Source organism: Fundulus heteroclitus, chromosome 7 (assembly GCF_011125445.2).
Source record: "Fundulus heteroclitus isolate FHET01 chromosome 7, MU-UCD_Fhet_4.1, whole genome shotgun sequence".
Lineage (NCBI taxonomy): Eukaryota > Metazoa > Chordata > Actinopteri > Cyprinodontiformes > Fundulidae > Fundulus > Fundulus heteroclitus.
Window position 1 is genome coordinate 17,090,882 of NC_046367.1, and position 72,089 is coordinate 17,162,970.

General features: G+C 41.6%; 1 protein-coding gene across 1 annotated transcript; it reads left to right on the forward strand.

Moving 5' to 3' along the window:
• The first annotated feature begins 9,073 nt into the window (after window positions 1-9,073).
• Window positions 9,074-33,431, forward strand: tmtc4 (transmembrane O-mannosyltransferase targeting cadherins 4). The gene is made up of 18 exons (XM_012864402.3): window positions 9,074-9,512; window positions 9,649-9,850; window positions 9,976-10,091; window positions 14,746-14,962; window positions 18,943-19,030; window positions 21,713-21,813; window positions 21,913-22,005; window positions 22,184-22,345; window positions 24,361-24,563; window positions 26,259-26,433; window positions 27,019-27,150; window positions 27,274-27,353; window positions 27,445-27,552; window positions 27,662-27,803; window positions 30,100-30,214; window positions 32,633-32,745; window positions 32,918-32,987; window positions 33,164-33,431. The coding sequence occupies exons 2-18, from the start codon at window positions 9,689-9,691 to the stop codon at window positions 33,310-33,312; spliced, it is 2,226 nt and encodes a 741-aa protein (XP_012719856.2). The 5' UTR covers window positions 9,074-9,512; window positions 9,649-9,688; the 3' UTR covers window positions 33,313-33,431.
• Window positions 33,432-72,089: the final 38,658 nt, after the last annotated feature.

The window sequence follows — 72,089 nt, forward strand, 5'->3', positions numbered from 1 at the left end:
CGGTCTTACCAAGCCGGGCAAAAGATTGCCCTTTCTGGATTCACCTGGTTCGTCTGTCACACTCCGGTTCTTCCAGCTGCTCCTCCTGCCTGCCGCCGCAGTGGTGCTGTTTGGGCCCCCCGCCTGTATTACATCTGCCAGCCCTCCTGTCACTCAACCACCACCTCCCATCACAGAGTTCCTTTTTTACTCATATTCATTTGTTTCATAACAATGAATAGAGATAAATAATCTTCATACATCAAACCGTGCCTATACATTATTTTCCTTATTGTAAGTAATTTACATGTCATGATTATAACATTCTCTTGTGATAAATGGAGATTTACAAGTCAATACCTTGCATTTATTATAACCTAAAAATGGACTGAACATTCAGCACAGATAATTTGTTGAAGGTTTCGTGGCAAAGTATGTAAAAAATATTTCAAATGGAGTAACTGATTTTGTGATTTTGGATCACAAATCTCTTCTTAGAATTATTTCAACATTCTCCTGTTGTTCCTTCAAATTAAATTATCTGTTTGCACACAATGTTTTTGTAAATTTCACTAGCATATGATTTGCTTCATTATTCAACAGTCAACAAAGTATGAAACAGAAGAAATCCTTATCAAAAGAAAACGAAAGTTACGACTGTAACTACGGTTCTATGAATCCCGGATGACCGCCAAAGGCGGTGCTTAAAGCACTGAATGATCACTCTTGCGCATGCACAGGTCGAGAATTTTATACCAACATGGTCACGTGTGACCCCCGGTGACACCGGTAAGCCCATATAATCACGTGACAACGACAGCTCAGTCCCTTAATCTTCTCGCGAACACCACGATGATTCCGAGGGACCGAGCGCTCTGGCGGTCATCCGGGATTCATAGAACCGTAGTTACAGTCGTAACTTTCGTTCTATTTCATCCCTACTGACCGCCAGAGGCGGTGCTTAAAGCACTGGATGACGATTACCAACAGAGTCCTGAGGAATCACACAGAAATAAACAACCCTGAAAGCACACCCACCACACTGGGATGAAGATGCGTGCTGGGATAGGATCCCCACCAAAGGGTGAAAGTCGGCCAAGTTAACCCTGTAAAACCTTGCAAAGGTATTCGGGGATTACCAAGAGGCTGCTGGACATATAGCCTCCAGAGTGACCCCCGCCATAGTGGCCATGCCACACTAATGCTTCTGGTGGAATGGCACCGTACACCAGCAGGGGGTTGGCGGACCTGTAAAACGTACGCTTGTTCCACCACGTGCACAATCCGACGTGCAAGACAATGTTTAGAAGGAGCCTGCCCTTCGCAGGGCCCTGCGTAGCAAACAACAGATTATCAGACTGCCGCGGAGAAGCTGTGAGTCTGACATATGCCTTCAGTGCCCGAACAGGGCAGAAAGGCTAGGCCCATCTGTATAATGGCAAGCAAGCTGGAGGGACACAGTGTGGCCCGCCAATGAGGCCACAGTAGGAAGAAACCCAACATCAGGCCAGAGAATAACATCAGCTGGATTCCCATGGCAACAGGGCTTGTGAACAGACAACACATGTAGCTTCCTGACCCGCTTCGCCGAAGCCAAGGCAAGGAGAAAGTCTTTTGACAGACACTCAAGGCTTGCATCTGCCAACTGTTCAAACGGAGGAGATTGCAGGGCAGCGAGGACGAGAGAGAGAGAGAGGTCTCACACAGGCACAACAGGGCATGTGGGAGGGTGCAAACATCGGGCACCTCTCAGACACACAAGGCATCCTTGTTACGGCCTATCGTTTCTCCACTCGCCACCGAATGCCAGCAACATAAACTTCCAGAGTGGATGGAGACCAACCTTGAGAAAGCAGCGCTTGAAGGAAGGTTAAAATAAGAGAAACAGGACAGTGTACAGGGTCCTCATGTCTTGCATGACACCAGCTGCTAAACTTTCCACATATGGGTATAAACCAGTCGTGTGGAAGGGGCCCAGGCATTAGTCATCATATGTCCGATGTTTCCGTCATACTCTGAAGTAAACGCCGGCCCGGTAGCGGCCAGGCCCAGAGTTGGAGGTGACTGGGATTGGGATGCAGGATCTGACCCCCCAGCTGTGACAGAAGGTCCGTCCTGTGGGGAAGAGGCATTGGAGAGCTGCAACAGAGCCTGTGCAGCAAAGGAAACCCGATTCTCCCTGGCCACCAGGTGGCCACTAGAAGGACCCAATGCCCCTCCTGAAGGACCCTCGGGGGTGTTGGGCTCATCATGGGAAGCGGCGGAAAAGTGCAGAACAGCACTCTCGGCCAGTCATGTGCCAGTGCGTCTTGACCCAGGGGACTGGCATTGTCTGCCAGGGAGAGCTAAAGTGGGCAATGTGTTGTCTCTTCGAACGAAGTAGATCTACAGCTGCTTTTCCGTACTACTCCGAAATGACCCCCACTTCCTCCAGGTGGAGTCTCCACTCCCCCGGTGGCGGGCGTCCCAGAGACAGAATATCGGCCGAAACATCTGCACCCCTGGAATGTAGGCAGCTCTCAGGCTGGCGAGAACAGGGGCTTCCCAGGTCAAGAGCCTCTGGGTCAGCCACAGCAATGTTAACAAGCGTGTCCCCAATTGATGGTTGATATGAAAAACCACTTAAGTATTGTCTGACTGCACCAAGACATGCTGTCCACACAGGTCTGGGAGGAGGTGCTGCAACGCCCGCTGCACAGACTCTGACTCCAAGGCGTGGATGTGCTGCAGTTTTCCTCCGCTGAGACCGTGACCCCGGGCGATCTGTCGCTGCCACGCCCCATACCGTGGCGGACGCGCCAGTAGAGACAACCTCTTGTCGAGACGGCAGCGAACCAAGTGGAACCCTTTGTCATTAATACTGCATTTTGCCACTGAGCCAGTGATGCGAGGCAGTGAGAGGACACCCACAGTGTCGTGCGATGGCACCGCGTACGAGAAGGGTCCAGCCTCAGGCTGTGAACCGCATCCGCAGTGGTCGCAGAGACAACCGTCCCAGGGGTATAACTGTAGTGGCAGGAGCCAGCTTGCCCAACAGATGAAGATAAGCAATAAAGGGGGTGCACGGCCGGACAGAAAGTCGGGCAGCATATGCAGAATGCCCTCGACACGCTGAGGCGATGGGCGAACGGTCACAGTGAGGGAGTCCATAGTGATTCCAAGAACGTGACATCTTGAGATGGAACTAAGTTACTCTCCTGCCAGATCACACGTAGACCCAATAGGTCTACATGGACGAGTAATGTGCTCGTGTCTGCAGTGGCTTGGGCCTCTGTGGGCGAACAGATGAGCCAATTGTCCAAGTAGGGCAGGATCTTTAACCCCTTGGCCTGCAGAGGACACAGTGTTGTAGCAATGCACCAAGCAACATACGTAGGGACAGAGAGACCGAATGGGAGAACCCTGGATGAAAGGCTTGCCCTGAAATGCAAAGCAGCAAAAACAGCCAATGACATGGTGCAATTGGGACATGAAGTATGCGTGCCTCATGTCAACCAGGGTGAACCAGTTGCCTGGAGAAGATTGTCTGAAGCACATCCCCTCCCAACATGTGGAAGGGGATGGTCTCGAAAGAACATTCAGACCTCTCAGGTCCAAATTTGGGTCGAGTCCGCAGCCGTTTTTTGGGACCAATAAAAATACTTAAGTATAAAGCTCCCTGGGTCCCGCAGGGGGTCAACAGGCAATATACCACCCTTGGCCAGCAAGGCATCCATCTCGTGGCTCAGAGTCTGAGCCTTCACCTGGTCGCGAATTCCCGTCATCCTGACTCGACCAGGAAAAGGAGGGCGGTGGCGGAACTGTAGCACGTAACCCTGGGCAAGTGTAGACACCACCCATGGATCAGAAACGAGAGCGGTCCAGCAGCCAAGCTAGTCCTGGGTAAAGTGTCCCACCGCCAGCTCGGTGATGCACTGGCCATAAGCAGGCCGTGGTTGCCCCACAGAAGGTGTAGTTGGGGCAGGATAAATGTGTTAAAGTGAACAAGAGGCACCCCCAGCAGGACGCCAATCGCCTACGATGTAGGCCAGCCAGCTGCTGCCTTGTACGCAAAGCCTGGGTTGACCGCTGCAAGCGCAGCAGAGCCACATAACTCCCCAGAATCACTGGAAGACTCATCAGGGTCTCTCTACAGGCTTCGGTTAGAGGAGACTGACCCAATCAACTTGGCGGCATGCTACAACAACGGTAGACAGGACACGGCCAACTTACCTTGACAAGAGAGAAAAAGCATGTAAAGGTGTGTCAATCGCGGAGCCTCCAGAGAGGCTGAGAGACCAGTAATAAATGCGACAATGAGTTACCAAGTTGCCCCAAGAGACCCCGAGTCATAGACTCTACAGAGTAGATCGGCAGTCACACGGCACTGAGGACTACAGGCATTAGCTCTCAAAGCCTGCTCCGGCACCACACTGAGGGATGCTCTGGCATGTTCGAAGGAAGGCATATGGCCCAAGCCAAACTTGAGCATGTCTTGCATGGCCGCCAGGGCCCTGCCATCAGAGGTCAGCAACAAAAAAAGGCCTGGGTGTCTGCCCAACAGGCATGAACCACCTTCACATATTCAGCAATGGGGAAACAAAGGACGACCTAGTAGTAGGACGTCGAAAGAAGCACCAGAAGCCGCAGATTGGTTCGGTTGAGCATCCAGCTACAACCGGGCAAGAGCAGTTCTCAAAGCGCCCACTATCAAACCGCCCTCTTCCGACAGAGCCGGAAGAGATACGTAAACTGGCTGCAGACAGATGCGAGCCAGAGTCAACTGATGTTGAAAAACAGTACCAGATGCCAGGAATATAGCATTGCATCTCCAGTCTAGGCTTCTCTATGGCGATCTGGTCCCAGACAAGAGGGACACAGATCATACCCACCCTTCGACTGGAGAGGGGCCAAACACGTTCTGCAGTAGGGCTCGTCCAGCATCTTATGCTCATAGGACTAGGTCAGGTCGAGCTGAAATCGCCACCCCTGACACTTAAGCCGACGAACGAACAGGCCAGGAAACCCGGTTGAGCAGAAAACGCCACCTTGGGTTCCTCAGCAGCGTAAAAGGCTGCAAGGAGCACTACGATCACCGTAGCTACAGAAGTACCAACCACCAAGGTTGCAACATTTATTGAGGCAAGCCGAACACGCTGCCCAATGAATGATAAAGCAAGCTCGAAAACGGCTGCTTTGTAATAAAACATAGGCAAGCCGAACACGCTGCCCAGTGAATGATAAAGCAAGCTCGAACACGGCTGCTTTGTAATAAAACATAGGCAAGCCGAACACGCTGCCCAGTGAATGATAAAGCAAGCTCGAACACGGCTGCTTTGTAATAAAACATAGGCAAGCCGAACACGCTGCCCAGTAAATGATAAAGCAAGCTCGAACACGGCTGCTTTGTAATAAAACATAGGCAAGCCGGACACGGCTGCACAATGAATGATAAAGCAAGCTCGAACACGGCTGCTTGTAATAAAACATAGGCAAGCCGGACACGGCTGCACAGTAAATGATAAAGCAAGCCCGAACACGGCTGCTTAGTAATAATAATATAGGTAGCCGAACACGGCTGCACCATGAATGATAAAGCAAGCCCGAAAACGGCTGCTTAGTAATAATAATATAGGCAAACCGAACACGGCTGCACAGTAAATGAAAAGCAAGCCCGAAAACGGCTGCTACGTAATAAAATATAGGCAAGCCGAACACGGCTGCACAGTAAACGATAAAGCAAGCCCGAAAACGGCTGCTTAGTAATAATAATATCGGTAGCCTAACACGGCTGCACAGTAAATGAAAAGCAAGCCCGAACACGGCTGCTTTGTAATAAAACATAGGCAAGCCGGACACGGCTGCACAGTAAATGATAAAGCAAGCCCGAACACGGCTGCTTAGTAATAATAATATAGGTAGCCGAACACGGCTGCACCATGAATGATAAAGCAAGCCCGAAAACGGCTGCTTAGTAATAATAATATAGGCAAACCGAACACGGCTGCACAGTAAATGAAAAGCAAGCCCGAAAACGGCTGCTACGTAATAAAATATAGGCAAGCCGAACACGGCTGCACAGTAAACGATAAAGCAAGCCCGAAAACGGCTGCTTAGTAATAATAATATCGGTAGCCTAACACGGCTGCAAAGTAAATGAAAAGCAAGCCCGAACACGGCTGCTACGTAATAAAATATAGGCTGCAATAATCCAATATAGGCAGCTGATGCGCCGGCAATTAATTATAAGCAGTCGAACGCGGCTGCTATTTAACATTATAGGCAGCCGAACGCGGCTGCTATTTAATATTATCGGCAGCGCGGCTGCTATTTAACATTATAGGCAGCCGAACGCGGCTGCAACCTACCATTACAAGCTGGTCGAAATCGGCTAACGTCTTACCACCTGCAACGGGGAAATCGGCGCGGGGAGCGAACGCGTCCCCGCTCCCGCCGATCAAAGGGAAACAACTTACCAAAGGAACAGCAAAGTTGTAACAAGGGGAGCTTGCGCAGCCTCTGGAGGGCGAGATAATTCTCGCAGCCCCGACCGTAGTCTCGAGGCTACCAGCGACAAGCAATCAGTGACTTACCACCTGTACAACCTGCATGCGAGAAGATGATAAGGGGCTGAGCTGTCGTTGTCACGTGATTATATGGGCTTACCGGTGTCACCGGGGGTCACACGTGACCATGTTGGTATAAAATTCTCGACCTGTGCATGCGCAAGAGTGATCATTCAGTGCTTTAAGCACCGCCTCTGGCGGTCAGTAGGGATGAAATAGAACTCTCCCTTCTGATCCCACTCACAGGCTGCCCAGTCCTCATACAGCACAGTCCTCGAAGCTTCAGCGAGAGCCCCTTAACATTTAGGCTGCAAATGAACCAGGCGTCAGCAGATATCCTGCTGACTGATCTCCCTACACTCATGACTGATGCAGATGGAATATTTTTTGTTGTAGAAAACAAATGAGTTCACTAAAATAAAACATAATTTTCTGCGTCTCCTTATACACTCATAGTACACAATAAGGTTAAAAGCCAAACTAGAATTGAAAAAAAAAAAAACAACTAAACAATAAACACCTACAAATGTAAAACAAAGTAAATAAAACAAATTCAAGGTGTATCCCTGTAAGGGGCCCATCAACCATCCAAGAATAAGCTTACAATCACATATAGGGACCTCTTAACCACTTTTCCTCCTCAGTTCATGTTATATGACATCCTAAATTGTAGTTTTAGTTCTGTATGCAGCCAAAGACCTTGAGGATTTTATAAGCTTCAAGCTGAGAGGACTCTTAGAAATGCATTAGAGTTCATTATACTTCTTTGTGAGATCCAGCAATTTTGAACAATTTCATGATTAGCTGTAGCTGCAATTCTAAATATGTCACACTTTTATATCAATGTCATGTTTGTTTACAAAATATTCTTCTATTTATTCCACGCTTGTGGACATAATGCATGAATATGAGCATAGCAATAGTTCCTTGTAGGCTAGGTTTTGTTTTTATGGTTTAAGGACCTTTAAGGATTTTAGGATACCTTTGAAGAGAACTCTCCTGTCTCTTGTTAAATAAGTTAAAAAGTCAAACAAATTGAAGATCTGTAACTGTCACCATAGTTCGTGTTCAATAGCTTACACCAGTAGCACAATGTGCTCTTCTTCTGTAGACACTACTTCAAGATGTGATGTCTTGTTTTTAGATATTGTATTTTTATGGTGGCTGAGAGGTGCAAACGCCCTGCAAATACATAAAAGTGCTGGAAACACAAAAAGTACTCCAAACACAAAAAAGAAGCAAGACACAAAACACCCTCAATGGAAAACTGCAGCAAAGGGTCACTGCTGCAATGACAGAAATGAGTCACAAAGTGCAAACAAGCTGCAAACACAAATGATGCTGAAACACATAAAACTCATGCAAAAGCAAAATACTGCAAGTATCAAAAACAACTCCAAGTTAAGAAAAGCTGCAAACCAGCTCTTGGAAACTTGGATAGAAAGAAAAGGTACGTTTTCCTTTATCTTTTTTAAACACTTAATCTTTTATATTATAGAACAGAGGCATACATACATCCTCAGTAATAGCATGCTTGAAACTTTAATTTATTATAGTAGTTTGCATTTCTGATGTGTCAATTGCTCAATCTGAATACCCTTAATAATAGCTTCTAGCTCCTGCTCCTAGCACCTATTATTTGACCTTTCATGGGGTCAACAGTAAGAACTCGTTGATAGGAAAGGACCTTTGGACTGCTGTGCCGAATTCGGACAGCCTTTAACTCTTAAATCCGGACACACAGCCTTCCAAAAATGAAGGCCAGAGGTGGTCTGACTGCCATTAGGTACAGAGGTGAGATCCTCAGACCAATTGTGAGAGCATATAGTGCGGTTGGCCCTGGTTCCTCCTAATGTAAGACAATGCTAGACCTCATGTGGCTGGAGTGTGTCAGCTGTTCCTGCAAGACAAAGGCATTGATGCTATGGACTACCCGCTTGTTCGTCAGATCTCAATCCAGCACATCTGGGAGATCATGTCTCGTTCCATCCATGTGATGATCCAAGCAGTAAAGGACAGCCCAGCACAGGCAGAAGTAAAAAAAAAACAAAAAAAAAACAGGGGTTTTATTTAACCCAAAATGTATGCTTTACAGAAATTATACATTATACAAATTATAAAGTGTGTTTTTCCACTTTAATGCTGAGTGTGGCTCCAAATCCAGACCTCCATGGGTTAACAAAATTGATTTCCATTACTAATTTTTGAGTCATTTTGTTTTCAGCACATCCAACTAAAGACATTTTAGAGAAATTTTAAAGAATTTTAAAGAAATATTAAAGTATTTCATAAACAAACTTCATTCATTCGGATCTAGGATGTATTATTGTGTTCCCTTTATTTTTTAGCAGTATATATATATATATATATATATATATATATATATATATATATATATATATATATATATATATATATATATATATATTAAATACCGTTACCTTTATATGACAACAATAATATTATTTTCACATATGCTCGTTTATTTGCTCCTCAGCAGACTACTTACTCCACGTGTCTTATTTGCGGCCATTCATTGGCTGAAATCGACCACGTGATGTCTACACTGAGGAGGAAGTGTCGGATCTCAAACGTGCGTATTTGTTTACAGCCGTGAACCCTCCGGCGAAACATTTCCCGGAACATTCCTCATGACTAAATGTCGTCGTTTTGTCTTTAGGATTATCGAGCGATACTCAGCTGGTTGTGTCCGCTTATCTGGCACTTTCTTTACGAAATGCTGTGACGGGGAGTAGCGCCGGCTAACAAGACGTGCTAGCATTTAGCAATGTTAGCTTGCATGTATTAACATCCCTCTGACCTAAGACCGTGAAGAAGCCCCGGCTGCGTGAATATAATATTGAAAGCAAACTGGTTTTGCACAGCTCCCGCTGTCTGAGGTGATTCGTCATCTCGCTGGCAGCGAAGCTAACATGACGGTGAAACAAAACGCAGTGACCTGTCAGAGCCCGTCTCTGCAAAGACAAGGTATGAATGCATAACGAGATAAAAAAAAAGGCTGAGTTTACTTTGTGAGTCAGTGATTAGCATTTGAAGTGCAGTAACAGCAGGTGACTTGTCGTAGCTGCCGTGACTCTGCTTGCACCCATCCTCTTGGTCTCAGGGAGATGATGGTGATAGGAGGAACAAAGAGCCCATGAGTTATGGCCCTGCCCGAGGTTTACTGGGATCCCCACATCCCGCTGCCAAAGCTGGGTCCAGCCCGAGCCAAGGTCACCGTCGCCGTGGTGGCGCTGCTGTGCTTCATTAACAGTTATGACGGAGAATTTGTGTTTGACGACTCGGAGGCGATTGTCAACAACAAGGTAAGCTTTCCTCTTTAAAAAAAACACAACAAATTTAATCTGCCGGTGATTCTGGTTTGCAAATATTGCTATGTGTCAGGGGTGCTTTTATTTATTTTTTTCTTTTCTTCATCTTTGCATTGCAGGACCTGAAACCGGCAACATCTCTGAGCAACATCTGGAGAAATGACTTCTGGGGAAGCAATCTGAGTAGCAACTCCAGTCACAAATCCTACCGACCGCTCACTGTCCTCACGTTCAGGTAATAAGTCCCGCGCATTGCCGCTGCGCACAACCGAGCAAACTTGAAATCTTAAAGCGCCAGCTATTGTTGTTTAATAGACTGTCGCCGTATTGTTCTTGTCAAATACTGTAAGTAGAGAAACCTTGCAGTGAGGACAAACTCAACTGATAACATCTGGTGTAATTCATATACAAGAATCTTTGAACCAGATAACAGCAGCAAGCACAAAGTACAAATCTGCCATGCATGCAGGATTGTGCTTGACGGGAGAGGTGTCTCATCATGCAGTGCTAACAAAGCCGATCTTTGTTTGTTTTCTGGCTCAACAAAAAAAATCTGATGGCAAACAGTTTCATTAGGATGTCTGCTTTCTAATTTATCTCAGGCGATGACACTTGACAAATTACTGTAATCTTTTGATCAAACAGTTTCCCTTGTGTGGAGGTGCAGGTGATATGTTGCCCATTTTGAATTAATGTCACGGTGCTTTGCAAAAATATTTTAAAGCCACTGAGCATTTTCACTTTAGAACCACACCCTTCCCTCCATTTTATTGGGAATTTATGCGACGGACTAAATCAAAGAGGCACATTGATGTGAAGCAGAAGAAGAAAAAAAAGGGGGTACCCGAGGTTTTTATTTTTTTCCCCATATAAAAATCTGAAGACTTGCTTGGGCATGTGTGTTTGGCCTCTTTTAATGTGAAGCCCGAAAATAAAACCTCAGCGGAAGCAGTTACCTTTGAAATTCACCTAATTAGTCAGTAGAACCCACCTACATGTAGCTGAGTCTCATTATAATAGCAGCTTTTTCTTGAAGGCGTCAGAGGTTGCGTTAGAGAAAAATAGTGGAGCAGCAGCATCATGAAGACCAAGCAGCACAGCCAGCAGCACAGGGATAAAGGCATTTAAAGCACAATTTGGCTATAAAACAATACCCTGAGCTTTTAAAACTATACAGAGGACTCTTCCTTCCATTAACTAAAAATAGAAGGAGTTTGGCACAGCTGGAAACCTACCAAGTAATGGCTGTCCACCGAGGAAAATTTAATCTGCTGCACATCACCCTGAATGCACCATCCCAACTTGTGAAACATGGCAGTGGATGCATCGGGTTGCTGGTCAGTGTTGATGGGACCCACATTTCTAAATAATGTGCAATGCTGGAAAAAAAAAAAAGCTGCTAGAAATGGTTTAACTAAACTGCCTTAGAATGATTTAAATCAAAGCTTATTCATATGTTAGAACGGTTTCAGACCTTATAGTCCAACTAAGAGTCTGTGGCAAGATATGAAAACATTTGTTCAGTCAACAAGCGTCTAATCTGACTGAGCTTGAGCTATTTTGCTGACAAGTAAATATTTCACTTTCAAGATGCAAAGCTAATAGAGACATACCCCAAAAGTGCATGTGTAAGTGCGACCGAAGCTGCCTCTGCAAATGTGCTGATGCGAGAGGGCTGAATACAAATGCACGCCACAGTTTTCAGTTTATTTGTGAAAAATCTGAAAGCTGTATAATCTTTTCATTTCACGTGAGAGGTAGGTTCTACTATGTGCTGGTGTAATACATCAAATTCTACACAAATATTAAGAGATTAGCTCTCCTGCTTTTGACTGATGCTCATAAAAGTACTTAACGCTTAAAATGTAGTAATTTAAACAATCTCTACTTTCCTGTCATTGATAAAAATATGGAGAAGTACAAGCCAGGGTGGGTTTATGAAATAATATTAAAATCTTTGGCAAGACAAGGCAAATTTATTTGTATAGCACATTTCAGTACAAAGGGTTGCAATGGCCTAGTCAAAGTCCAGACCTCCATCCAATTGAGAACCTGTGATTACAAGCAAAAACCACCCAACATGAAGGAGCTGGAGCAGTTGTGTAAAAGTCCCTTTGGCAAGATGTGATGAGCTAATAGATCCAAAGCCAGTTGCAGCTGGAATTGCTGCAGATTGTTGCTCTACAAAGAATACTATTGCAAGGCACAGTATGTCACTTAGCAATTGTATATAGGATTTTGTGACAGTACTGCTTGTTATTTTGTACTTCTGTAATTTCAGAGGTTTGGTCTGTGATTATTATTACAGCACCTTAATGTAATGCGTTATGTATACTGCGTTTAATTCAAATAGTTAAAATTACAACAGAATTGGCAAAAAGGGGAAACTTTTTGCACCCAGTTTTCATCTAATACTCTCAACACCTCCCTTTTGTCTCAATGAAGTACGTATGCAGCAAAACCTGAATTGCTAAGAGAAGGATTATGACATTTGAAAATTGGCCTCAGGCTCAACGTGCCTCCCCTGTCTTTACACATCTCTTAATTTGACACCTTTCTGGAAGGAAAGCCGTTTATATAGTTTTTAAAGAGCGAAGCAGATCAAAGCAACGACAACTGCAGCGAGATAATATGACTTGACAGGAACTTTTTATATTGTGCTGTAAAAAAAACCCCCAAAAAAAACCCCATAAAAACATGCAAGGCAGAAGTGGATCCACCCTTGTTTACTGTGGCTCTAAGATCCGTGCCAGAACTCTTCTGCACATTAGCAGCTGCATACCAAAATGCCAATGTGAAATTTGGTTATAGCGATAGCCGAAGTGCTTCTGCTCCGTCTGTACATGTCTTTAAAACACGAAGCGAGTGGCTGATGTTGGTTTTTTTTATTCATGTGATACAGCTGGTTTGAACTCTGAGGAATAAAGACCTCCAAGAGTGAAGATGATAAATTGTTTCCAGAAAGCTGTCAGCAAGATTGTTAAACCGGTAATTCATATGGTGAAATAAGCTGTGTGATTAAGGGCAGATGTCAGTATGGTTAATTTACGTGTCAGGGCTTATTATTTATGAACGGGTGAATAAATTGTACAACCTGAAGAAGACCTTAATGCTTACATTATACAAGGAGAGTAATTCCATTTGTAAGTTTGGGATAGAGAGAGATTTTCTTTCATTTGCTACATAGAGATTGTCACATTACAACCACAAACTTTAAGACGTCTTTGTGGGATTTTATGTGAAAGACGGACAGAAAGCAACGTGTAACTGGGTGGAAAACCCATACCTAATGAAACATATACAGTTTACAAATGCAAAGCAGAAAGGTTGAATCTGTATGTATTAAATCAACCTTAGTTGGTTCTTTAGAAAATAAAATTTCCCTGCAGTTTGCATGCAACTGCTCATCGTCTTTTTGTGGTGCATCTCTACTAATTTTGAATTCCTAGAAACAAAACTTCATGCCCATTCTTCTTTGCAAAAATAGCTCAAGCTCAGTTAGTTTGGGTTAAGGCCATCTGTGAGCATCAGTTTTTAAGCCTTGTCCCAGATTCTCAATTAGATTCAAGTTTGCTCTTTGATCGGGCCATTCTACCACAAGAATATTCTCTAAATGATGCTATTATTGCTCTGGCTGTATTCTTAGGCCTTCTTTCCTGTTGAAAGGTAAACCTCCGCCCCAGAATCAAGCTAGTTGCAGCCTCTGACCGGCTTTCTTGATTTGCTGAAGAAAAGCATCCCCACAGCATGACGCTCCCTCCAAGGTGTTTCATGGTGGAGATGGTTTTAGCTTGGTAGTTTTCCACCACACAGAATTCTCTTCTGCAGCCCAAAATCTTAGATTTTTGTTTGATTTGACCAGAGCTGCTTCTTCTGCATGTTTGCTGTGTCCGCTATTAAGGCTCGTGGCAAGCCACAAGCAGGGTTTGTTTTGGCTTTCATTCAAAAATGGCTTTCTTCTTGCAACTCTTCCCTAAAGAGTTACCTAAGCTGTGCATCTCTGCACTTCCTCCAGGTCTAGTGTCTGCTTCTTTGATTTATGTTCTTCTTCCTGGCTTGTAGATTAAAGTTGTTAATCATATCTTTACTAGTTTTCACATGCACCATAGTCTTTCCATTTTCCAATGATGTATTGATCAGTGGAAGGTCAGCCTGTGCACAGTGTATTCTGTCTCGTGCCCTTCTCCGTAACTTTATCTGTGAGCTGTCTGGCGTGTCCTTTGTCTTCATGCAGTTGGCCTCTCCCTGCTCTATCACCCTGCACAGATGTTTTAACAAAGGCTGCTTTGTGTCATCATTGGGTTTTGGCAATTTCTTTATCAAGTCTTGATCAAGTTTTGATCACTGACGTCCTCTGAGACAGAGGAGACAATCTTGTACAAATGCATACTAAACTAAAAGTAAATCGACGTAACATTTTCCTCTAAGTTGCAAATAACTTCATGCTTTGTGCTGGTCTGTCACACAAAATGCAAAATAAAATGGAAAAGTTTGTGGTTGAATTGTAACAAAATGGGAAAACGTTTCAACGGGCTAATTTTTTTTTTTTTTGCAAGGCACTAAACATGCAAAGGCTGCTCCTGTGATTATCTGGTACCTGTGTCTGCAGACATTGTTTAAAGGTGTTAAGTACGGATAGGTTTGCTTTATTCCTAGCTTTGGAAAATAACAGTAACTTTGGTTTGATTGTCAAAACGGTGCAATCGTTGGTCAGCATCAGTGATGCATGGCTGAACAATTACATTACAGCTGATGCATTCTGTTTCACTGTCTTCCAACCACAATATCTTGTCGTATTGCTTTTAACACAACACTTAACCCCACTTTATCATCACTGTGACTAATAAACATTTAGCATCAGGTTTTTTTTTTTTCTTTTGCTGTTGCAGGTTAAACTACCTCATAGCAGGAGGCCTGCACCCTGTTGGCTTCCATGTACTAAACATCATCCTCCATGCTGTCATATCTGTCCTCATGATTGACGTGTTTGCTATACTGATCGGTGGACTGGACTATGATGAGAAGGGTTGGACATTGAACCATGCTCCAAAGACCTCTCTACTTGCTGCCATCTTCTTTGCTGCACACCCAGTTCACACAGAAAGTGTAAGTAGAATTCAGCTACTTTAGGTTTAGCATTTTTTTAGGACAAAAGAACCATTGAATTAGATTTTTAGAGGAAGTGCTTAACCAATTAAAAAGTCACACAGAGGTTTCACCTGTTACTATAAATCGTAGGTGCAAATGTATGGAGCTAGACCAGTGAAAGCTTGCAATGATATCAAAAAAGAGATTTGGCATTGAAAAATTAAACATTGGAAATTCAAATGGTGAAAAGTCAAACATTGTTAGAAAGTAAAAACCTCTGTTAGTCTCATTTTATGCTCCAGCTATTTTTTTTTTCAATGAGACATATTTTCAGTGTCACTGCAGAGTTCCTTCAGCTACAATGTCACTATAATCATTAGCAGTATAAGCTACTGAAGATAATATTAATAAAAAATTTATATCAATCTTGTGATTGAGCAGCGGTGCTTGAACTGGAGTTTTCCATAAGTTTACTACAGGTGGATGACGGGGAGTACCGGAAAAACGAAAGATCCACGAAGGGGCCTTCAATTTAGCCCCGCCCCTGACGGCAAAACAGTGCCACCTTGTAGTGACATTGTAGCTGCAGAAACCCTGCAGTGACACCGAAAACATCTCTCATTGAAAAAAGCTGCAGCATAAAATGAGAATATCACCATAACTTTTTGACAATGTTTAATTTTTAAATGTTTGAATTTACGTTTGAATTTACAATGCCAGATCTATGTTTCGATGTCATTGCAAGCTGTCACTGGTTTAGCTCCATACATATTTAGCCTTTTCTGTGTCTGTCACATGTGACCTTTATTTGACATTTAATTTCACATGAGCTCAAGTGAGCTTAAACTTATACTCTAATGCAACGTTTAGAAAAAGGAACAATATTTTCTACCTTGTTTGACATACTTCATGGGAATGTCAAATTCTAATTGATCTTTAGGATTCATGTAAGCAGCTCTACATCATTGAGCCTGAAGAAGAATAAATTTTACAGTAAAAATAAGTTTCATTTTTTTTGACCGGTCAGATCATTTAATAAGAAAAGAAGTAAAAGTAGCCTTTTTAAATATTACGTTTATCATTAGGACTGTTCTGACAAATGGGTCAATCTTGGACTCTTGGTGGTTCTACTGTTAAAAGGGTATTTATGCATAATCACCTGGGCTTTCTAGAACTCTTTTCAGTCTGCACGAGGAAGCAGAGACCAGGGTAGTTTTCCGGGGCCTTTCTTTATGTCCTGCCATATCCAATAAAGGCAACCACAGAGCAGGTTTCTAGTAGGATGGTGGTACTTTTGAGGTTACATGAATACTTTAGAAGGGAGGATATTCTCTGCATAATGTTGCATTCAGCACAGTTTAAACTCTTATGTTTATGATTTCCATTAACATTTGTAACTGTAGTATATTTTCAATCACAAATCAGTCAAAATATTATTTCAGGGTTTTAAACGGTTGTTGTTAGAATGCTTTACAGCATCTATTTCCGGAGGAACAAATGGGAACATTAACAAACTCCTAGATTTGGAAATGATCACAGATTTTTAATGCAAAAACAACTGAGGCACTCATGTTACTGCATGTTGAATGCTTTTTTTGCAACTCGTTGCATCGCCTTAATTTGTTAAACGTCTGCTATTGTTAACGTTTGCTCCTGAGTTTGCAGAGACTTTAATCCTGTGTAAGCACTGTAAAAGAAACACAAACTTTGGCGCTAAAGCACCTGGTAATCATCCCATACAACGTTCCTGGTTGGGATGAACTGGGAGTGAATGTGAAAGTCTTCATGGGGATTTATATTTAAAACCTGTTGCTGTTGCACCTTTGCTCACAGTAGGAGTAAGCAACTTTTCTGCAGGCAGTTTGGGGAGCAAAAACCCTTTAGATGTCTGCAAGTGCAATTTACATAAACGACACACAACCGTACTCTACTGTGGAAACCCAAATGACATACCGCCCAGGGAAGATGTAGGGTTCAACATAAATAAGTTCCAGTGCAAAAAGGTTCATGGTAGCGTAGTTCAAAACACACCTTTTTTATTCACACATTCACGTTTGCTAGTTAAAACGTGCCTAAAGATCCAGTTTAATGTCAGTTGTCTTGTCATTTGTAGACATTGTACTTGTTATCACTTTGATATTTGAATTCTTTTTATGGTTGAAAGCTTTAGTTCAGCAACTTAAGAAAATAAATCCTCTAAAAGTGGTCAGCTATTTCACTGAAAATGGATGAAAAGCAGCTAATTTAATGGTAAAGGAATGCATTTTAACCAACGGCACTAGACATTGTGCTCATTGATGCAAAACAAAAAGATATAGGAAACATCTCTAGACTGTTGCACAAAAATACATCATTAAGTATTTTAGCAGCTTTCGCTGGAGAGGTTGGGGTAAAACTTGTAGGTAAATTATTTTAGAGCATTGATCAGTCCTAACTGAATAGTGATGAGTTTTAGTCATGGATGAAAGATGGCACGTCTTTAATCAGGAATGATGAGATTTTGAAATTGGACTTCCTAGTTTTTGAAAATGGGTAATGCACAATATGTTAGGAAACCACTGTGAGCAGCAGCAATCCAGAGAAAAACAAACACAGATGAAACAGTTTTTTCCACAGTTTATCAAATTGGATTCAGAGTTTGACAGTTTCTGTTTTTTTTTCTTCTTTTTATTGAAGGATGATTAATTTCTTCAGTAGTGAAAAAGCTAAAATTGTTGTTATACTGAAGGGTTTTGAAGTGAATCAAATTTATCATTCAATATTGGTTTCTGGCTCCAAGTAATCGTAAAATGACATAATTGCAAAGAAATAGACTTTTTACTTTTTGGCACTTTTCCACTTTGCAACTCTTTTTTTTTTTTTTTTTTTGTAATTCTTCCTGAGTGATGTGTGCTTTAGCACACGCTTACAGGCAGTTATGGGGTCTAGTTTTGGTAAGTTGGTGAAAGTAAAGATGTCCCAAAGAGGGAGAGAAGAACCCGTGGAAAAATAACCCACCCTTCCACCTGCGGTGGTAGTTAGGAATTAGCACGTTTGATACGAAACTTCCTGTATCAGACAGCACCATTTCGTACCTGGGTGGGAAACAGGGGGCATGATACAATCAAAACAGCAACTAAATGACCCTGGCAAGAGCAACAAAGTGGGTGGTGCTTAACAAACATAGAAGGCAGGTTTATCTTTGGACTTTTAGCTCCTCTTTACCGGGGGTCCCAGTAATTGGGGAATATGTTGCATTTACACCTCCATTACTTTCCACCATAGATGTATTTCTTTTTTTTTTTCTGACCTGTGTTTTTCCTTTCAACTTTAGCTTGACCAGCCTCCAGTATAAAGCTCTAAAGCCTGTTGCAGCCTGGATCTGCTCACATTTACAGGCAACAAATAAACTTCTAACAACCTTTATTCCCTATGGGCACATAGCATCCTCAACAAGAAGTCCAGAGGTTTCAGCTCTAAACATCCATTGTGTCTATGCCTGGAACAAAAGCCCTGTCTCAGCTGGGTAACAGAGGGCCAAGGTGTGTGCAGTAGTATGATCTATGTTGGGGTTCTTATTGACCTGCCAGCCACTGTGGTTTTTGCGCTAAAACTTGGCTGGAAGGCAGCAGTCCCCCCCCCCCCCTTAACATTCTCTTTAATCATGCAGAGCAAGGACTGGGTAAGACCTGGGGGGCGTGGGGTGGGAGGAAGGCAGACTCTGGGCTCATGCCTGCTGTATGAATCAAAGCAGGCAACCCCAGGATGCCAGCCATACTGTACCCACACACTGTACACATTACACACAGTAACAGTACGCACGCTGGTAATGAGTTTCCTCACATTTTCATTAAGAAGACATTTTCAGTTTCAACTTGGTTTAGAATCTAGCACAAGTGTTGTTAAAAGTATTTTATATGATTTATTTTTTAATGATGCCAACAATATTATTTTTGCTAAAATGTAACAACTGGTGCTTGTTTTGTGGTTTCTTTTTTTCTTTTTTTTATCTGTATAAGGTGGCGGGCGTTGTGGGTCGAGCGGACCTTTTATGCGCTTTATTCTTTCAGCTCTCTTTTCTCACATACTGCAACGCTTTTAACAAAGGTAAGATATGCAATACATGTGTTTTTCCTTACTTATACAGCAAAACTAGGTTCATATTTGTTACACAGCGTTAAAATGTATAGAACTTGTTTTCTTATGTTTCTGGTTGGGGCAAGTGTGGGTAAAATGAAAGCTGAATATGAAATTTCCTGACATATTTTTGTTTTCTGAAATACAAAAATCCTTTAATTTTGTACATCACAGCTTAAGTGTAACACTTTAGACAGCAATATTTTGGTTTGTGATTTTATAACCTACAAATACAGTGGGTAAAATAATCGTTGAACATGTCAACCTTTTTCTCAGTAAATACAATTCCTAGTGGGTCTTTTGACATGAGTATTTGAACAAGGCAAGGTAAGTTTTTGTAAAGCACATTTCAGTAACAAAACTATTCAAAGTGCTGTACATAAGCAAAACAATAAAGAAAACATTACAGAGGAAAGCACAGTGCAGTGGTATAGTAGCAGCTAAAGACTAAAGATAAACGCATGGATTAGTTCTAGATTTTGAGCCTGATCGGTGGTTACTAGCTGAAGAGGCTGAAGCTGTGTGCTAACTTTTGATCTCTCCCCTGTCGGTCCAAAAATTATTACTTCTGTTTTGTTTTTATTCAATTGTAGAAATTTGTGGCACATCCATTTCTTCTAAGCGCTTGAACTGGTTCTTAGTCACCTGGTGACCTGGTGATGTAGAGCTGTGTGTTGTCTGCATAGTTAGGGTAACTGATGTTGTTTTTTATGATCTGAGCTAAAGGGAGCATGTAGATATTGAATAGGAGGGGACCCTAGAAGGACCCTTGGGGAACCCCACATGTGATTTTTTGTGGTTTCTTATGTAAAGTTACTTACTGACTACAGACTTCATATAATTGAAGGTGGCATAAATGGAGAAATGTAGGAGATTCTAGATAAGGATCTGACGATGAAAAAACAGAGGGAGTTTTCCAGCAAGGCAATTATCCCAGACATATAGCCATGGGAGCTCTCTGTTGGTTTCACAGAAAGAAAATAAATGTGCTAAAATGGTTAATTCAGTGACCTGACCAGAGTCCAGTTTGGACTTAATGGAGATAAATGAACACCGTAGAGCATAGAAGAAGCACCAAGAACCATCAAGAGTTGAAGAATATTGAGAGCATGGACTATCTTGATGCCCTTTAAGGGCTATTTGATACTCATACGTACAAAGTAAAAGCTGTGGCAGCCTTCTCAACACAAAGCTGAGCTTGTTCCCAGTGCAGGTCAGATACTAACAGAACTCCCCCTTGTTGCCGATCCTGTTTTCTGGTAAACATCTCAAGGCATCGTCATGAAGAGGAAGGTGTCTGGTTTGTTTTGGGAACTTCAGAGGTGCATCCTTATGCTTTTCTGAATAATGTGGCTTCATGGGCTTCCTCAAGCCATGATCTCCAATGTGTCCCAAAGCGGTTCACAGCTGAGTGTGAAGTAGCTGGAATGAGAGTCTGGGCCCATGGTTCTCAACCAGAAGAAGGTCCTTCTGGGGCGAGTCAGTCTTCACCTTGAGCGGAGGACACTACCTGTCTTACTGTCTTGTTTTTACGAGGGAGGGTCGGATGAAGCAGGAGATGGATTGGGGCCACATCAGCAGCAGCAAGAGCACTGCTCCAGTCTTTATGGAGAAGAAAGAGCAGAGCCAAAGAGCACAGTTTTTTAATTTACCGGTCCGCTTATGTTCTGATGCTCACCTTTTCGCCTTGAGTTATTGATTGTGACCAAAATATTTACATCTCGGGTACAAGCAGCCAACATGAGATTCCTACCCGGGGTGGCTGGACTCAACCTTAGAGACTTTTACGACTCCATCTCTTGGAGTCATTGCTCCTCCGTATCAGAAGGGGTTAAGGTGGTTTGGGTGTCTGACCCGGATATCACTTGGTTGCTTCCCTTTGGAGAATTTGTTGCCATGTCCTTCCTTTAGGAGACTCAGGGGAAGACCCAGAACTTGCTAGAGGAATTAGGTGTCCCTCTGGACCCCGGATCCCCCATAATTAGTGGGAGATCGTTGTTGGGTAGATGGATGTGAAGGTCCCTACTGGTCCTATTACCTCATCATCTGAGCCTTTGTACACGGACCACAATAGATGGATGGATCGACTTGATTTATGGACTAATTAATTAGCTGAGCTGTTATTAACATATATTGTGTATTTCATGTTAATAGCCCGGTTAGAAATAGCATGAATCTATTAGATGCACACTTGTTCAAATGGGGTCCGTTTCAGTGTTTAAATTGTACCTGGGGTTCATAAACTGAGCACGATCTCCTGTGGTTCAGATGTCAAACAAAGCACTGAAACAGGCAATGTTTTAAAACAGTATAAATATATACAAGATCAAAAACTGTACATTAAAGAGTTTGTCCTGATTTGAATGGTCTAAACATCCAACAATTTAAACTGGACTGATCAAAGTCCAGATGCCAGAGAAGTGCTTTACAAACTGCTGAATCCGAAAGAATAACATGTTATTTCCTGGTTTATGGAACAAACCTGGCTACTGTGTAAATGCAATTTCAACATACATATTTTGTACTAAACTCTCAAGATGTTGTAAAACCTGTCTGAAAAAATATATTGTAGTGCTGAGGTGTATGGATCTTTGAAAGGTGTGTGGGAACCCTGCTGATCGTCTGTAACCGCTGTGGTCTTTGTATCCTCAGGCAGTGACAGAGATGGCAGGTTTTCTGTCCTGTGGGTCGTGGTCAGCCTCGTGCTGTGTGCTGCAGCAATGCTTTGTAAAGAACAAGGCATCACTGTCTTGGTATGAACTTTTTAATAAATTTTTCTGGAGTTAGCTTTGTCCGAGCTGTCCGAACAATGTGAGAAAGAGATTAACCTCTATGGATGTATCTTCCCTCAGGGTGTGAACGCAGCCTTTGATGTTCTTCTGATCTGTAACGTTAATGTGTATGAACTTGGCCACAGGCTTGTCTTCGGGAAGAATCCTCCTGATGTGAGTTAAAATGTATTCTTCACATCTTCTGCCATAAATTATGTCGTCGCTATATAATTACTGTCACATCTCATATATTGCTTTCTATGAAGCCCAAGGAATCTGAGTGCATCGCTGAGGAATCTTTGCTTGTGGCAGACTGTATAATCCTTACTGACAATCGGAAATGTTTTCACAGCTAAGGGAGATTCTTCGGATGGGTTTGCTGAAACGATTGGGCCTTATGAGTCTTGGAGGACTCTCAATGCTCTATGCACGCTGGAGGATCATGGGTACAGGACCACCGGCATTCACAGAAGTAGACAACCCTGCCTCTTTTGAAGAAAACTTATTTATTAGAGTAAGTGAGCTTTTTAAAGAAGGTGGCAATAAATCGGTTTTAAATTAATCACTTATTACTAAATCAGTTAACGGCAGTTTTTGTTGTTTTTTATAATTGTATTTAGCGTTTTCCCACAAAAAAACTGTCTAACGTGGGAAATAAAGATAACAGATTCCCCAGTTACTTGTTGAATAAAAGGAAAAACTGATTCTGTCAAGTTCCAGCACTTTATTAAGGACCAGAGTAGAGACAAAGTAATCACACCCCTGGCTGGGCTGCCACCCATCTGTCTATCTCCTTCTCACACTCTGTTATATCGACGGATCAGAGCAGCCGACGGATCAGAGCATACCCAAACATTTACAGTCTCACACAGAAAATCTGCAAACGTTAACCTTGTTTTTAACCATAGTAAAGTGTAGCCGCCTTCTACCTGAATACAGCTGCTTACATGTTTGGAAGGAGATAGGTCAGAGGTGATTTTAATACCTCAAGTTTTAATAATACCATTAACATCAATCAATACTTTATTGTCATGGGTTGATAGCAGTTATAGATGACAATGAAATTCCAATGTAGTAATAATAAACTTTTCCTTATTACAACAATACTTTGAAACATTTCATTATCAATATCATGTACTTGTGAGTCTAAATCAGCTTCTTTTTCATTAAATGGTGCCTGATGGAGCCTTAGCTTTAACATTTGAACTCACAAAGGACTGTTTGGCTGCAATATTTAGCAGGAGATGATATTTCAATTGTCTATTGTTCACATTCTGCCTATCTGAGAAGTATTAGACCAGCTGAATGGACTCTTATGTATTTGAATGCCCACACCAGGAATATTTCTTTTGGGACTAAGAAGCTTGAGCTCCTGCAGAGTTGTGAGGACGTTTTTTAATTATAAAGAAAGAAAAGTGTCCTAAAAATCCAGACTATTCATGATCAATGTCGTTTCCACATTTTTCAGCAGTACGATCCTGGGACTGTGCAGTCCTACTCTGAGTCCTGGAAAGCAAAACATATTTCATGTGTTTTTTGTATTTTGCCAGTCAGGATAGGTATGGAGAATATTTGTCAAACATTTTTTTTTTATCCCGAGATTTCTAAAAGGATAAAATACAAATGTTTTACAAATACAAGTATTGGATAAGAAGAGTGCATTTGGCACTGAATGCATCAAGGTAATGCTTCACAATGTTGGCTCCTTTGTGGTTCATGTAGATTTCATAAATTAACAAAGCATCAGACAGACTGAAACTTTTTCTAATTTCTTATTTTCCCTGTTAGGGGTATTTGATCTGTGAAAGCTACAATCTATCTATTTGTTGCATTGTTAGAACATAAATGTTAACCAATATAATTTAATGGTTGGTTAGAAAATATTAAACTCCATATTTTTGTAGCTGAACATCGATAGTGGTCGGTCAGTTTAGACAAAATATACCACAGCAGATCCATTTTCTCACCTCTGTGTTTATACTTTTTAAAGTGCAATTAAAACATCTCGCTGTGTTCAGCCAAAGCGGTGGCTTTTCTTAAAACGTTTCCAGCTATTCCAAAGTGTCAGTTTTTTTGACAGAAAAAAAACATGAATTAAAGCTTATGGCTGTGAAATGCATCTTGGTCATACTGGCAGGTTTTCTGCCTAATTGTTGAGGGAATTTAAAGAAATGTTGATTCGATGAAAATTCAGGACCTTGCAAAAGTATTTATACCACTAAAACCTTTTTTTCATTTGGTTTAATCATAACCACTAAAATGTATTTGGTTGAGGGTTTATATGAGAGAGCAACACACTAGAACAGTATAATTGAAAAGACTTGAAAAGAAAAGCATACATAGTTTGCGATAGTTTTTCCAAAACTAAAAATCTTAAGTGTTTTGTGCATTGGTATTCAGTCAACTTTACTCCAATGTCCCTAAACAGAACAAATATACTTTAAGGTTAATTTTGACAGTAACTGGCTTCTCTTTTCTTCTTCTGCTCTCATTTTGCTTCTTTCCTCTATCCTTTTTTTTGATTGGCAGATAGTGAACTATAATTACTACTACTCCCTTAATGCCTGGCTGCTGCTGTGTCCCTGGTGGCTGTGTTTTGATTGGTCCATGGGCTGTGTGCCTCTCATTAAGTCGGCCACTGATTGGAGGGTGATGTGGCTGCTGCTGCTCTGGTGTGTCCTGATAGGCTTGATAAACCAAGCCTTATGCTCGCCAGACAGCCAGAGGAGGAGGTAAGCTAAGCTGGCAGAGCCCACTGATGCTTTCTTTAGATACAGCAAAGTACAGCATCTCATAAAAGTGAGTACACCCCACACATTTTTTGTAAATATTAATTGCATCTTTTCATGAGACAACACTGAAGTTAGGACCGTTTGATACAACAGAATGTAGTCAGTGTCCTGCTTGCTGTCCCCTCAAAATAATTCAACACGGAACCATTTATGTGTAAACTGCTGGCAACAAAAGTGAGTACACCCCTAAGTGAAAATATCCAAATTGTGCCCAAGATGACAGTATTTTGAATGGCCACCATTGTTTTCCTATCTCTGCATTAATACTCTTGGGCCTGGAGTAACTAGAGCCTCACAGATTACTACTGGAGTCTTCCTCCACTCCTCCATTATGACAAACAGGAGCTGCTGGATGTTGGAGACCCTGCGCTCTTCAAGTTTCCATTTGAGGATGCCCTACAGATGCTCTAAAGTGTTTAGGTCTGGAGAGCTGCTCGGCCAGTCTAGCAACTTTACCCTCTGTCTCCTGAGCAAGGCAGTGGTCGTCTTAGAGACATGATTGGGGTTGTTATGTTGGAATCCTGCCCTGCATCCCAGTTTCTGAAGGAAGGCGATTGTGCTCTGCTTCTGGATTTCACAGCAATCATTGGCACTCATGGTTCTCTCAATGAACTACAGATGTTGATTTTTTATATATATATATATATATATATATATATATATATATATATATATATATATATATATATATATATATATATATATATATATATATATTACATTCATTCATTACACACAGACTGAAATATTTCAGGTGTTTATTTCTTTTAATTTTGATGATTATAACTGGCAACTAATGAAAACCCCAAATTCAGCATCTCATTAAATTAGAATATTTCTTAAGACCAATAAACAGAAAGATTTCCACAAATGATGGCCTACTAAAAAGTGTGAACATGAAAGGTATCAGCATGTGCAGCACTCAATACTTAGTTGGGGCTCCTTTTCCCTGGATTACTGCAGCGATGCGGCGTGGCATGGAGTCGATCAGCCTGTGGCTCTGCTCAGGTGTTATGGGAGCCCAGGTTGCTCTGATAGCGGCCTTCAACTCTTCTGCATTTTTAGGTCTGGAGTATCACATCTTTCTCTTCACGATACCCCATGAATTTTCCATAGGTTTAAGGTCAGGGGAGTTTGCTGGCCAAATAAGAACAGGGGCACCATGGTCATTAAACCAGGTACTGGTAGCTTTGGTACTGTGTGCAGGAGCCAAGTCCTGTTGGAAAATGAAATCTCCATAAAGTTGGTCATCAGCTGGGAGCATAAAGTGCTCTAAAACTTCCTGGACATCAGAAAACACAGTGGACCAACAGCAGCAGATTACATGGCAGTGATTTAGACATTAATGGCTGTGTGAGTTATTTTGAGGGGAGAGAAAATACACCGTCATTAACACTGACTACTTTGAGTTGTATCAAAGTGTCGTATCTTCAGCGTTGTCCCATGAAAAGATATAATATATTTAGAAAAATAAGAAAGATGTACTCACATATACAGATACTGTATATGTTGGCCTCTTTTGTCTATAACCTAATTATAATGTGATCTTCATAGCTACTGCAGTTAAAGGTATGCATATCAGCTCCTAATTTAGTGTGACATGGATTTAGTTTGATTTCCTCTCCTCTCTCAAAGGACCCTGACCTTGGGCCTGGTGCTGCTAGTGGTCCCTTTTCTACCTGCATGCAACATTTTCTTTCGAGTTGGCTTCGTTGTCGCTGAGAGGGTGCTCTACCTGTCCTCGGCCGGATACTGCTTACTGCTGGCCTACTCCCTCGGACACTGGTGCTACCGTTGGATCAGATACAAGGTGTTTGTTGTGTCGATCCTCCCCTTATTAAATCGGTCAGCAGTAACAAGATATTACAGTTAAAAGTGAGCTTTACAGTAAAGACTTAGACCACTGACTTTTCTGCTGTGACAAGGTCATGATGTATTTATTGAATTCTGTCTTCGTTCTGCTTTTGTGGGTTTAGTAACACATTGATTTTGAGAGAAATCGGAGAGAGGACTAAAGTAAATGTTACATATACAGGGCGCTTTTTTTGGCACCCTGTTAGAGAAACCTTCAAGAAAATCCATCTTTTATCGCAACACTGGGATTTATCAATGAAAATCTAAAACTGTACATTTATTTCACCAGACTTATTCAGCAGGGAAAAATACCTCATGTTGAGAAATGACTGCTTTTAATACAGTCTTGAATTGTTTTTAAAGCTATTTCATAGTAATATTATGCTACTGCAATAAAATATGAACTCATTACACATCTTTACCAGAGGTGGTAATGAATACTGTATTTTACAGGTATTATTGCTACAGTGTTGTAAAGCTGACTAATCTACTTGTTTGTACACAATTGTTAAATGTCTCTTTTTGTTTTCTTTTTCCCCAGAAATTGACATCCGTCATGCTGTTTGCGTTATTATGTATGTATGTAGTCCGCTGTGCCGTCCGCAGTCACCAGTGGCGCTCAGAACAAAGCCTCTTCTCCAGTGCCCTGTCTGTCTGTCCACTCAACGCCAAGGTAGAGAAAATAAACAAAAAAAAGGTTTCCTGACTCTTTTCTGTTGTGTGTTAGCTGCCAGACTAAGTCCACACACCAGCCTTTTAGTACAAACCTCGTCTTGTTTGCTGATCCTTTTCTCAGGTGCATTATAACGTCGGTAAAAACCTCGCTGATAGAGGAAACACCACTGCTGCTGTTAAGTATTACAGAGAGGCTGTCAGGTATGTTTCTTCACAAGTGACTACGGTTTATAGACCATTAATGGAAGAACAAGAAACTGACCCGCGTTTACATGTTGTTTGTGGCCTTCAGACTGCATCCGAACTACGTCCACGCAATGAACAACCTTGGAAACATCCTGAAGGAGAGGAATGAACTTACTGAGGCAGAGCAGCTCTTGTCTAAAGCTGTCGCCGTTCAGTATGTTGTTCTCAAATAGCATCAATAAACCTCTTACATCACCAAAACCTAAACTGTTATCCATTTTACAAGCGCAGTCATTTTTTTTTTCTTATTTTAATTTGTCTAGACCTGACTTTGCTGCTGCATGGATGAACCTCGGTATCGTTCAGAACAGCCTCAGGAAGTTTGAGGCGGCAGAGCAGAGTTACTGGAACGCCATTCGCCACCGGAGAAAATACCCAGACTGCTACTACAACCTGGGCCGCCTGGTGAGGTTTCCTCAGTCAGCGGCTGCATTTAAAAACACAAAATAAATCAAGTTACAGTGCCTTACAAAAGTATTCATACCCCTAGAACCTTGCAAATGTTGCTGGGTTACAGCGTGACTTCAGTGGGCTTCATTATGAATTCATGTGACTGACCAAGAAAAAAGACAATAACTGCTACAGTAAATTTAAGACAAATGAAAACTAAAAACCTGTGCCAGTGTTCACAAAGATTATCGGCTCTCTCAGAGAGCTCCCATTTTGGCCTAAAAGTCCTACCTAGGAGTCTTAGATTAAGAGCGATTCAGATAGTTGCTGAGCGTGACTTTGAGTAAGGAGAGGACAGACATTTTTATCTCAGTGGGGAGGTGTGGTAACGCTGTCTTTTAAGAGCTGTGATTGGTTGATAATACAAAAAAACACAGAAATGTGCTCCTAGTGATCAAATGAGAGAAATTACGGTCTCATGATGATAAAAACTAGCACAATTTATTGACTGTCACACAGCATCAAATGTTTTGATTCACCTTATTGAGCTCCTCATCTTGGTTATTTTTCATGTTTACCCGCCAGTCAATTTACAATCTTGGTTTATTTGATATTAAGGTAGACTCACCTGTCAGCATTTTACGGGGATTGCCTGATTGTATAAAGTGATCATATTTGGCAAAATGACCGACAAGAAATGGAGAAAAATAAATAAACAAAACAGCAGCACATCAGTCTGGTCAGCTCTGGGAGGAGAAGGAGTGTTGAAAGGTAAAGTGGTACCTGGATCACGCCGCAAATAGGCGAACTTTGAAGCCTAGATGAATGGGCCTTTTTCTCTGTGTGTCTTGGTGCTTTTATGCACCAACCTGGAAAGTGAAGCGCTGCGTATAGCGATCAAAATCAAGAAGATGTTATCACACAAGTGAACTTCTACATGACCATTTAGGCTACTGACATTATCATGCAATACAGAAATACTTTCCCACCTCTTTTATCCTTTGTAAATTTCTACACTTTTTATTCATAATTATCCAAAATGTTTTTATTTATCCTTAATAAAATGACGTCAGGTAGAGCCGCCTTAAACCTGTTGGGCGACTGAAACAAATGAATTTCCCCCTATAGGGATGATAACGTTTATTTTGTCTAAATGTTATAATTGTATGATTGTGACAGAAGTTTATGTGCACTGTTTAGGTGGTGGATCAGCCAATCAGCTCTCTCTGTTTCCATCATCTTCCCTGCTTAAGACAGTCTTAGGTTCACTAAAAAGCCTCCTCACTACTCCTAACATTTTCCACTTTAGGAGCCTAAGGCCTAAGGTGCTTTGTGAATAACTTTAATCTTACCGAGGTGAATTTCTGAGAAAAATCTTAGAATTCTGGAGATTCTACGTTTTTTTCTTTTCCTAAAATAACGTCACTAAGAGCTACTTTTAGTCTTAGGACTCTTTGTGAATATGGGCACTGAAATCTATCGTGTGCATTTATATCCAGCCTTTTACCATTTAATTGGTAAAAGTATCTGCGTAATTTAATCTTGGCATAATTACAGCTTGCTGAGTGAAGGTTTCACGGGTTTGTTGAAGAATAATAGGAAACAAACAGCATCATGAAGACACAAGAAATCACCAGATAGATGGCAGCAGTATGCTGTGGGTATTCTTTTTGATAAGCAGGGACTTGAAATCTGGTCAGAGTTGATAGTGAGAAGGATGGAGCTAAATAAAAGTCTATTATGTAGGAAACAAACAGGCTGCAAAAGATTTGAGGCTGGAGGCGAAGGTTCACCTTGCAGCAGGACAACAACCCTAAACACACAGCTAAAGCTACAGAGTTATGGTTTAGATCAAAGCGTATTTATCTGTCAGAACAGTACAAATTGAAGATCTAAATCCGACTTGATAATCTGTTGCAAAACATTAAAATACTGTTCTCCTCTTATCATCCCATCTTACTCAATTTGAGCCAGCTACCCTAAAATATTACAGTTGTAACTGCAGCAAAAGGTGGGTTACAAAATGTTAAACCATAGGCAATAAATGTCACATTTTCACTTTGGTTTTTAAATGAGAAACATGTGGAGAAAATAAAACATGTTTCCTTCCACTTCAAAATTACTGTCTGTCCTCTGTCTGTCACATAAAACCATAACAAAACACTTTCAAAATGTGAAAGCATCCAAGTCCTGTTAATACTTCTGCAAGGCACAGTATAGTCGATTATGAAAAAACAAAAAACAAATGAAATATTTTAAGCTTTTTCCAACTATGAAAGACTTTTCTAACCGTCTCTCTCTCGGGTTCCAGTATGCCGACCAGAACAGACATGTGGACGCCCTGAACGCATGGAGGAATGCAACGATGCTTAAACCCGATCACAGTCTGGCTTGGAATAATATGGTCATTCTGCTGGACAATACAGGTAAAGACACAAAAAAACACACACAAATACAACTAACATCTTTACCCCGATAAACACTGGAAGGCATTTCTATCTTCCTTTTTTTTTTTTTTTTTTTTGGTGCTTTTCTTAAACAAATGCATGATTTAGATGACTGTCGAAAAGCAGTGTTTTCAATGCAATCTTGTTACGGCATTAAGACACACACACACGCACACACTCACGCCGTTGTTGTTTTCAGAAACGCAGGAAATCTAAACGGCCAACAAGATTAGACCGGAAGAGCAGGAACCACCAATGCTTGAAATTTATGTATTAAAGCTTTTGTGTTGTGAGTTTTGGAGGCACTCTTCCCTGCCGTGTGGAGAATGCTCTGATTTCCAAACGCTCGAGCCGTTTTGTCAGAAGCTGCTCCCGCGAGGGCGGAGTCTCCCAGGAGGGCACTGGAACCGTCCAATCAGGGCGCAGTGTGTTTCCTGATCAAAAGAGGGCAAGCACAGCCAGAACAGCGCCCCCCTCAGAGTTTCCTCTGCCGCAGTTTGCTCCCCGAAACCTCTCACAAATGATTCTGCCCGTCTCCCCAAATCCTGCAGGAAACCATTAAAGACACAAAAAGCAAACCATCAGGGGTCATTTGGAAATGGTGGAAATATTGTTTGGTCTTCACCGTTTCGCTTTTGATCCACGTACGACAAACCAAAGGCACAGAGATGGTCAGATGTTGGCAGGCTGAGTGTGAAGGGCGCAGGCCGTGAGTCAGGAGATGACTACCATTGTTTTGCCCTCTGTCTCTCTTGTCTGCCTCTTCTTTCTTCCTCTCTGGCCAGACATCAGACAGATCTGTGACACAGATCAATAACTCAGTGGGCCTTGCGTTCAGCTGTAATTAGGAGACTAAACCACTCCTCCATGTGTGACGGGGGGGAAAAACAGCTTTAGATAGCGTTTACCAATAAATCAGAGCGGGTCCCTTTGTGTTGCTTTGTGTATTTGTTTTTCTTTTTTTCATTTTATCATGTTACAACAGCACATTTCATTGTAATTTATGAAGATTTTCTATTTTAACCTTTAGACCAACATACAGTAGAGTATAAATTGGAAGTGGGAAGAAAATGAAACATGATTTTCAAGATATTTGACAAACAAGAATCTGAAAAGTGTGGTGTGCATTTGGATTCATCCCTCCTGTAGAACAACATTTTTCTGATTGGAGCTGTTGATAACAGCTTGCAATATTCACACTTCCAAAGACTGCTTGGAGTGCAACAATTGTTGGCAAATATATATTCCCAGAGTTATGAACATGTATTTTTAGGTATAATTCAACCATCTTTGATGCTGAAATATAGTTTTTGCCCATATTTTCTGCACTATGGCTAAAGCTCAGTGAGAATGGATGGAGAGCGTCTATTAACATCAATCTTGCCCCAAATACTCAATGGTATTAAGGTCTGTACTTCGACTGGGCCCTTTAAACACATGAATATACTTTCAACTAAACTTTCATCTCTGGCTGTATGTGTATGGTTTGTCGAGCTGAGAGGTGAACCTTCACCCCAGTCGTAAGTATTTTGCTTTATTCAGCTCCATCCCTCTTCCCATCAAATCCTATCAGCTGCCATCACTGTCATTTATTTTGAACAAGGTATGTTCATGGTGTTAGTTTTCTGCCAAATATAAGTTTACATGTAGGCCAAAAAGTTCATTCTCCTCTCATTTGACCAGCTCAGCATCTTTTCTTACTTGGCTTGCGGCAAGCTGAAAAGGCTGCTCTTCAATAATAGATAGATTTGTAAAGTTTACAACTACAGTAATTCTCAATGAATTAGAATATGGGTTCCAATGAGGCTCTTTTCTCAATTAAAGGTACCTTTTGAAAGTAACAACCTTTAAGCAAAAATATTAAATATACTTTTCATTAAGCCTGCCTTTCTGTTGAAATAAAAAAAAACATCGGTTTGATGTTTATTCTAATCTTGATGTTGTGTTTTCATTATATGCAACAAGAAAATCATTGTTATTAATAGAAATAAGGGCTTTAAAACATCTGTCAGTGATTCATTTGTCTTCATAATGTGTTTACCTGTCAGCGTTACCAGATGCTTTTTTGCTTTATCTACCAACATCAAGGCAAAGAAGAAAACCTTGCATCCTTTACTCACCTCCTTACTAATATGTGTTACTTTAAGTTCACTCATCACATGCATTTCTTCCAAATTATATTAATTTAGAGGTTATGTGACAAAATGTGAAAAACTTCAAGGGGTTTGAATACCTAAGCAAGGTACTCTATTTAAAATATTTTTATATTTGTAATTATATGACTGGGACTATCTTTAAAGTTTCCTTACCGTTGTAATTGTATTGTCTTTTTAAGATCACATGTCTTTGGGTCACATGTTGTATTTAGCTCTTAGACTTTTTCTGATTGTCTTCAAGGTAACCTGGGCCAAGCAGAGCTTATTGGCCGAGAGGCTCTGAAGCTCCTCCCCAAAGACCACACCATCATGTTTTCATTGGCGAATGTCCTCGGGAAATTACAAAAATACAAGGTCAGTCAATGTGGCAAGAAAAAAAAAAAAACCTTGCAATTGATGCCTTTTAATGCATGTGAAGAATTTGAATTAATTTCATTCTCCGTCAGGAGTGGGATTTTTTTATTTTTTTTGTCGCTAGTAGGAACAATGTTTCTCTTTTTTTTTGTTTTCTTTCATCTTCTTTTAGGAGTCGGAGAGCTTCTTCCTTCACGCCCTTAGGATCAACCCAAATGCTGCTGGTTGCCATGGTAATTTAGGTAAAGCCACAGTAATTTGGATTGTGTGAAGACGTAGCCCGAGACATGAAAAATTAGAAATAAAACATTCACCCATTCTAGCAGAAGCAACAACCAGGAGGCTGCTTGTTTTGAGCCAACTGAATTCCTACTGCTGCGTCCCTGTCAGCTTAAAGAAGTCTTGTGTTTGTCCTCAGCTGTGTTGTATCATCGCTGGGGGAAGCTGGAGCTGGCGAAGAAACACTATGAGCTGTCTTTAAAGTTGGACCCCGAGGCTCCTGGGACCAGAGACAACTACAACATGCTGCGGCGCAAACTGGACCAGCTTAAACACAGCGTGCCCTGAGGGAACCCAACAGGGACCCCTGTCTCCCACAAAATACATTTTTCCACCGTTTTGCATTATTTCATCTCACTTGTCCTTCCTTTGATCATTTTGAAATAAAGACCACGATCTGTGTGCCAGGCTCCAGTTTTCCTATTTGTCCTTTTTTAAAAACAGGAAAAAAGAAAAGTTGCACAGTTGCAAATGTTTTGTAGTTTACCCATCATTACAGACCCTTTCATGTACGAGACCCAAGTGCCGGGTACCTAATTGGATTTCATGGGGGTGCACCGGGCAGGGGTGTTGGGTGCCTCTGCTGCTTCGGAGGCCCTTTTGAAGGCCATGTGGACCTGATCCACAGCGAACCCCAGCCCCTTTTCATCTCTGACCCTGTGTTGTGTCAGCTGGACAGAGCACCACACACATGTAGGTCCGAGCTATCTGGTGTGGATTTATTTAACTTGGGCCCTTTTCAGAAGTTTGCAGTGTTTCCTAACTCAAGAGTTGCAACAGTTTGGCCTGGGAGCATTCGCATACACCTGCAGAAAACTGGCTGTGACAGCTGGTGATCATTAGCTTGCTGATGCGCAGTACCTTATATAACACAATATCGTCATGTGACAACAAACTATCATACTTTATTTGGATTTTGCTCAATAGACAAACACATCCAAAACTATGAAGTGGAAGGAAATGGTTTTCAAAAAGATTTCCGAATAATCTCGTGTGCACGTTTTTTTTTTGTTTTTTTTTTTTTACCCCATACTTCTAAATAAGATCCAGGGATGTTTTATCCATTTGAAATTTTTCCATAAGCAACATAGAGAACACCTGATAAAAGTGTAACTGGTCATCTGAGCCCAACATTGAGCTTCTTGGCCGGAGTGCAAAATATTCTTTGCAGTAGCGACCTAACATTGAAGGCTTCAAATGGTTGTGGAAGCGTCGTGCTGTATGGATGCTTTACTTCAGCATGGAAAGGGAACTGGTCAGATATGATGGGAAGATGGATGGAGCTAAATATTGGACGAAAACCTTAAGGAGGAAGCAAAACGCTCTGGACAGACCTAAGCATACAGAAATAGCTGCAGGATGAAGGCAGGTTCATGTACTAGAATGGCCTAATCAAAGTCCAGACTTCCATAACCAGTGGCAATGTTTGAAAACATGTTACTGTCCATCATCTGAATGAGCTTAAGCTATTTTGCAAAGAAGCGGCTAAAACCTTAACCTCTGGATTTTAGTATGATTTTATAAAATCTTAAAATAGATTAAATCTAATTATCTTTTATTGAAATAAATTCAACTCCAGACATTCAGCAATTCCTGCTAACTGCTAAGTTATTGTTACATTATTCCATACTTGTTCTATTGTCATGTCAAAGTGTATATTTGGCTTGAAAGCAGTGATTTTATTAGTTTTATGGTGTCCATAGTGATCCTGGTTATGTTAAGTAGAATTGAAGTTCTTTAATGTTTCAATAACCACCAAACTTTTCAAATTGTCAGCAGCACGTTTGCGAAACCTATCCATATCTTTGTGTTGATCTTTCATGGAAAACCCTAATCAAATACGTTGAAGTCTAAGGTTGTAACATGACATAAAAAAAAAAAAAAATGTGCGAAAGTTCAGTTCACACGAATACTTTTGGAAGGTGCTGCATCGATTTTTATTTATTTATTTATTTTTCCCAATGCTTTTTGTTTCCGAGCGGAATCGCACTCCGAGGTTCAAAAAAACGACCTCGCCTCCCTTACCTCCTCCCGCCGCCTCTGTAGTTAATGGGAGAAAGGTGTCTCTGCTGGGAGGTTTTTCTCAAGTGTCCAGAAGAAAACGAGGGGTCGGCTGAGACAGGAAACCCACGGCCGGTCCTGTATGAAGACGGCTCCATAGGGCAGAGCCTTCAAAGGGAGACGGGGATGATCTCCCCGGGGACTCGCCGTTCGTGTACACACACACACACACACACACACACACACACGTGCTCGTGCACGAGGCCGGCTCCTCTTGAAGATGGTTATGGAGGGGGGGAGGAGGAGGACGGCAACCCCAGTGTGAAACATCAGTCAACAAGAGTGCACCCGGGGTCAAAGTTCAACACACTTCTATTTTTTCACCTGCTTCCTACAGCTCGCAGGAAACTTTTGAAGCCGCGGCGGGCTGGTATGGCTTTGCCTTAGGGGCGTCTAAGTTTGTTTACACATACAGTACAATACACCAGTTGACGCTTTGATGCTTGGGAGATGTTACTGATACGCTCATCGGGGGGTGCCACAGCACACACGACCATCGGTGTCCTCTGCCTGTGACCTCCTAAAAATGCAACTAATGTCACATGATGAGATTTCCTCCTCCGCTCTGTGCTGTTTTTTTTTTTTTGTTTGTTTTGTTTTGTTTTTGCTTTTTTTATGTTTTTGCTGCTTTGATGGCGAGATTCAGAGGTAGATAAATCTGGAAGTACAACAAAAATATACTGAGTTCTTGGCGTATTGTTTGATTCAGGATGAAACCTGCTTCAACAGGACCCGTGTAGAGGTCGGTGTGGTGAAAAGACTTCACACTATGGAGGGAATGCAGACAAAAGGAAGATCAAAAACGATAGGATGGTGACATTCACCGCTAAAGGCTTTTTCCCTTCACATTATTATTCTTTTTTTTTTTTTTTGTCACACACAGAGTAACACACCGCGCTGCCAGTGTTCGATTGGATACAAAACCGATGCGTATTCTATTTATGTACTTATGGATATTTCCTTTAATTTTCTGTGTGATCCTTTTATTCGGCGCCTGTAGCCGACTGTCTGCCTGCACAGGCTGTGCTGGGACACCAGTGGGGGAGCCCACTTTTATCATAATCATTCTTTGAATACCTTTCATTATCATAAAATATGTGAGTATTAAAGGGATGGGTTCACCGGCCCCACCAACATCTTCATTATCCATTCTGACTGACAAAAACCTGCTGTTCTAAGGGAGTGACATTAATAAAAGATGGGATCCTACAGCTTTAGGAAGTCCTCCTCTTCTTCTTTTCCTTTTCTCTCCGCACCTATAACCTGTTCAAATCCAGCACCACGACATGCAATCACGCTGATGAGTTTTGCTCATCACAATCAGCGGATTGGGGTTGGGTTTTATGTCTGATTGTTCTCTGGGAAAACAAGATTTAGTTGAAGAAGAAATCTAGCTTGACTGCTACAAGAAACATTGAGGAGAAAAAAAAAAAGCATTGTCATCCCTTTTGTTGCAGCAGTTTCTTCAATAGAAAACCAAGAAGGAGGGGAGCACTAATTTCAATCCACTGGGGGTGTTTTGGAACAGCAGGTGAGCTAGTTTGCATTTGATAAACACCGAAAGCGGAACCCACCATAAAATAAAGATAGCAGAGTGCGTCAAAACTGCCACGCAGAAAGCTGCCAAAATAATTTGAGGATGTGATTGTCATCGTGAACAGAGTGACGGCTTGAATATGGGTCTTTTCTTGTCATTATCCAAAATATTTGTGTACACATATAAACTTAAGGCTACATTTTTGGCTAGTGAACTTTTTTAGCTTGTGGTGTTTATATATATATATATATATATATACATATATAGATAGATAGATAGATAGATAGATAATTGACAAATGGGTCCTGTGAAGTCGGGTCCATGTGGTCATTGTGACTCTAACCACTAAATCCAGTATGGCTGTCGTGCACATAATACTTCCAGTTGCAGTTAAACAAATGCACATCTGATCAGTTGTATCCCGCAAGGTCTATGTTGGGTTGGTGTTTTGACATCCAAAATGCATATAAATACATAATTTGTGTGTATACACGATGCAACAATGCACAGTGATACACTTCTGTTTTTTAGAATGCTCCAATAAAGCATCAGTGATCAGTTTTAGGTCTTCATCATAGTGATTCATTCATATTCACATTACAAGTTACTGATACCATTAATACTTATATTTTTCAATACCACTAAAGGCAATCCAAGTTCCAGCTTCGTTCTTGTAGCTCCATAGTTATAACCAAACATTGGGTCCAGAATTGCGACCCAGTTTGTTAGGTTAGTGAGGAGGCTTGAAGAAGCCTCGTCATTCTTCATAGACTGCAATATTGAACTGTATAACAACCCTATCAGACTTCTGGAAACCTCCCCTAAAGGATGAAACAAGAAATGGTAGGATGGTAGCAGTATGCTGTATAATCATGTCAATGTCAGTTGATTGGGTTAATTAATTATGTTTGTTCACTAAACACACAAATTCCTGGCCGTTTACCTGCTAAGTATTTTGTACAAGTTTACTCGCTGCATTTAACATCCATCCATCCATCCATCCATTTTCTCAGACTCAGACTCAGCCATACTTTAATGATCCCAGGGAGAAGTTACTTTTGTTACATGCTTGAGAATACACACAATATATATATATATATATATATATATATATATATATATATATATATATATATATATATATAACATGCCTATCCCTTGTGGGGTCATGAAGGGTGCTGGTGCCTATCTCCAGCTGTCAATGGGCGAGAGGCGGGGTACACCCTGGACAGGTCGCCAGTCTATCGCAGGGCAACATTTAATATTTAGACTTTGACAAATATTTGGTGATAACGTCATCAGACAGACACTACTATTTGATATGGTCTTATACATTAATTATTTTTGGTAGTAGAATTTCTATTAGCTATAACAATGTTTTTTGGCCAATTTTCTCCATATCATTCCCTTTGGGTTAGAAAAATGTTTCACTCTATCATCCCAGTATGTTGGGTCAAAAGCACCACTCCGCCCTGTTCCAGACCGATCAAGGCCTGGGTCGGGCCTTGCTTGGCTCCGGACCCGGTTGGCGAAGTAACCCAGATTGTCTTGTTTTTCCCCATCAGTCGGTTTTGAGCGTGCACTGTGAGTTGTTTAAATGCACTCCGCGGTGTGTGCTGCGAGATTGAAAGCCGGCGTGGCAGCTTGAAGTGCACAGTGCAACTACCAAATTGTACATCTGTACGAGTGGCTCATCAATGTGACAGGATGTGATCAAGGGCGGCCCTGTGATGTGTCCGCTGGGCCTCCGTAGAGCCCTCTGCGCCCCTCCCTCCTGCTCCCCCCTAACCACAACAATCCTAATGGGCTCTGATGGGCACCTCCATCTTGCCTGTCTAATTGATGTAAATAGTGCACATTTGAACCCACAATCCTTCCCACCATCCCAGCTGGCCCCTCCCTCTGTTTCTTCTAACAGTAGGGGTCAGAGGTTAGACTGACTGAACGGGCATTAGAATGGCAGTCCTTATTAGAGGAGCAGCTTGTCTGACACCCCAGCCACATCCTTAGAGGGGGACCCAGCCCGTCCGCCTCATCTAGATCATATTACATGACACAACCTCAGAGCAGATACTACCAGTGCACTGCAACACTGTGGGCCACTAGGGCACGGTGGCATTTTCAGATGGGGTCCCCCTCGCCTGTCACAGCGCCTTCCCGATGCCGCTCTGTCCGTCTGGCTCCGATGCACTCTGTCATTTTAAGGAGGGCTACTGTCAGCGGGCATCGGGACTGCCGCGTCTACATGCCCTGGCATTTTCAGCAGCTTTCTCCGCAGCAGAGCTTCCAGCCACCCTCTTGAGAGTCTGTGATGTCGCGGTCAATGATTAATAGTTAGAGATGCGCTGTAAAATGCCCAGTGTGGCCAGATGCTAGTCAGGGCTTTGTTTGATATGATATAATGGACGTCGGCTGCCAATTTGGCTCCCTTACAGAGCCTGGAAGTTCCCCAAGATTGATTCTGTTTCTCTGTAGCAGTACCCCGGGGGCCGAATTTTTGAGGATGCACTCTTGTGAAAAATGTTGCGGGGTGTTATTTTTTCAGCAGAGAGAAGCGCTACGGATGACAATAAACGGTCATGGACGGAGGCTAAAATAATCACAACGGTCAATATAATCCTTGACATTTGCATGCAAGAGTGAAACTGTAAGCCAGTTTAGTATCATTTTATGATCTCTGACAGCAAGGAAAGTCTGGCTGGCTGAGGATGAATCAAGATGGAAGGGAGTAGGGGGGTGAGGGTGTGGGGGGGGGGGTAGGCTGAGATAATTTGCAGCAGGAACCCTGCGAGACTGTTTTGCAAAACAAAACGAAAGCAGCTAGACCCTTATTGAAAAATATAGTGCAGTGAGACGGAAATTTATTAACTGGCACCAGTTAATGTGTGCATTATTCATTTCTGGCGAGCATGAAAAATGATCTAAAGAGGTTTGAAATTGCAGACGCGCAGGCTGACTGCACAGTGGCTGGGCTCGCTGGTTCGTTTCATCCTCTTGCAGGGCTGTTTGGGCAGAGGAAGGTGGAGGGCTAAAGGGGCAGAGAGACAGAGGATGAAGAGGAGGAGGAGGAGGAGGAGTGCAGGCCCCTATTCTGGACAGTAGGTCTTTTTCTCTCCCCCCCCCAGTAACAGCTGTGCATCTCTCACGAGGGGGCGGCAGCAGCACCGGGAGAGAGGCTGCTTGGGACAGATGGACCAGCACCACCTCCCTCACCTCCCACCACCGACACCACTTCTAATAAAACCTCTTACTCTGTTAATGCATTCATCCAGGCATATATGCACTTACTTCGTATGGGACTATGAACATTTTCTTTTGTTCAGTGTTTCCTTTTAGTAAGAGTCTTAGGTAGTAATCTGCACACTGAAAACTGCTGAGTTTACACTCTTGGACCAAGAGTTGGTTTGTTTTAACCAAACATCGGCTCTAAATTCTTACTCGGTTTATTGGACTGGAGGGGGGCCTCATCTTTCTGTATAGACATGCCATTTTTAACTGTACACCAAAAATTACCCTTTCCAAAGGATCAAATGAGAAATGGTATGGTGATCAAACTATACTGTTTTTTTATTTATTTCATTGTCAGCATGTTGTGTTAATGAATTTAATTCACACTAGACAAGTTTGCTCACTCAGACACTTGTAGCATTAGCCTATTACCTGCTAAGTAGTTAGTGCAAGCTAGCGCTACAATTCAACATTCACACTTTGTCCACTGTGCTTTGATGACAAGTTGTATTGGTCAGAGTGAAAAGCCACATTTGTTACATCTTTATGTTTTTTTGGGTTTTTCTTTTTGCTTTTGTTTTTCAACATTTCTTTTGCTAGGTTGTCAGCCAAACTGGTGCATGCTACGTTCGAGTTAGCAGCTATATCTTGACCAAAAAATTGCTTATGAAGTATCTAAAGACGGGCAATTTTAGATTCAATGGTAAACACTTGGAATATATTTTGTATTCTAATTTAGATAGTTTGTCAAATAAAATTCTGATTACACATATTGGTTGGTTCGGTGAATATGTTATTGCTAGATTAAAATCTAAATCCATTTTAACTAAAATTACACTTCAGTAAATCCAGGTAATGGGGTTATTATTTTCAGCCCATTCTTTGGTAGCCTTAACATCGAACCCCACCTGGGCATTTTATTGCCACATTATCCACCCTTTAGATGTCCTTGTTGAAATTAGAAATCAATCACACATAAAGTGTTAATTCTGCACGTGATTCTAGACGTGCCGTTTTGATAAGAAAAAAAGCTGGTTTTGTTCTGAAGGTGGCGTCGTTCATTTTTTTTTTTTTTTTTTTAGCTACGTAATAAATGCCCTGCAGTCCTCCAGCCGCGCACCACTGTGAGCAGATTCTGCACCAGTAAAAAGAGAGGAATCCATGTTACCCTGACAAATGTCAGTTCATGCTAAAATAAAAAAAAATCAACATAAAATGTCAAAGTTATTGGACCTAGCTATTTATTTTCAGAAGTTAAAGTGGTGTGCTCAGATTTATGGAAAATGGTCAGTCCTTCTCAGGATTTACAGTTTGAAAATATAACATTAAATATGTAGTGAAATAGGTTAAACAAAAATAAAGTTTCAGTTTTTAGTATGGTGGCTCAACATATTTTTACTCAGTAGCGCTGACTTTCATTCTCAGAAGAATATAAAAATTGTACTAACAGTTTATTTATAAATAAATACTAAACAAATACTTATAAATACCACAGTTACTTATGTTGTACCTTTGCAACTTCAACCCATTCTTTTATTTAGGCTGGAAAACTAACCCAGTGTTCTGGCTCAAACCCAGGATGGCCCAGTTGTGTTCAATGAACTCCGGCGTGTCTCGGCCCATGTCTGCTCCTCGAGTGGGTCACCAAAACGTCCTAAATGTATGGTTTTGAAGACCAGTCCCGTCATTCTGTCCGACTCTCCTGCAGTAGGAGGTTGTGGGCAGGAGTTGGTGCCAGTGGCATATGGCTTTCCACTGAACTAAACATTCATACAAAAGACAAGCCCATCCGTCATGGCTGTGACCGTATGGACGGAGCGAGCAGGCCCCTGATGAATGGCGTTTAGGACTTACCTGCTGTTAAAACATGCCCTCCAAAAAAGACCCGCCTCCCTGAAGTACATATAACATTTAGAACTGTACCATGCACGTGTGATGGACATCACTTGTGCCAGGTGATACCAAATAAGAAATTTGCCTCCTCAAGCCTTTTTCCAGAACCCTGGGTCAGGCCTTCCTAGACCAATTAATGCAGAGCATCTGTTGTACAGCAGCAGCACAATAGAAAAACTTTTAATTATTTTATTTAATAAGAACGAGAGCTGCTTCCTGCGTGCTCCAGTACCTCTCACTGCTAGAGTGAGCGTGGAATGGGTCTCCTAGATTAGACCAAATTAATCCATTCTTCAGGGATTCTTTTTTTTTTTTTTTCCTTCTTTTCCTGGTTCTGTGGTGAAAAAACCCGGCACGCCTTTGTTCTTCCTCGAGCGCCGACGTTTTTTTCTGCCAAATTTAACAGAAGGCTCTGAGGGTAACAGGGGTCCAGCCCAGTATCACCTTCTGGAGCAGAGCAACTAGCGGAGAAAGACAATCAGCCCTGAACCCTGCTGTCTGCAGCACAAAGTGAAAAGACTCTAATTGGGCTTTTTTCCCCCCCTTTTTTACGCTGCATTTTCCTGCAGGATTGCTGGATCATGAAAAAGCAATTAAACCTCAGCGATTCATTCATTCTAATGTTTTATCCTCTCATTGGTAAAAAAAAAAAAAAAAAAAAAAGAGGCACATTTGAAATCACTGATGTGAGTTGGAACGTATGCTTTAGGTGATTTTTTTTTTCTCTTTTTGTTTTAATGCAGGAGCGACAGCCTTTGGGCTTGGAGGACATGATCGCACGTTTAGAATAATGCAACAGAAGCAAATTGCAACATAAAGATGGATACAGGTACAGTATTGAATGTAAAAGACAAAACTAGAGTGTATTAAGTTTACAAATAAAAAGATTAATCCTAAATACTGTAATATCACAAGATGTAATGGGACTGTAGTTCTTCGTGTTACTGCTAGGGGCAGTGGTGTCCACAGAACCTAGACATCCACTCTGCAGTGGTTGGGAGTCAGAAAACATGGCAAAATAAAATACTAATTTCTAGCTTCTGAATGAAAGAGCAGGTACATACCAATGTATGGCTCACATAGAAATCGGAAATTATATCTTGCTTTTTTGTTAATAGTTTCATTTTGCATTCCCTAACTGCAGTAAAGTTTCAGAGCACCCACAAAATGTGGAACCGGTGTGACTTCAACAGATATATTTTTTTATTTGAATTGGTAATTAAATTCCCATAAATCATGTATAGTAATTGATGTAAAAAACGGTAAGAAATGAATCACCCTCTTTGTTTATTTTTTCCTAAGATAATTATCTGTTTTTTTAGCCCCTCATTAATCAGCTGACATACTAATTACACACTTTAAGGTGTTGTCATTTGCTCAAAAAACTCATTATGATAGTCAAATTGGCCTCTGAATTTAGAGGAACAGTGAAGGTTTCTGCCATGAAATCGGCTAAAAAAAAAAGAATCGGTTTAAAAACAAAGAAAAACATCCAAATAAGGCATGAGCAAGGTGCGAGCATTAAAGTACAGAGGTTTTAAAAAAAACAAAAACAAACAAAAGCTACAATTTTAAGAATGTAAAAAATTTCTACCATACTGTTTCTGTGCCTTAAAGTGCTTTAAATTAAATGCCAGCATGCCAAAGTTTTCTGTTTGGAGCATCGAGTAACACACCATTACCCCTCTCCCACCTGTTGCTTCCAACTTTTACTTTGATAAAAATGGTCCTGCACTGCTTCCCCTTGCATACGAGAATAACACATTTGGCTGTTTGGAAGTATTTCTGGTTATGTAAAACATGTTGTGTGGAAAGCATTCATCAATTTACTGGTGAGTTATTTTAAACTATAATTAGAAAGCGGGAAAAAAAACAACAACATGTCTGTGAAGTAACAAACTGCAGACTCTACCTGACTAATCAAACCACTAATGCCACCTTGGTCTACTTAGCTGTTGGGTAAAAATCACCTTTTATCACCACATTTAGCCACTTTGGTTTTCTCTTAAGACTTTGCACATTTCAAATCTCTTTGTTATTCCTTTGATAAATATACAGTGAAATATAAATATTGTTTTTTATTTTTATTTTTTACATTTTTCCCAAAAACAAAAATGTTTGGACTTAGCAGAGTTCTGCCTGACAGTTTTGTTCTTTTATCCCCTAAAGAACACAACAACCAAACAAAGTACATGGTCTATGCTATAAGCACAATTTACCCAACTTTAATACTTGTTTGTTCTAAATTTTTACTTCAGCCCATGTATCATACTCAACATAAAATTAAATAAATTTTACAAAAAAATGATAATTGCAATACTTAAGACGTTATAATATTTGTGCAGTTGCAGGAATAATTGTAGATCTTCCGCTTTAACTAAAAGCAGTTAGATGATCTTTTCCTTGCTTTAAATATTTGCAATAATGCCATGCAACCTTGAAACAGCAGTACAGAACATGAGAAAATCAAGTGTGAAAATCTGAGTGATAATTGGTTTGAATTGGTTTGAGCAACCTTTTCTAACAATTATGACGTTTTTTTGTTGTTATACGAACTGGTGTTGAATTTAAACAAGATGTCTTTCAGCGTTTAGAATGCAGAGTCTATACATTGTGAATTAGGTCTGTTAACTCTACTCCCTTTACAGGCACAAAAAAGAGGGACATCGGTGGGTGTAACTATACACACACACACAGACACACACACACACACACACACACACACACACACACACACACACACATAACCGTAAAGACTATAGTGTTTGGCCTCGCACGCACTCCTGTTTTCCCACCATGCACAAAGTGATCAACTATCACACCCCCCCCTGACAGCTAGATGTCAACAAGAAATACCTTCATTTGCATCGGCTCTTTAAAAAAACCAGCCGACTTCTCGTTACGCCGGCGACCCACCAGTGCCCCCATAAAATTCACTTTAGCCACGGGGGTCCTGAGACCTTGCTAAATACAGGCCCAATACTGCTGTCAACAGTCCGTCAATCACGAGGCAAATCCTTGTGATTAAACAGAGCTTCGCTGGCCGCTTCACAATGGAGTCGACTCGGCTGAATTAAGCCTGGACGTGCGAGTGCTGCAGAATTATGTCATTATTTTTTTATCTGGAGATATCTACACAAACGTATTTTTTAAATATTTTTTTTATTTTTGCTCAGGCAAGTTTCCGTTTCCGCAAACACGTACATTTTCTTGGGTGCTTACCCGCAAGGTCGATGGGGAGCGTGCACGCCCATTAAACCAAAATTTTGCTGTTAAATTCTGGATATTGAAACATTTTTCATATAATCTCTTGTAGATGCTCGTAGTTTCCTTTTAATCTACGCCGCCTCCTCTGATTTAACGACTGAAATTGAAACAGGGAGCGTTGAGCTGTATGAAGCAGTTTGTGGAGTCATCATGTAAATCAGGCCGCCATGCTAAGAGCATCTAAGCAGGCTGCAAAAGCCTCAGACAGACAGCTGAATAAAAGACAGCTGAAAAGCTCGTCTGTAGTAAGATAAGAGACGGCATCTAATCTGAGTCAGATAGCTGATACGGCCCTGCCACGTCTAAGTCCTCCAGTTTGGTCTGAAGAGGAAGGATTTAACTTAAACCCCTTTCAACATGCTAAATGTGTTTTTGTAATTAAACCCATACAATTAACACTGACAAGCGCGGGTCAAAAAGAGCACGGCTCCTCTGTGCAGATGAGCCCCGGCGAGTGAAAAGGAACACAAGACGAAGGACAAGAGGAAGAAAAAAAAAGAAAGAAATGAAGACGGAGACCGAGCTGCAGAAAGAGTTTAAAAAGAGAGACAGAAAGAAAGAAAGAAAGAAAGAGAACAAGAATGAAAGCAGTGAATGAATGAATGAAGGGAGAGGCGGGGAAAGGAGGGGAGAGGAGGCACACTCACTGAAGCGGTATGGATTTCAAGCATTCAGGCTATAGAGCGCTCTGCGAGTTAACCTCCAGACCACAGTGTTTATTCTGGGACTGTGTTCCAGATCTGGGGGAATATCCAGTTGCCGGACATCAAAGCCTCCGAGCTGTTGGAACAAAGCTTTTAGCTGCTCCTTAAAACCCCACATTAAGTGAACTGGAGCAGCTGTGGCAATGTGTGGCAATATTTTCACTGTAAATACAACACCACATGACAGAGGGTGATGGATTACCAACAGCTAGATCAACGCAGTTTTGGGAGCGAACAAAACAAAAAAACAAGAAACTATTTGAGACAGGATGACTAAAACGCAGCTTAAAACGCCTTAGCAAAGGCACAGTGACGACGAGCTGAATGGTATACAGAACTCACACGCTAACATCATTTCGGAGTTTCAATACATTAAATAATTAGACGAAAGCAACAATATTCCTATGCATGGTTAAAAGCAACTGATTTGTACAAGTAACATAGACAAACATATACGTTTTGCACATGTATTGATTTTTCTTTGCTTCCTGTGAATGCAAATTCCCACTGCTACAGTTTTTATTTGAATGTCAGTGTAACCCAATTTTTATTTTACTTTTTTTAAGCATTTGATCTGTTTTTATTACATATATAAAACGCTCCAGGAGTGTTGATTTTTAATTTGAAAACTCACAATATTCTAACGTGTTTAGTTGGAATTTCACTAAGGAATACTGTCTGGAATTACATAAGTTATATGTGAAAATTAACTGTTTATGCATTGAGCTGTTGAGCAGACTGTTAAGTTGGATAATGATTTTGTTATAGTTTACTTATGTATTTATTTTGTCCAGTTTAATCTAAATCTTTCAATCCTGAATGGATTCAAAGTTTCAGCTGAAAAAAATTAAGTTGATCATTTTAAAATGTAATATACCTTCTACTAAAGCTTATAAAGAAATCATACTGCAATAAGGGAACTTGTTGTTTAACAAAGTTTGACATGAGTAGAAATTAATTTATAATGTTGTTTATTTTGTGACCTGGCTCCACGAATGAAACAACTCAGACAAACTGAAGATTAAAAATTAAAATCCATCTGTGTATTTGTATATTTATTGCTGGAATCAGAATATTATTTGAAAACAACAGTTACTTTAGCATATTTACATGCTTTATTGATTTATATTTAAAGTCTGTTTACTTTGTGCTGCCGATGGTAAAAAAAAAAAAAAATAATTATAAAGAAATTGGAGCAAAAACTTTATATAATTTTATAATTTCTGTTTTTTTCTATTTGGACACACACGCACACACACACACACACACACACACACACACACACACACACACACACACACACACACACACACACGCACACACACACACAAACGATTAAATAAAAAAGATCCTATCCTATCCCCCCAGCACAAACAGCCAGAAGAGCTGCAAGGCTGCCATGATCTTCGAGCGATCCTAGCGTGTGACCCATGTCGCAGGCATCACGGCCTGATGGACACAGCTGTCTTGCTGTAGGCGAGAAGGGGCAAAGAGGGATAGTGAGGGAAACACAAGAAACTAGACAGAGATCAAGAGAGAGAGAAACCGAGAGAGGGCAATATTTTCGCTGTGTGTGTGTCAGTGTGTGTTTAGCGGATGTATTGATCATCCCGTGGCAATTTCTGAGACGTGTGTCCACTCCATGTGGCACCCGCACGATAAAGTTAGATAAAAAAATCCCAACTAGGTATGAAGAAAAAAGTCTCTTTTAGGCACAAAAATGCCCCTGGAAAAAGCTAAATGATGACACCGACCTCTTGAAAACTATGGATGGGGAAAAATGGAACCACACACTGCATCATCTGCCAAATAAACAACCGAAGAGGCAAAAATATCGCAGAATCTCGGGGGAAAAGTCCTGCAAACAACAACTTAGAAAGGTAACTGGGTCAAACTAATCATGTCAAAGCTCTTTCTGATACCTTGCCAGATTCTCACTTAAACTGGACAAACTCTTACATGATGCTAGGCATGGGCCGATAACTGCTTATCATGCTTTAACGTCATTTTACTGACTTCCCAGAGAAAATGCTTGATTGCAGGGAGTATAGAGTAACACAGTGTTCCTTTCCCCCCACACATTTTTCTGGGCACTGCCGCTCAGCAGGCTGTAACAAGGCTCATGTAGAAGAATATATATATATAAAAAAAATCTTATTATAGGAATTATTTGTGGTCATAAGACACAAACTATGGAACTATAGTCTAAGTGTTACTATTAAAGTAACACTTATTTAAAAGCTACGGTTTGAACAGCAGCCAGAGCAGATAGCCTGCTTCCAGCTTCTGCATAATAAGCTCTTGAAAATTTCTATTTCATGTTGTGAGTTGTTCATCCGCACTTCTGCATAACTTTGTTTATACAAAGAAATAAACATTTGTTGTAGATTATTTTCTAACTGTATTACTCAATACATTATTTTTGCCACAGTGGGAATAATGTCTTTTTTTTGTAAACCAGAACATGTTATACGTTTTAGTTTTACATTTTTGTGTGTGTTCTAACCAATCATGGTATTTTATTAAGATCATGGCATTTCAAAATCTCACTCAAGAGACATTCCTGTTTTAAAGCCTTCAAAGTGTGTTTTCTGTAGCTGATATGCAATGTTCTATCTAGAGACCACAATTAAAGATCCAGCAACACATCGGAAATGATTTAAAACAAAAAAAATTATAAGTTTCTGAAATTCTTTTCTGTTATAAAAGGTGCAAAATCTTCGGACAATACCACAAGATCCTGATTTTGTAACATTGGCTAAATCTGTTATTTTAAAATCTAACATTTTCCCCTAACCTATGGCAAAGGGCACCAAACATGGGGCCTCGCAGAGCCCAGCAGGGCCAGACAGGGCTGGGGAGACACAGGGCGCGTGTTAGGAGCAGAGGAAGGGGCCACTCGGACCGGAGGAGAGCCACCACATGGACGGGGCCACAGAGAGAGCCTCTGACACCGCTCACGCTGTCACAACGCTGACATGTACATACGCAAACACTTGTGCCGGGCTGCAGACACAAACCGATGCGCGTACGCACACAGACACGGCAGGGCCGAGCCAATTAACACCCTGCCACTGCACAGATCATATTCAGAGCAGCGGAGGAACGGGAGGGCATATGTGGATAATCATACATGCAAATTAGATCAACAAGAGAGGCATCTAAATTCAGAAAGCGACTTGTGACAACACATCAACGCAAAGCCTCCTGCTTAAGGCTTCCTTTCGGTGAGCCTACCTTCCGTCGAGCTTATAGTTCAAACGGATGCGTTTTCAACAACTCCATTTCCAGAGAGCCAAAGCCTGATGGTTTTAGGTGTATTTAAAAATTGAAAATTTTACAAACTTAAAGAAAAGCCTGAGCTTCTGTGTTAACGGGACGCACGATGAAAGGCAGAGAGAGCACCGAGGAGCATCAGGTAGAAACTGCTGCTGCTCTTGAAGTTTGGCTTTATAACCAGGAGATGGCAACATACCTCTGGCTGATATGCCGTCCCGCCTGGCTGCTCATTTATGTTTTTTACGTCCTCACGAGTTCACCTGGTGAACCGCCTATGTATCAGTCCTTCTATGCATTTTATTTACTTGTCCTTACTTGCACAGCGCTATGTGATGTCGCGATTCTTGAAGAGATTAGATGAATTATTCATCTGGCTCGCGGATTTGACCAGTGTGCGGCGGCGAGGGAGAAGCCGCAAACATCCCAGAGGGTTGCGTTTCAGTTCACGCGGCTTCACAGGCCGCAGATAAAAAAGACATGATAATGGTCGGACCGTGCTATTCTCAAAGCCCTCTCGCGGCTGTGAGAATGAGCTGACAGCTCTCTCTGAGTTCTTTACCATTTCCTCCCTTCGCTGTATGACATTTGTTACATAAGCAAATGGACAGAGACCGCAACGGGGTTTCCGACGTTAACTCAGGAAAAAAAAAAGCAAAGAAATCAGAGTCAGTCCTGACTAATGTCGAGTGAGAGCCTTTTCAGTGAGAGTGTGCGAAAAGGGAGACACAAGTGAGGGAATGGTAAATGAGTCCCTCTGTTACAGTAGAAGTGTCCCTGCTACACAAACGGGCCCTGATCCTCTTTACCCACTACTGTCACTTCAAACAGACTGGGCCAAGATGAGTCTATTTGCCATAGTAAACAATTTAATATTTGATGTACAGTACAGTAAGCTATCCCCTCCTCATGTTCCTCCCCCTCGCCTCTGTTGGTCTTCTTGAGCATGCTTAAGTGTGTGTGTTTGAACGTGCATGCTTATGTGTGTGTTTGTGTGCCCAGTAGGGTGGGGGGTGGGTGGTGGGGGTGGGGGGGGTTGCTGCTGGCATAGTCAACGAGGCTACAAGAAGCAGCCGGAGCATCTGAGAGCATGCATAATCTCTCCAAGAGATGACGAATGAGAAAATACAGTAGATGCTAAGTAAACACTTGTAGGGAGATGCGGTGGGCTTTATTCTGTTTGCAGAAGCAAACGCATGCTTTCTACATGTGCTTTCTGGCCGGCGAAGCAGTTCGGCTTCTGTCTGGCTGGATTGTGCGGATTTCTGCCGTCAACAAAAGTGCTTTGAACCAAAAGAGGAAATCTGGGGCATTGTTCTAAGAAAGAGACTGTATAAATGTTTTTAGGAGCATAAACAAGGACTGAATAACGATGAGAGGGATGTATCCATCAGAGATTTGTGGCGTATTTCCAAACTTGGGTTTTGTAAAGCTTGATCCTGCCTATACCAATGTTAGCCAATTTCGATTTCGCTTTATGAACTATAATCAAAAGTTTTCGAAGTTTACCCCTCCAGCTATTTTTTTAAATGGGTTTCACAGTTTAAAGGGGGGCATATCATGCTCTTAATGCCTTACTTTTCACATTTAAATCATTCAGTTGTGGTCTATACAAACTGGAACTGCAATGCTTTGGTATGAATTCTTCATTACTGTTGCCCCACAGCCTCTCTTTTACCCCTGCTCTGAGGTGCGTCTGAGGTACCGTCTCTTTAAATCTAAAGGAGGCATATCACACCCCGCCCCCCTTCAGGTCACAGGGCATTCTGCTCCACCCTGTTTGGCCATTTTTGTAGTATGCTTAGGGGTAGTGTATTGAATTGTGTGGGTTAACACACACATCAACCAAATATTTTCACTTATCCATGTGTAGCTTCAGCATCCTTGAGCGTGGACTACGAAATTGCAATGAAAAAATAAAAATGGCAGATTTGTTAAAGTGGTAAGTTCAAAGTCCATGATCTTGTTTATCAGCTCCACAGCAAGTGCTCGGGATAACTGTTCAAAAGATATAATAGGGAATAGAGAAAACTGAATGCCTTGAAAAATATGACCCACAAATAGTAATATCTATGCAGCACCTGGAAAGACTACATTCAGCTTTTCTACACTCCCATAGACTCAACAAAATGCATTTAGAGCTAAAAAGAAATAGTGAATAAAATTTTCATTCAAAACAAAGACAAGATGATTTGGAGTTGATATTATGTATTTGACATCTTGCATTAGTAAACAAACTAATTCAATATTTAAAAGTCACAAAGGTTGATGCAAACTGACCCTCTGTGGCAGACAGCTCTGCTACGTTAGAAAGAGTCTGGTTTTAAACAACTAAAACTGCAAAATGGTGAAAGAGGTCATATGGCTATCTAAACACATACCTTGAGCCCCATTTACACTACCCTTTTTTAACCGTGCCGAGAACGGTCCGAGCTCGGTAACTGAGATAACTATCGAGTGTAAATGGAACGCAAACTGAACTGAACCGCGCCAGACACAACCGAACCGTGCTAACTCTAGACCAGTTCGATGGGTGGGCTCGGCCCAGTTTTTCACTGATTCGGTTCTCTGATAACAAAGAACGCATGAGCAGACCTGCGTCATCTCCTTACTGTCAGCTGACTAATTTTGCGGTTTCAGACATTCATAAAAATACTAGCTTCCTTACCTTACCACACGATTTCCAGTGATGATTCTGCTTAGCTGTGTGATGAACCTCAGCGTCTGTCGTTGTTTCCTGCGTCTGTAAGCCCTGATTAGACTATCGTTTGTCTTATCCACTTCCCAAAAGCTAACTCTGTCAAGTAAATTCACCAATGGTCGCCTTCTTCGCCTGAGTCTCCGCAAACAACGAAATATCACAATTATAACTAAACATAACTTCCTGAATGTTATGGGCACCGCCATTTTCATTTGCTTGATTTCCTCCTTCAATCCAAGAGAGCAGTAGTACCATAGATCATCACTAGGAGGCAAGGAAATCAAGTAACCGAGATAGCGTGATGTGTAAATGGTCATAAGAACCAAGCTTGGTCCGAACTCGGCATGGATCGGTTAAAAAAGGGTAGTGTAAATGGGGCTTTAGCCTCTTATCCATGCAGTGTTGGGGGGACTTGGTGTCTGTCTGGCCTTGCACACACTCAGTCTATCCTAGAGAAAATTTAGAATGGCATTGCTGTTTTTGGACCGTGGGAGATAGCCCGAGTATGTGAAGTGAGACCCATGCATGCACAGGGAGAACATACAAAATCCATGCAGAAAGGCCCCTGGGCAGTGTGTAACCCAGAAGATTTGTGCAACAAGGCAACAGTGCTAAGACCTGTGCCACTCTGAAGCCCTGAAATGGCTGGTAGCCACCAAAGTGTAGCTATTTGTTGACGCAGCCGGAACAAAGTTTCCCTTTAAATAGTTTCTGACATGTGTTGTGCTTCATTTTTGAACATGTCACTGATACTGAAAATTGCTAACTTTGAGTATTTTTCTTTCTGTAACAACTGAAGGAACAAGGGGGCTGTTGTTGTTAGGACCGCATTGTAGAATTCGCTGATCAGTTAAATATTTTTGAGTTTCCAGCTGAAAATATTCTACTTTCAGTCACCGTCCAATTTTCTCCGTGCATTTCTCATAAGCATCGCTGTAAGTGTGCCAATTCTAATTTCTGTGACGGACATTGACGGTTGCCGTTGGTCTGGAAGAAATTCCTCATTGATGTCAAACTATTATCCCGATTCTCTGTATTTTGGGGCTCCGTGCCAAAGATGGCCCATGTGGGGAATGTGGCATGGCCAGGGGGTAGGAGGCAGTTTTGATGGCTGAATGGTAGGAGCTACGAGCAGAACAATTACAGCAGTCACTTACCATCACTGTGTCTGGTGGAGGCAATGGCACAGTGGGACGCCGCGGGGCAAGAATGAAGCTTTCATCCAGCTGGTATCACAAGATCAAGATGGTCATGCCAGAAATGACAAAACAATATGCTTATACCAGTGAAAGTTGCTGCTTGTTTCTTTTATTCTTTTTTTAAATAACGGGAACTCATAGATAAGAGATTATGCGGACTCACCTGTGATTACCCCTTAACACAATGTTTAAAAATATAATTTCTTTTTATTTATCGTCTTGCCTCCTCAAATTATTCTCTGCCTCAACATGTGTTGTTTAGCATCTGTCAGAGTTTTCAGAGGGTCCAGCACCAACATGACAAACATTACATGCTGACAGTGCTGATATTTTGTCAGCTCTCAAAGTAAAATGGAGCATCAAACAGCTAATGAAAGTCTTTTGGTCCAGATGGAGAATTTGATGGGAGTGAAAAGCTAAAAAAAAAGGAGTTGATGTGCCAAAATAACCACCCACAGACACGGCCATTCAAAGGCATGTGTTTACACGGGCATTAGCATATCTGCGTGTAAAAAACTTATGTAAATCCACACAAACACAAACACTGAGCTGAGGCAGCTGACCGCATCTGCCCCTCGTCCTCAGGTTCAGCGGTGGCCACTCCTGCAGCCTCACCTCCCCTTGTCACTTCTGATTCTCATGGTAGGATCCATCATCTGCTTGGCAGTCTGGGTGCCAGTCAACTGGATCCCGGGGGACCTGCAGGCGATGGGAGCCCGGAGGCAGTGGGCTGAAGCCTCCCCAGCCTCCCCAGCAGCTGTGTGGGAGACAGAGAGAGGTGCGGCACAGATGTGGGAGTCTGGAGCCAACAGAAGGTACGGCTGATTTCGGAGTCGGCCATGTTTGTTATTCCACCTTTTCCTGGGAGGAAGAAGCCCGGGGCCTTGATCTGGCTCGAAGCTAAACACTTAGCTTTTGTTCCCCAAAATGAATAAGCGCGCAGAGAACGAGGCATTAGGGAAAAGGAGGAGAATAAGAAGAAAGGACTTGGGGCCAGAGGAGAAATCCGGTCACCAAGTGCAGAGTGAGGTTGGTCATTCAATACCCCGCTGAAGCGGAGGCCCCGTCACAGAGCAAGAGCCCTGCCTTTTGCTGACGTTTTAAAAAGCTACTGACAATCTCTGCGCAATTCAAATCTTGACAGGGAAAATGTCAGAACTGAAAATATTGCATAAAAATGTTGACCTTAACAACTGTTCTTACATTCAGCGATTTAAAAGTATTACTATAAGTATACTATAACTATACTATATAAATAATATAATTTATTAGAGCAGAAGATCTTGCGATGTTTAAACAGCACAATATTTCTCAATAAAATGAAGTACCGATGATACGGCACTATCCACTCACTGTTACCTCTGGTAAAGTAAGCTATCATCATTACTGGTTCCGGATATGAAGATAAGTACTTCGACAACCAGTATGTATGTTTAAAACTCTTGTTTTTAAGCAATATAAAAAGTGGTTCTTCTGTTGATCTAACAGAACTAACAACTTTTAAATTGTGTAATGTTGTCTGAGGTTAGGGGTAGGGTTAGGGTAGAAAAAAACTAAATAAGAAGAATTTGCAAACACAATACTAAAGCTCTTTAACCGATTGAAGCTAATAACGCTAAAGCTAGTATCTGATTTGCATTAGCTTGGTACCAGCGCCAAACTTAGGGGTTTTTCAATTATATATTTTTTTCTGGATAACATTGATCACATCTCATTCAAAACACAAAATATTTAGTTTTGTCAAACTTGGACTGGATTAAGACCAGCAGACCCTTCACGAGAACCAAGAACTGTGTTTGTTCACTCAGTGTGGCAACAAAAAGAATAAAGTTTATTCTTTATCAGGATATTTCACACACAAAAAAAAAAAAACGGAGACAAACTGAATTGCATAACTACTCAGATGTTTTTATATAGCATGACAAAGTTTTGCACAGATGACGTGTTAAGAACAAGCAGCAAAAATGAACAAACCAGAGCTGCAAGAGGAGAACATCACCCTTTTCTCTCAGCCCAGGAGAGAGGACACCTTTCTCAGTTCTTGAGGTTCCTGTTTAAGCAGTTTCTGTTTACACTGAACAGAGATTCATTAAAAAAAAGTTTCATAAACCTTGATTGCATTTGTAAAAAAAACAAAAAGAAAACAAAAAAGCAAAAAAAAAAAACAAGGCCTTTCTTGCTGTTAGGACCACTAAGGAATTAGCATAGCAAAAGCATAAATAACACAATGTAATAATAATCAAATATGGACAAGGATATCTCACACTGAATATAGATCTGACATGAGCTCTGAAACACAGATTTTGATTTGTGAAACCTTCGCTATAATATTGATAAAATAAATACAGATATAAATACTTAGAATTTCCATAATTACTGCAGAAATATCTTGTTGTCTCATGAGTTGGATGCATCGTTACACCCCTAGTTCGAAGGGATAAAAGCCAACCATAAACAAACATGGCTCCCCCAACTCCCAGCGGAGCCATGTGATGAATAGTACCAGTCAAAATCACCGCTGATGCTCATAACCCGATTTTCACAGGGAATTTTGCACAACTTCATTTTGTAGTAACACTATCCACCTTGTAAAAATGAACACCCTCTTCTGACAGCACAAGTGAGAAATGGGATAGTTTTCCCACTGAGTTCCCAGATGTAGGATTGCCATTGTATTCACACACCCGGTGTTAGCCCAAGAAGACTCAGTCTACGCTTTGCAGAAAAAACAAGCCTGTGATATGTAAGAGGTGGCAATGCGAAGCCCTCGGTACAAAGTGCTTGTTTACACTAGAGAAACCCCAAAAGGAACATTTGATTTGAAATCTGACATCCTCTTCTCGTATGGCGTTTAAAAAACCGTCGTCCCACTAAATATTTGGGTTCCCATGATATGCCTGACGCTAAGTAAGGCCGTGCGTGTGCGCGCGTGTGCACGCGTGTGTGCGGGAGTGTGTGCATGTGCAGTACAGCGGAGCAGAGTACATCTGCAGCGGTAAGGAAACAGTCTGTTAGCATACAGCTTTGACAACTCCATCAGGCCAGTCTCAAGGTAGCTGTCAATCACAACAAATCGTCTCATCCCCGAGCGCTGCGAGGACCTCTCTCCACTACTACACACATGACAGGCCCCTACAGCTCTATTTACCCATGCACACTCTCCCAGCGCCAATGATTTTGTAATTAGAAAACAGCAAAAGAGGGAAAGGGAGAAGGGGGCTGCGAGTAAAGTAAGTCGGTAATAAGTTTTGGATACAAAGCAACTGAATGGCGTCCTTTCACTCGCTACATTGGCATTTGAAGAGGGGGTTTGGCACTTGCATTGAAGAAAGCGAAGGCATTCTCATTCACTCACCCATTTAGCGAACAATATAGGCTTGTGTGGCTGCGCGCGCGCGTGCGTCTATGTGTTAAGGTGGGGGTGGAGTGTAAGAGTCTCACATGCAGACTTGATTTGCGAGACTCATTTTCGGCTAAGTATAATTAGATTAATGTGGCGATGGCATAGCTCAAAGCCAGGCCCTCTCCGCTTCCATCCCAGAGCATATGAATTAGCTGCTAAACACATCTTTATTCCAGGCAGAGAAAGCACTGGTGTGAGTACTTAGCATATCCTTTATGATGGGGAAAGATGTTAATTGTGTCCCATTACTTCTAAACTGTTTGCTTGTTGTATTAATCACTGTGCTAATTGATGCAGAAATAAAATTGTTGCCACAGGCGCAGAGGGGAGCGAACCAAAGTCAGGGATGGTGGATGAAAGATTATCGTGCCGAACATATGGGGAAGGCTCTGCTTTGAAAGTTTGTTCTATCTACCCACAAGCGCTGCACGGGCCTGTGAGCGTTGCAGTGAGCCGCATGAAAGGTGAGGTTTATGCTGAATGGAGCAAGACACGCGCGTTGGCTTGTCCCCCCCCCCTATTTAGCATGGGAATCTTTTCAACAATCTGGAGAGCTCTGGCAAATTAGCATTTTAAAGCACGGCTCTCGTTTGTACAGCAAATGCCCAACGGTTCAGAAAGCAATGCACTCTGTAATTTTCAGCACACGCTCTTCCTTGTATCACGTGTACCTCTGAATAGCTATGTTTTGTAGGTGTAATTATCATTGTTCTCAATTTTCTCCTGAATGCCACAAAGTGTGACACTTTTCTGTTTTAAATTGAAGAGGTGAAGTGTACTATATCGATGAGAAGTCCAAAATGATCAAGTTCCCCACACGTCCATGGATTATTTAACACTGTAAATGAAAACATCTATTTTTTTGTCCTGTTCTTTTTCAACTTCTATCATATATCAGTTGCTTTATATTCAGAATTATTTTTTGTTTTTAAGGTAACCCTAACTCCATCAAAGAGTACCTCTTCAAACATTTTTTAATATGAAATCTAACAATGGCCTGAAGTGGAGTTTTGTAAAAGGGGCCATTGTTAATGCACTTGAACCTAAACGTGATGTTTGAGACTTTATTAAATGAGGCTAATATGTACTCCCTTTTATTCACTTTATGGTGTCTCAAAGTTTTAACCCACCAAGCATTTAAGAGCAAGATGCAAGAAAGTGATGGTCCCAAAGGTCCTAAAACCACCAATTGAGATATCATCAGTTCATTTGCCTCAGTCTAAAGCAAACTGTGAAGCGATGACATTTTTCTTCATATCAACTGATAAAAGACTTCATACCTTTTACATGCCTTGTGTTTAAGTTGTATATGAATGTACCTGGCTTAAAGTAAACTATCCTTTCCACACATCACGATCAGCTGGAAATGCAATCTCCAGCTGATCGATGCTGCCACAGAGGTTTTGGGTGAGTCAAAAAAATAAATTATACAGCTTGAACTGTGCAAAAGTGCTACACAACAGTTGCAATAATGACCTAATTCATCTAACTGCATGCCAGATGCCTGACTGGCTCTGACGGCAGCCCGACTTACTTTCTGATTAACTCAGCAGATCTTTACCCTTTTTGTGACGCTTATAATATGGATAAGATTGAACTTGCATCCCCAGATGTTCAGGTGATAGAAGGACGAGGTCAGGGAAAACAACACTTCCAACACAGTAGCACTACGAAGAAATTTACCCTTCATCCCATTGTTGGAACTATAAGTGATGTAAGTGATACAAACTTCATAGCTGGGACAAGACTTTATTTCTCAAAATGCACATCATTTCTTCAAGTTTCCAGCCTTGTTTTGTTTTGACTCCAACATCAAGTTCTGCTGAAAAGTATTTGACCCTCTCACATAGTTTTTGTTTGTCACACCTAAATGGTTCAAATTAGAAAACAAACGATTGGCTGAGTAAATTCAAAAAGCTGTTTTGAAATTCTGATTTTCTTCATGAAAGGAAGAAAGCTTTCAATGCTGACCTGAGCCAATAATCCAATCGGACTTCAGTGAACCACAGGCTCGCATACGAAGCGATAAGAGGTTAGGATTATGATGTGTGATAATATTGTTGTCACTGTGCAGAGATGAGTGTGATTTTTATTATCAAAATGAAATTGTTTGTCAACACAAGTGTTTTTACAAGCTCGAAGACTTTTGCCTCTACTATCTTGACCGGACAATTCCAATGACAAATTAGAACGAGGAATTAGATAAAGAAGAAATAGAAGATAAGAAAGATAAAAAATATTTTTATTTATCCAAACATGTAATCCAGGTTATTGGCTATTTTTTCAAAACACTATTTAGTAGCCTCACTATCATATATTAGTCACTCAAGCCCATTTATTTTTCTTTATTTTGGTTTGCCTTTTTTTATTTTTGGCCCAGCATACTGGGATAGGGTAGGACTGGGCAGCGAACACAGCTCATGTTCTTTTTAACCATGCTCGTCAAACGTGTAGGAAGTTTAGAAATGGTTTCATCTCACAGTACAGGTGTCTGAACGGCTGGCACAACGATCAGTAAATTTGTGCCGAAACGCACTAAACTTTCCTTTTAAGACGATATTTAAAATTCAAGGCATTTCTGCACGACATTAAGGCGAGTCAAAGGATTTGCAGGTGCCAAGCACAAACACAGAGGACTTAATGTGTTGGTGTGTGCCTCGCTAACCGCCGGTGCGAACACGGCATAAACACAGGCGGCCATTTAAAGAGCCGCGGGCCCGTAAGGAGCAGGCGATGAATGAAGAGATTCAGAGAGGACTTCAGAGGCCTTCGCTGGTCGACCAGCCGCTGCCTTCAAACCTGCTGTGTTTTTGTATGCAGATTCCCCTTGTCAGAATTCATTTATTCAAAGGGGGGCTATCTGAGAGCGCGCGTTATGAGACAAAAATAGTCGCATTCACGTTCGTCTGGAAAAAAAACATTTGGAATGCTAATGCCATGAGAACATGCCGTTTATGTGGCCGTGTTTGTGTAAGAATCTGATCCGCCGCTCCCCGGCCCTCTGGCCTGGAGGCGCAGTTCACATAGACAGGAGAGTACTGATACCGCTCGCAGAGTTCAATAGTCTAAATTTGCGCTGGAAACACTTTTTTTTGTTGCTAGAAACACTTATCATTGGCACTCGCTCTATGCAGCCGTTTGATTCAATAGCCAAAGCAAGAAGGGGAAAAAAAAATCGATATTTTCCTAAAAGGTCTTTAGATCATTCCGGTCTTAGAATTGCATCTTTGTTTATCAAAATAGATGTCCATGGCGATGATTGCAAAATTGCTAGCCCTAACTAAGAAACGATACATCTCCAGTGTTTCACAATAGATTGGACCATGGCGTCACAAATTTGGTCTGTGTTTTTCATGGATCTTTGTACCCGTCTCCCTCTCTCTCTCTCTCCCCCTCGGCACTCTCGGGCTCTGCACAGGTGGTAGAAGCTTCCCCGGTAGTGTCTTTCTCGCTCCTTTTTGTTCCCCTCCAATTGCTCTGATCGGGGAGCTGTTGATGGTGATGACAGTGCTGGCTGTCCATTGATTTGCTGTGCCCCCCTGGTTGTGAGTTCACAGCAGATGACACTCTTCCTTGGGCTTTAATTAGAGCTGCCCCCATCTTCTCTTCTCCCTGCCCTGGATGTGGTTCGGCAGATGAACACAAAAAGCTCCCACAAACAAAACTCCCTGCTAGGAAATAGCCAACACCGGCCCTGCTGTGGCTAGTATTTAGTGCCTCGGCTATAAAGCTGTACGAGAAAGATAGGTTATTTTCTGTGGGCAGATGCATGTATTTGTAATCCTGAGCAAAATAAAAAGAAGCCCTGCATATGAACCGCATTGCATAATTAGAAATAAACTGCACTGTACCTATTTAATAAATAGATCCTCAAGTGTATATTTCTAAAAAAAGAGAACTGCAATCTAACTGGAAGAATGGCACATTTTGTTGATGCTCATATCACCCATGTGGCTTTGTCCTACACCCTGCTCAGCCATAAAATACAGAAGCCCCAACTTACCATCTGTCCTGGATGTGAGCCACTCCAAACCTGCGCGGGAGAGTGGTGGAGGAGAGAGTGGACAGACAATCCGTGGTCTGGTCAGGGACTATTATCTCAGTGGTCACGGGTCCTTGCACATATTTCATGGTTGCTCCCAGGGTGTCTTCTCACAGCTATTAGCACACTGTATTCATTTGGAGCACTTGTGAGCTGCATAACGCTCTTTCACAGCTGAAAGACAAATGGAATACGAAGCACGAGAGATGAGAGCTGAAGGGTCGCCATGATAAACAGGCCATTCTGCTGCGTTTGGCTCACAGAATATATACCGGCTGTTTCCCTGCTTCTTTTTCTCATTCACTCTCTGATAGGGTGATACATCTTCAACTTAAGTGAAGACACAAGCCAGGGTGGGGGGATCGGAGTTTTTTTTTTACTGCATTTCTATTTAACCCGCTTGTCTTTGTTGCCCTAAAAAGAGTCCAGTCCACTCACACTTAGTTTGTAAACAGAATCCACCCCTTTGTAAATTAATCCCAGATTCAAGTCCCTCTGTGGTGTAGCGGGCACAGTGTGCATCTTTTTAAAACGGGGAGCTGGGTTTCAATACCTGTTGTGCCAGGTAGGTCATCTGCTGTCCAAACTCTGCCAAGGGTCTGTGCAAGTTGTAACAAGTTGCTGTGGAACAGCAGAAAGGACTTACTTGATATAAATACAGCAATTCAATTTTCACCAATAAACAAAAGACCAAGCAGACACGCAAGGTTAAAATTGGAGGGAAGCAGGGTTACAGAAAGTTTGTTCTATCTACCCAGAGCACCGTTTCATCAAATGTACAAGGTAGGTTGATATGTTGGCACTACAGGAAACTTACCCAGACAATGGTCAAGAAGAGGAACAGCCTACAGGTCCGTGGTAACTCTGGAGGAGCTGCAAAGACCACCAGTTCAGGTAGGATATTCTGCTTTGCGCTCCTTAAATCTGCCCCTTAGAGAAAAGCCCCAACAAGACTGAAACCACTGAAATTATTACCAGTCCCGTAAACAAAGTAAACAGAAGAAGATGCTCTTGTCACATGAGACCATGATTGAACGTTTTGGTCTACCTGGAAAATGTTATGCGTGTGTAGACCTAACACTGCACATAAGTCTAAAAATACTCTTCTCAGTGAGGAACATGATGGTGGCAGCATCATGCTAAGGCAACGCTTTTCATAAATGTCAACAGGGAAGCTGATCGGAGTTGATCGGAAGAAGGATGGAGGTAATTACAGGAAGAAAACATGTTAGAGGCTACAGATTGCTTGAAAATATGACGGTTTACCTTCCAGCAAGGCAAAAATATGCAGTTAAAGCTACAATAGCATGGATTAGTTTAATGCAAATTGATGTTTTACCTTAACCCAGTGAAAGTCCAAGCTTAAATCTAGTTGAGAATCTGTCTCAAGAGTTGAAAATTTCACGCATGCCCTCCCTCCAGTTTTAAGGCTGAACGCACCAGACCATCCGAGCTGTCCGATCCAACGGAAAATTGCGCCGTATCAATTAGATCTGGTTGAAGTGAATGGAGCCGGGGGGACTGGCTTGCTGTTTTCTGCGGCTGTACGGTGTAGCACCGACCAAGGGAGACCCCTGCTCTGTCTTGGTCCGAGCTACGATGCAATTTGATGGACAATCCATAAGTCAGACAGGAAGTGAGACACTTTTGGACACATGTCCGCCTTTGACAAAATACTAAATAAAATCTCCAAACCTCCACACCGTCAGGTAAACTGAATGTAAGGTAAACGAAACACCACGTTTGTAACAGATCACACACAACTCAATAAATAAGCAATAAAACATTTCAATAAATGATTACCTATGATAGGAGCTCAGAAGTATAACAAACAGATAAGAAAGTGAAACAGCGATCAAGCACCAACTATCGCTTCACGTTTACTGCCGGGATGTGATGGGCAACAGTTCGATGTGTCGATGGCTCGATGTGATGGGCAGCAGTTTTAGCCTCTTTGTGTGCAAAGCTGGTAGAGACTTTTGATGCAATGTGTTTAAGGCTCGGGTGAGAGAAGGGGTGGGTGTAAAACTGGTATCCTTCATAATTTGGCAGCAAAGTGTTGTGTTTTTCTTAGTGTCGTAGAGTGCACATCATGTTTGTAATCAGCTCGTGGTAATCAATTAGCTTAAATTTCTAATTCAGTGGTAAAGTCTTGATTTAAGTGTACAAGTTATTTTCAAAACTACTGTTGAAGGTCCTAACCCCAAATGTAACGGAGTCGTTCATTCATTAAAATTGAATGATATGAAGTGAGCTGAAAAACAGGAACTACTGTTGCTCCTGAACGTCCTAATTCTGTCATTGCCTTAAATCTGCTCAATAGACTAATACATATTTGTACGGATACTCAGAAATAGATCTAAAAACATGTGTCCACATGTTCAGACTCTAAAACACACATGCTTGACTGCATGCTTGCAGACAGGCACATAATCAATGCAGTCTTATAGCAGAGCTGACCAGTGGGGGGGCATGACCTACCAGGTGACCCATGCATGTCTCCACTAGTGCCACTTCTTGCCTGTGAGTGTGTGCGTGTCTAATAGTGTAAAAGTCAGCTGTTCATCCAAGCAAGCGCTGTATATTTCAGTTTTAAGGCTCAGAGGTGCGCTGCCGGACGCCGCATAGCAAAACAGCATCATGGCGGTAATGTGGCGTTCGGTTTTCATAACCCTTTTTGTTTCACGCCCCGAGTCATCCTGCCAACTCTCCGTAATCTGGTGTCAGACCTTCACTCTGGAGTCAAAGTTTAGAGTTTAAGACATCCTGATGACATTAGTGGAGAACTAAGTGGAAGTCCAGTCATAAAGCCAATCAGGGGAGTCCTTGTTGGGTCTCGTAAATCTTCCACTTTGTAGGGTTACTGGGAGGTCTGGGAAGTGGAGATTTCCCACCCATTATTTTCAGGAAACCTCAGACAACCTCCCCCTGAACCCAGGTCGTGGAGGGTTGTGACCTTGGGACGGTCATCATTGTTGTTTCAGTAACTATGGCAATCAGGCTCCCCAGTGCTGGGAGGCTCACACCCTACTTGGTACAAAGATGCAAGTCAGTCATAGCGGGGTATAACATTAGTCAACTTTCTGCTAAATATCCATTTTTATGGTGAAGTTCTGTTGAAATTTAAAAATCCTAATGATTTTTTCAGACTTTGCATTCACCTTGTAGCATATGATTCTGAAACCAAATAACAGTTCTTCTCCAAGTCAACGTTTTTATATTTTCTGTGTAACCCTTGTAAAAGAAAATGTTTTCATTCATTCACATATGAGTTTCCATTTGTAAAGTTTTCTGCAACAACTACTTTTTGTTTTACCTTATCAAATATTGTCAGTAAATATTTTAATACATAAGCAATGGGTTCACATTTATTAAGTTATTGTAAGGAATGTCCCTCTAAAGTCTGTTTTTTTCTAAAAGCTGAACTGGCAAACAAATGTTTTTGGTTTATTTTTATAGATATCATTTTGTCCCAAAAGATTCAAAACATACTTGTGAGTATAGGATTTTACTTGTTACCCGTTTTTAAAAGCCAGCTACCGACTCTTCTTTGTTGGCCTTCAGCAGACTTCACAGTTTGACTTTATCTAAGGTAATCATACATTTAGTTTCATTGCATTTAATTTAGAAATTGTCTTTTTAACTATGCTTATCTATTGTATCGTTGTTGTGATTGATGGCCTTTGATACCAGTTACCAGTAAGGTGATTTTAATGAAATATTATTTCTCTATTTAACTACATTTACTTTTACATTCTTCATTTTTATGTTTTATGTTGGTTTCAGCAATTGTATCAGGATTTCAGAATACATGCTTCAAAATAGTGCATTTTCTGCAGCACGTCATGCTTACCCTGTGTGTAGTCGAACCCATAAGACAAATATTTCTAACCCCATTTAACAGCTTAGAATCTATAATAAATTTCTATATTCTACTCACAACCTACTTTAAGGAAAATGTATTTATATTACTGACTACATAGTGTCCATCAGCGTGAGACCAGTAGTTTAAGTCTGAACAGGGGTCCTAATTAGTCATTTTAACTGATCCCAACAATGAGTTAAAACTAAAACGACTGGACAATAGAACACAGCTTTCAGGAAAAATACTACTGACTTCAATCATATGTGAGGTATGAACATTTTTGTCTATTATATAGCATAATTCATGAAAATATTTGACTGCAATGACAAATAGTCCAAATGTATGGGCAAAATAATCGCTTGATTGTAGGTACAAAATGGAAGTAGGAAGGGGCAACATGGTGAGGCTTTGGTTGGAAATGACGAAGAACATTTGTGGAAGGACAAATTCACCTCAACAGATTTAGGATATATTTCCAGAGGGAAGCCAACCATCTCTGTCTCAGTGAACGGCAGAGCTGCAACAACAGCCTGGTAGCGCGGGGATAAGCCCTCTGACAGAACATTAAAAGGTTTTCTGAGTCTCCTGAGGCAGGTACCTACCCTGAGACGATTAGCTGGCTTCCAAGAGGTGGTCTTCAGGGCCAGAAAGGCTTTCTTACTGTGTGAATCTCTAACAACTAACCCTGAAGAAAGATAGAAGGAGTAACTAAAGACTAATCATGCTACGTCCGTCTTCATTCTGAAATTTTGCATGCCTGTTATTTCGTTTATTTTGTATCGTTCACCTTCGGTTGAAAAATCCAAAGCAAAAACACAGCAAAGATGCACCTTTCACCTCTAACCCCTTTAAAAAAGTTTTTTCCCCCCAATATTTCAAAGCCTCTTTTTTATGAGTTCTGTTCCACTTCTAGTTCCTGTAACAGCCATATAGGCCATGCCAAATGTGCCCAGAAATAAGCCGGGCCACCCCACTGTCTCTGAGATTGCCCACCCAGGAGTCTGGCACACGCCACAGTGAGCAGGAGGCCCTCTGGATTACAGTAATACACAGAATCTCATAATGGAAAGCTGCCGTGCACATTTCCCTCTCCCCGCCCTCATTGTCCACACTACCAACTGCACAATCAGGATATGAGAGTATGTTTGCACTCGTTAGCATCTCAGGGTTTGTCGATGCCTCACTTTGCCCCCCTGGATTGGTCCTTACTGCCTCTTGGCTTCAACATGGGTTAACGTATTTAATAAAAAAATATATTTTCAAGACAGAGAAAAAAAACATGACTATATCACTAAATATAAAACCAGCTTAGTAAGTGCTTGAACCTTTACCAATGATTATCATGATTTATTAGGGGCAGTTGAAGTCACGGGTCACAAGGAAACAATGACAAGAACAAACTTAACCCAAGATACTACATAAACAGGACCTACCGCATGCTAGACAAACTTTGCCACTTTCCCCGTCACTCCATAATCACCAGAAGCTGTAATTAATGGCCCGGTTGACCTACAGTTTAGGCCAGGGGAAAGGAAATCCAGACAAAGTTGAAAGCTATTAAGAGGAAAGGGTGGCTGAGAGGAAGGCAGTCAGAGATGCTGAAGGCTAGAGACTATTTTTTGTCAGGCTATCCTGGATGCCTAACAAAGGCGCAGGTGGGCCAAAGAGAGCAGAGGCGTGTTTTGTCGCGGGTTTAGACCACCAGGTTACCGCAGACTGTACATAATTACACCACAGAGGTCATTTACTCCTCTAAGTGGCTTGCTTACCAGCCACTTCGGTGAATTCACGCTAATCAGGCTTGTGCTCCGAACAATGGGCCATGTGTGCATCTGGGTGCTGTAGGCGGAGCAGAGGTAACAAGAAGACCACCACTGATCAACATGGACAAGATGTTTCGAAAAGGGCACACAAAAGGGGGGGGGGGGGGGGTGGGGGCACAAGGAGAGGCCAGAGGTAGACAGACGGACCAGGAAGGGTCCGCTGAAGTTGCAGGGAGGCACGTCTTCAAGCCTATATTTATCCAGGAGGTTCAAGGGGGGAAAAGGCGGATACAGTGACACTTAGTACGGCTGTAGAGCAGATGCTTTCTCACACAGGGATAAGAGGATTGGCAAACTATAATGAACCACGAGTCTAATGCATACAGTCCATCTTAATTAGCTTTCTACAAGTAAATCAAGAAAACAGCTTTGCCAAAAACTGCCAGTGGTTTCATTTAAAGTGCCTTGCAATAGTCTTGACGCCCCCTTTTTTTACATTTTGTTACATTACAACTGCAAACCTCAATGTATTTCAATGGGATATCCAATTGACCAACTCAAAGTGTAATTTAAAAATGGTTTCTTTTTACAAAAAAAAGTCTAAGTGGATAGGCAGGGGTATCCAGCAACCCTTATGCTAATATCCTAAATAAAGCTCAGTGTAACCAGTTGCTATCAGAAGTCAGCAAATTATTAAATAGAGTCTACCTGTATGTAATGCCATCGCATTTACATCACTCCGCTTTCATCGCATTTTGATGTCGCAGCATTTTTCCAAAGTGGATCCATTTAGTTTTACCTCAAAACGCTACACACGCAACACAACAAAGTGCAAAAACTATTTAAAAAATCTGCAAATTTATTAAAAATAAAAACCAAATACACATAAAATATGTACATAAGCCTTTGTTAAAGTACTTGGTTAAAGTACCTTGGGCAGCAGTCACAGCCTGACTTTCACAGTCAGCTCCTGAAACCACTAACATACCTCTGCTATGTTTGTTGTTTGCATGAAGGTATTATAAATCAAGAAAAATCAAGATGTTCCTCTGGGGTTCAGCTGGCTAAGTCTGTTTCATTCATATGGAGCACCTGAGTTCAAAGCCCAGTTGTGTCGCGAAGGGCAGTCGGTGTAAAACTTTTTCCAAGTCTCATTGCAAGATGCAAACATTTACTGTGGTGATCCCTGAAGAAGAGAGCAGCTGAAAGGACTCACGTCCAGATGTCAGGAGCAGGATTTATTGACAAATCTCTTACCATTTGGCTGCTGTCCTCATACCTCCTCTATAGGGTAGTTCATTGTTATTGTTTTGATGCGGGTTTGGACCGGTAGGCAAAAGGCGAACACAATGGCGGACGCAAACAGAGAAACTGACGAGTTCTCCACATATTTTTCTTCTTTAGATAACGTACTACAAGATCGTTTTAAGAGTAAGTTTATGGTTGATGGTATCATATTGCCAGATCCACACAGCAAAAGCCTGAAGGGATGGAGCGAGTCTGTGAAATGCTGGCCAAGGGTTTCGTACTGCGACATATACAGCTGCCTTATAAACACGGCAGGCCAGTACAGACGAGAGAGAATGAAAGCCATGAAACCACTGGACGGCTACAATTATTTTATATCGGGAAAAAGGCTCCAGCAACGCCATGAGGGATTAAGCGGGTCAGAAAATGGATGGATTGATGGATGTTGTTCACACGTTTGTGCAACAGCACAAAGCGGCGTCGGACACAGGCCGCGTTTCAGCAGAGGCCCGGTAGGTTAAAAAAACATTTTTCACTACGGATTATTTAGGTGTTTTTGTCTTATTAAAATGGGTGGCGGTGTCGGCGACATTGCAGGTTAAACACAGAAGTACTAGCGCTCGTGACGGGGCGCTAGTAGCAGCAGCAGCTTCTCCGGCCCGTGTAGTGTTTACGCAGCAGCTGCCGCCGTTGTCTGAAGCAGCAGTAGCGGCTGCTGCTTCAGACAACGGCTGCTGCTGCTACCGCTTCTCCGGCCCGTGTAGCGATCGCCACCTCCCCTCCGCCGCTATTTAAGTAGAACAATGATTAGAGCAGAATTAAGTTGTATTTACCGGAGATGAAGTGTAGACTGCAAATTCTGTCGTGTTATGATGGCTCCCCCGGTCCATTGGGATTGTCAGCCTGCGCTCTTTTCATTGAAAATATCCATTTCTTTCTTCGTCCTTCCTCCTTCGGTAAACGACAGAAACGTACATCCAACGATTTAGAATGCCTCTGTGTGCAACCGGGAGAACAACAAGTCGTAGGCATTGTTTAGATTCCAAAAATAAACTAACTAAAAGTACGCTCTAAATCACCCATTTTGTAATGATAGTAGACGAGGGCAGCTCTGTTTTTGCCTACCCGCGGGACCCGGATGTAGCGCTGACGTCACGCGGGACGTCACGCGTGAACCACCCTATAGCTTTCATCAGACCAGAAAATTGTGTTTCTTCTGGTCGGATGAGGTCTGAGGCACATTTCCGCAAAATTCAAGTGGGCTACCAAGTCCATGATGCCACTGATGATGGTCGACCTTTTAGATGTTTTTTTCTGGAGTCTACAAGTGAACACTGGAGCTAGGAATAAGCTTTTTTAGCAAATCTAGCTATTCTTTAAAGAACTCACAGGCCTGAAAAATAGATTGAGTTAATTGAAAAAGAAGCAAAGAAGCCTATGGTTACTCTGATGGAGCCATAACTCAGGTGGAATCATTTATTAGAAAACTGCACAAATTGGGCATTAATGGAAAAATGGCAAATAGAAAGCCATTATTGCAAGAAAGTCATATAACGTATTGTTTATTAGCCACAAATGCATGCAAGGTGCACAGGAGGCTTGTGGAAGGCGGTCAGCACAGATTTGATCGACATGTTGAATGCTGTATGTGGTGGGAACCTAACTGCTTGTCATCCTGAACACACGAGCCCCACTCTCAAACACGGTGGTGGCAGCGTCATGCTGTGGAGATGCTTTTGTTCTGCAGGGACGGGGAACCTGAAGTTTACAGACCTATCATGAACGCAAACATGTGAAAGGCTGCAAAGGACTAAAGACTGGAGCAGAAGTCCAGCATCCACTAGTACAACGATCCTAAACAAACTGCCAGAACTAAAATAGGATGGTTTAGATCAGTGGATTCATTGATAATTTGTTGCATGACTTGAAAACTGCTGTTCACAGATGTTATTCATCCGATCCAACTGAGCTTGACATACTTTGCAAAAATAGACAGAGATCCCAAAACTGTTTCATTTGTAATTGCATCAAAAGGTGGTCCTACAAAGAATTGACTCGGCAGCGCCTGTTAAACTTTTTACGGTTTAAATTTGTGGAGAACTGTTGAAAAATATTTTTGCATTCTCCTTGTTCTTCCAAATAAAGCATGACTTTGTGTTTAATTTGGGGTTGTAACCTGATTAGTGTAAACAAGATCAAGGCATAATAATACCACTGCAATAATAAAGTATAATTTACAACAAAATAAAACTCGTAAATTAGGATAGTAGTTTTTGTTAGAAATGCACTACTGCTGCAAGAAGAACAGTTTTGAAAGAGTTTGGAGGATCTCACATTTGATACATGCGTTGCTAACAAGCCAATCAGTCAGCCCTGCCAACAGTAGCAGTGGAAGCACAGAGAGCCATTAAAGGCCTGGCCCCCGCAACAAAAACAAAACGTATCCACCTGAGACCACAGAGGGACAGGATGCAGGCTACTTATAGCAACCCAAAACCGAACCGCATGAATAGCAGGAAAAACGGCTCAGTACGGGAGCCGCGCCGAGCCGTTTGAAGTGCGCCACCTCCAAACTATTCTGATAAGCCACCCCTGCATCTTTTGAAGACGGCTCTTCCTCCACGGTCTCGTGTCCTGTTGTGGATGAATTGTTTCCTCTTTCACTCTGTCTCTATTTTCCTGCAGAAACTGACACTGTTTTATTGTTCTCCTGGGCCAAATCCTCTCCTCTGCGGAGCAGGAGGGAGAAGACTCCTCGCCGCTGTCCTCCCTGGTTCGAGGCGGACAGTAAGGCACCGACAGGTGATGGAGGAGGGGCGGCAGAAGGATGACCCCCCGCTTATCGTTACCGTTTCCTCTGTCCATAAGATTGTGACCCTTGCTTTGCCCTTTTGCCTAAGAATGGACTGCGAGTGTAATTTATCACTCGTAGCTGCGTGATGTCAAAGCACAAACACGACACCAGAATGGGGGAAAAGAGTGACATATTTTGTTGTTTTTTGGTGTGATCGTAATGGTTGACCTTGTAAATGCAAGAGATTTATGGCCTTTCTAGGGCGGAGGACTATGCACCTGCCTCTCTACAGAGAAAACACACCAGATAATTTTTAAAAAAGCCCCACATTTCTACATTCAGACTTTAACTGTGATGTAATTATATCAACATCAATATATTTGGCCATGATGCAACCTTGAATATAATGGAAGAAGGCCCTAAAATGAAACAAAATATAAATGTTTCAGCTGTTACAGTTCAATGTATCACATCACACACCTCCTGTGGGTTTCGTGAGGTTCACGTTGCAAGCCTGAGAAGAATATCTTTGTATATAAAATATTTTCACCTCCAAGCGCTGTAACCGAGTATTATCTGTGCAATCTCGGATGAAGCTACAGTATATGCGCGTCCTTTGACTCCTGTGGAGAACAAGAGCTTACTTTAACACTCAATATCATGGAACCTAACTGCACTTACCGATTGTTTGGTTTTTCGCCTGTGGAACAAGTTTCTGTCAAAACGTGTGTCGTCACGTTCATCCTGATTGTTCTTGAGATTATGAGGTTCACTTTCTGAAACATAAAATAAAGAAAGATTGATTTTGGGGGGAATTGTTGTAGAATGCCATTAAAACTAGTTCAAAATTTCAAGGATATCAGCAAAATATTATCTACAGTGGTGCATCTGATTCTTTTATTATCTCTCATCACTCTCTTTGTCGCTCTTTCATATTACTGTGTTCTGCACAGCGTCTATTGAAAGCGCTATCTTTTTCTTTTGAGGTTTTAGCCAATAGTCAGATCAGCACTCCTTTTATCAATACTCTGATAAATGATCAAAAACAGAATGAATGCCTACAAGAACTAAAGAAATATTACATTCGGGGCAGATGAGGTTTCATCAATTACACCAAATCCTCCCACCTCCAGTAAGTAAACCATTTGTGTTAGACATTGATGTTGATTGGTCAACTTCCTTTCTTTCCTTCAACCCTCAGAAACCTGTCTGGCCACTTCCACTCATTGTAAGGATCATCTGTTGTTAACTGTGCGCTCCTTTCTATAGCACTTTGAGAAATGTGAATACACTTACAAAGTGAGCAAAGCATACAAACACGTCTTTCTTTTTAAGCAATAGCTGATACCGGATTCAAAATAAATTTAGCAAACATGTAAGAAATAAACTGTCTTTAAATTTGGAAATTCTGACTTTGTATACCAAAAGAAAAATAATCAAAACCGTCCTGGCCTGCTGTCAAAAAGTAATAGCTTCCCAAACCTAATAACTGGTTGTTCCAGTGGTTGCGTGAGTCCCCGCTTTTGTGATATCTGGTAGTGAGCCATCTGCATCACTGTGGAGGAAATTTGACCCACTCTTTGTTGCAGAATTGTTTTTTTTTTAAGCTGTACTCGATTGTTATTGAGCACGAAGGTCTTGGTTTTTTTTGTTTATGTTTTTTTCAGTCATCCAGAGGTGGACTTGCTGGTGTGCTTTGACCATTGTACTGTACTGCTGTATATTTCAGGTGTTGCTTGTGCTTAACTTCAGAGCTGAACATTTTGGATCAGGATTTTCTGCTAGGCAGCAGAGTTCATATTTGATCAGTGATGATCAGACCTGAGGAGGCAAGGCAGCCCTCAACAGCCACACAACCACCACGATGTCTGAATTTGGGTGCGATGTTTTTTATTCCCCTAAAATATTGTGTTTGTTTAGTACCACATACAATATAATGGCACCTTCGAAAATGTTCCCCTTATGTCACTGTAATGGACTTCATATTGTCCCAAAGGTCTGCGACATAATCTAGATGATTTTTAGATGATTTCTTTGTGTTCTTTTAGGTTAATGGTGATTTTTGTCACTCTCAGAAATGTGAT

Bases quoted from the DNA above. Each gene is read 5' to 3' on its own strand.
- tmtc4 (XM_012864402.3), top strand. From the start codon at position 9,689: ATGGCCCTGCCCGAGGTTTACTGGGATCCCCACATCCCGCTGCCAAAG. The intron at 19,031-21,712 runs GTAAGATATGCA...TTGTATCCTCAG, and splicing joins CTGCAACGCTTTTAACAAAG to GCAGTGACAGAGATGGCAGG. The intron at 32,746-32,917 runs GTCAGTCAATGT...ATCTTCTTTTAG, and splicing joins GGAAATTACAAAAATACAAG to GAGTCGGAGAGCTTCTTCCT.